At 44.9% G+C, this 53058-nt stretch overlaps 2 protein-coding genes across 5 annotated transcripts; one reads left to right on the top strand and one right to left on the bottom strand.

Moving 5' to 3' along the window:
* Positions 1-1703: 1703 nt before the first annotated feature.
* Copz1 (coat protein complex I subunit zeta 1) lies at positions 1704-26265 on the bottom strand. 2 transcript variants are annotated; one of them, XM_034517063.2, is made up of 9 exons: positions 26185-26265; positions 11655-11723; positions 10006-10087; positions 9328-9419; positions 6753-6808; positions 5126-5203; positions 4919-4970; positions 3739-3777; positions 1704-2896 (listed from the first exon to the last, which is right to left on the bottom strand). In XM_034517063.2, the coding sequence occupies exons 1-9, from the start codon at positions 26200-26202 to the stop codon at positions 2849-2851; spliced, it is 534 nt and encodes a 177-aa protein (XP_034372954.1). In that variant the 5' UTR covers positions 26203-26265; the 3' UTR covers positions 1704-2848. The 2 variants fall into 2 exon arrangements, with proteins under 2 accessions (XP_034372954.1, XP_034372955.1); XM_034517064.2 differs by having other exon boundaries at positions 2840-3125.
* A 14301-nt stretch (positions 26266-40566) lies between these two features.
* Nfe2 (nuclear factor, erythroid 2) lies at positions 40567-52626 on the top strand. Of its 3 annotated transcripts, none has more exons than XM_076912190.1 (3): positions 40567-40589; positions 50120-50289; positions 51479-52626. In XM_076912190.1, exons 1-3 carry the CDS (start codon positions 40568-40570, stop codon positions 52484-52486), a joined length of 1200 nt encoding a protein of 399 aa, XP_076768305.1. In that variant the 5' UTR covers position 40567; the 3' UTR covers positions 52487-52626. The 3 variants fall into 3 exon arrangements, with proteins under 3 accessions (XP_076768305.1, XP_034373069.1, XP_076768306.1); XM_034517178.2 differs by lacking the exon at positions 40567-40589 and adding an exon at positions 45455-45744; XM_076912191.1 differs by lacking the exon at positions 40567-40589 and adding an exon at positions 49422-49949.
* Positions 52627-53058: the final 432 nt, after the last annotated feature.

The raw sequence follows: 53058 nt of genomic DNA, 5'->3' as shown, positions 1-53058 counted from the left end.
CTTTGGTCAGAGAGGGAGCTAGAGCTCACCCAGCAAAGGGTCCTGCAGTTGGAATGGGGCGAGGCTGCCTGGTCTTGGTGGGGAAAGAGGGAGCATGGGCACCAGGCGAGAAACCTGAAGGGGCACTTGAGGAAGAGACTGAAGCAGTAAATCACTCTGTGGGGGGGCTCCCTCTGCCTGAGCTCAGTGGGGTGGGGAAAAAGAGAGACAGTGGGGTAGGGGCAGCATGGGGAATCGCCACATCTGGCAGGCAGGTGTCTGGCACTGTTCAGGCTGTAGTCTCTTTCCCAGCCAAAGGGGAAGAAGGGAGGAGGGCCTCCTAAGAATCCCCAGGGGAAGAGGGAAAGGTTCACAAACAGGAGGGGGAGGCAAACCAGACAGTCCAAGCCGCCACTGCTGTGTCTGTTTTAGTTAGTGCTAAGGATGGGTTTGCAGAGGCCCAAATGAAAGTTGCTCGCCAGAGGACAGGGTAGGCAGGGGCACCAAAACTTCAGTTTTGGTGGGAAACAGAAGGCTGGAGAAACAAGCATAGAGAATTTGGGATTTGAGAATCAAAATAGAAAGAACTACACTCCTGTTGATACATCTGCTCATGAGCCGTCAACTCCGTTCTAATCCTGCTGTCCCAAGCCAAAGGCTATACAGGCCATGAGAAGCAGGTTGGGGGATATAAAGCTGGGCATCAGCCAGCCAAAGATAGAGGGCATCAGAGCTCTTCTCCCACCAGTCCTCCAGCTTCTAGTACAGGGCCCCAAGCAGGAGTGGTCTAGCGTATAGCTTTCTATCTGCTTAGGGAGATCCTGGGCTCAGGTGCTTCACAGCTGCTGTGCCTAAGGTTTCCATAAGAGGAGGACCATTCAAACCACAGGCTTCAGGCTTCGTGCCTGTGTTGCAGAGGTTCTTCCCATTCTGCTTCCTTCCTTCCCCTTTTCTTTGTCAGTCCCGGGTTTGCAGACCCGTGTCAGAATAGTAGAGGTGACTGAGGAGACCCTTCAAATCTCAGGGGAGAGGAGGAGTCCCCGCACTGCCCCCTCCTTAAAATCCTGCAGAGGAAGGGGGAAAGAAAACCAAAGCATTCTCCTGTCGCCGCAGCAACCATAAAACCCCCAGCTAAATCCATCTTGTGAGCTCACCGCCCCATTAAGATGCAGGGCCAGGCTCTGCGCCAGCCCAGCCACATTCATTTGTGCGAATAAAGGTAGAGGAGGGGGAGGGGAGCAGGCTCTGGAGGGATGGGGAAATGGCGAGAAGAGGTTATTTACACCACCGTCCTGACCTTCTGGAGCAGCGCAGGCTCCGATAAATAACCCGCTCAGCGCCGTTTCAGAGGAGTGGGAGGTGCGGGAAGGGAGCAGGGGCTGGAGGAGAGCCTCCACGCAGGTGCGCGTCTCCGGGTTACTAATGGCTGAGGCGGGAGCAGGCAGCTGGCTTTGGGGGTGTGTGGGGGAGAACTCAGTTCCCTGAGTCTCCCACTGAGAAAATACCATCCCCACCCCACCCCTGGCGCCAATTTCCAGGCGAGGGGACTAGAGATGCCAAGGAGGCAAACAGCTCTGTAAATTAGGGGTAGGGGGGACTGCTGGGGAGTCTCTGAGGTAGAAAGGAAGAAATATTATAAGAGGTGGGGCGCGGGTTGGGGGTGGCTGGAGGAACAGGAATGGCTGCCAAAAAAAGGGAGGAACAGAACCATCACACAAAGGCAGTTTGGAAGAGATTCACTTTATTCCTCTGCCACACAGCAGCGTAGAAGGTGGACTTCGCCTGACTCCATTTCTTGCAGAGGCCGCCTCCAGTCTGCCCACTTCGGGCAATACATGGGGCAGAACGCTTGCTCAGAAAAATTTTTTTCTAAGTCATTTTCACAGGGATGTGGGGGTCAAGGGTCAACATTACACCCAAGAACGGGAATCCAAGCCTCAGAGAAAAGGCACTGCACCAGACCCCCACTTCCGGGGAAGACTGATGCAGAGGGGGAAACTCAACAGCAGATTGTAGAACCAAGGCAGAGGAATGTGAGTATGGAGCTGAGGAGAAGCAACACGGCAGGGCCAAAGTCATTAAGGCCCTTTCCTCCCTCAGTTCTGAGCAGAAACTCTTCTAGGGACTAGAGTCGTTTTAGTTCCAAGATCTAGCTTTGCTCCAGGGTGACAGAGGCCACACCAGGCAAAGATCTCACAGGTGATACAGGCAAAGAGGTGTGGTACAGACCTAGAGAGATGTTCTCAGGACCACGTGCAGGTACAGCAGCTTTGAGGCTGAAGGCCAGATCAAGGTAGAGACTGCACTTCATAAGCTCCAAGAATCTTTAAATCACTGTTCCTCTGCAGCTCTGTGCCCTCCCTAAAAGCTGTTCCTATTTCTTCCAAGGCAGAGGCTAGGGCAGCAGGAAGGAGAGAAGCTGAGGCAAAGAATGTTTGGCCTCTGCTACTCCAAACCCACTGGTGCTGAAATTAGGAGTCCTCCTCTGCTGGATATATGGGCTGCTGGGATGAGGGCCCTTAGGGCACAGGGAAGAGAACACTCAGCACATTCTTTCTCTTGCTTTGATGATCTGAAGTACAGCCACAGTAAAGGGCCAAGAAACCAAGGAGAGAATGGGGGTTGGAGTGGGGCTGGGGCTGGGGGTAGACCAGTGTAAGTAGGAAGAGGGTGATCCCCCTGACTCACTCAAATCTGCTGGGGACTTTACTCTCAGGAGAGGGAGGGGTAAGAACCCCAGAAAGTATAGAGACACGAGAATCCATTGCAATTCTCCAAGATGACCCTAAGGACATAAGTTGGGGGAGCTGGATAAGTAGTCACAGCAGATGCAACTTTTGAGGGGCAAAGAACTGGGCTCAGAACACCTTCACCGGAGGAGGGACCATTTGATCTGTTCTTTGGCTGACTGCAGCACCTGCGGAGACAAAGGCAGCACTGAGGGGGGCTTGCAAGCCACAGGGTGTGAGCAGGCCGAGGCTCTCCTTCCCCACACTTGCCTTCCCTCTCCTTAGAAGAACAGGGGATAGAAAATCCCAAGGGTGGAAGAATAGGAGGAAGCTCTCTAAGGCCCTAGAGGATTGTCAGTTTGGGAAATTCCCCCCGAATTCAAATCCACTGGGGGGATGAAGAGAGAAGAGATATACCTGGGAGGAAAGAGAAAAAAGCTGGGGGTTACTGGACACATGTTATAAAGAGGGGATTACACATCCAGATGGTGAGGATTCCTACTGGGCAAAACCGGAACCACTTCCATGTAGGCCTCCAGGTCAAACAGACAATCTATCTGCAGTCAAGGTAAAAGGATGGATCTGCGAAGCCCGCATATTCCAGAATATGCATTTCCAGCTCAGCCCTCATTTGAATAATAAGAGAAAGAAAAGTGTGTGTTCACATGCACACAGACCATCTGCTTAAGGCAAGCCTCTGCTGGGGAATAAATCACTGACTGAGGTATCCGGCAGGGAAGGTCTGAAGGATATAGAGCAAGGCTGACAGTCCTGATCACAATAAAGTGAGACAAAGGGGAGGGGGAACTGTTCATGAGTCCCAGTGCTCTGGGGGGGGGGGGGGACACACCACTGTTCATGAGTCCCAGGGCTGGGGGGGGGGGCACTGTTCATGAGTCCCAGTGCTCTGGGGTAAGAGAGAGCCAAGAAAGCTAACTAAGTGTGAGGTCTCAATTCAGACTTGGCAGGTTGGGGGCTCCTGCTAATTAGTCTCTGTCCATGTGGAGAGGAGGAAGGAAGAAAGTCATACCTGAGACACGGTCTGCTCTGTAAGGGGGACGTCTTCACCCTGTGTACAGAGATAAGCACTTAGACTGGAGCCTGGTAGAGGAAGAAGTGTTCTTCTAAACTGAAGCAAAGCAAATACCCTAAACTTCTCAGTCCCTTCCAAAGACTGAGACACAATTTACTTGGCCAGAGGGACTGTGAACACAAAGGATCATTTTATCCATCCTCCACTTAAAGGCAGGATGACTTCTTAAAAGATTTCATTCCAAGTAATCAGCAGGATATCTGATCCTCACCTCCCTCAACTCTGGGGTGGGGGACCTGATTCCCTAGTCGGAGAAGACCTTCCCTGAATATCAATATGGGGTGGGTGTGTGGAGGGAGCCAGGGGTAGTTAATGGATCCCGCAAGGCCTGCCGGGTAACGACTGCATGTTAATTTGAAGAAATAAACTGCTGCAACAGCAGCCTGAGAAGTGAAAGGGGGAGATGGGGGGGGGGGGGGAGTGTTCTCTCTTGCCACATAGAGACATATGTTAGAGGAGAAGATTAAACTATGCAAATGGAGCCCACGGCAGTTAAGGAAGAAGACTTCCCATTACCAGCACTAGCAGCTTTCACTCTGTGGAGGTCAGAACTGGGACGTTCTGGGAACTGGTAGCATGCCTCTGCTCAAACAGGTCCGCACCATACAATTTACAGGTGGATTCTCTGCACTGTCATCTCCCAGCAGACACAAAGACTCCTACCATTAACTCAGTGACTGCCTTTCTGGTATCACTAACACCAAGGAGGGCTGAGGTGCTGGTAATCAAGTGCATTGTGAGGGTTCTATCAGACTAAGACACTCCTCTGCCTCTGGTGACTGGATCTATCTTCAAAGAGGCAACAAGCCAACCTCAAGTTCCTTTATAGTTTTAGAACCAGGAATATTAAGGTTTCTTTTACTTCTTTGTTCATTCAACATATTAAAGTGCCCATTTTGTGGAAAGACCACATAAAATGCTAGGTGCCACTTTAGAAACATAAACGAGTTCCTCTGCTTCTCTAGGTCACTGAAATGGAGAAGCCAGGAGAATGATATATGCATGTGAAGAGGACAGGAGAAGGTAGGATGTATTCATGAGGTGGACCTTAGACACACCCAAGCAAGCCTGGCTTGGGAGGACCTGTGGAGAGATGGGGATACACATCCCTGCTTACCCTCAAAGCCACCCGGTGCACCACTTGCTGGGGGTCACTCTCTAGGATCACCCTACAAACACAAAGAAGATGGTTGCTTGCTTGGTCCAGTTCCAAGGGACCAGTTTGCTGTGAGGTCAGGATCACTGGCTGGTCAGCCCAGTTGACTTGAAGAGGAACAGCCACTTCCCCTCCCCACTGCAAATCCAGGCAAGGCAGAGAACTCACCCTCCATCGACAATTTCATCCACAGCCAGGAAGAGCCCCTCCATGTTCTCCAGCAAAGCTCGCTTCTCTACGTTTTTTCTGAATCCCCAAAAGAAGAGAAAAATCAGGTTGTGTGTGAAAGGAATCCTGGGATACTATCTGAATAGGGGATCCTAACCCTGACCAATAACTGTCTCTGCTACCCACACCTAGAAGGGAGTGAGGTGAAGAAGAACCTTTTACAAGGTGATCAGAATCTTGACATTCCCAAACAGCTAATTTCTGACTCCTAGGCTACTTATCCAGAGTGCTGCTGCTGGTGAAGGTGCTTGTAAAAAGACACATAAGTTGGGAAAAAAAATTTCATAGCTCACAATCTGGAGTTGGTGATGGTGGAAAGGTGGGAGGAGTGGAATGCAAACTCTCTGCATTCAAGCTCGGACAAAGTTCTAAACTCTCTCTGCCTCTCCCCTCCCCCCAGGTCTGTTCAAGCCCTAAAACAAAGGCCAAGGAGGGGCTTGGAACAGTCAGGGGCTGCATCTACCAGCCACAGATCCGGTGGTTGGTGTATGTGGCCTGTCACATCCGTCAGTATGACTCTTTCTCTAGATTACCCGAAATGAAGTCTATTCATTCACCTGGCTGGGAAATAAATCTTCCCCCTTCCTGAGGAAACCTGAGCCTTTGGCCTGCTGGTTTGTGGGTTGAGAGCACCCGCTGTTCTACTCCAGATGGAATTCTAAAATGTGTTCACTTTTAGGAGCTGCTGTGGCTGAAGTTCAGAGCCTTGAATGATTTCAGAGAAAGCATCTGACATCTTCTCTTGCTTGTGTGCATGGGAACAGGGCTACGGGGAGGTAAAGAGGGCAAAGAGCACAGTGAGCCCATTCTGTGTCCAGAGGGCCAGTAACAGAAAACTGGTAGTGTCTCCTCCATTCCCAAGGTAAGAAGCTTCACCTGGGTCACTTCCCTGTCCTTCCCCTTCTTCAAACCCTGAGGACAAGCCTAGGAAAGCACCTGGGGCTCAGAACACCATCGGAGTTACTGGACATGACAAGAGTAGGTATAGGAATACAGACTAGGTCCACGTCTGTACTCCCAACTACTCTTGAAGCTGAAGCAGGGATTACATGTTCAAGGGTTGCCTGGGTTACAAAGAGAGTCTTAAGACAGCCTGGGCAACTTAGTAAGACCTTGTCTTAAATTAAAAGAAAAAATAAAATGAAAAAGTTTGGGTGAGAAGCTCAGTGGTACCCTTGGTTTCAATCATCAGCCCAGCCAAAGGAAACAGAGAAAAGAATATTTGCCAGGCAGTGGTAGCGCACACCTTTAATCCCAGCACTTGGGAAGCAGAGGCAGGCAGATTTCTGAGTTTGAGTCCAGCCTGGTCTACAGAGTGAGTTCCAGGACAGCCAGGGCTACACAGAGAAACCCTGTCTCGAAAAAACAAAAAACCAAAATCCTCCCTTAGTAAGAGAATGATTCCATGTGAGGACCATTCTCTCCATCTCACCCTCCACCCAGTTATCCCCAAACAGCAAGTCTAATTTCTTACACTGAACCAGTTCCCCAGTGCGGCTCTAATTTCCCACTTTCTCTAAGAAAGAGATACTTCCCTTCCCAATTTAAAATGAGAATGGCTGCTCACCTCAGCATCTGGCTCAGAGAGTCGAAGAGGCAATTCAGAACAGCCATAAGCATCAGCTGTTGAGAAAGGAGAAGGGAGGTTCAAGGCCCTAAAACTGCTACCCCAAAGCAGACCCTCCACTTTACTCCTTAGCAAAAAGCATGAGCTTTCACAAATGGCCAGAGACATAATGTGAAGGGCAAAGACAACAAAAACAACAGCAGAACTCTAGCTTCTCAGAGAAGTTAGCTCTGCTAAGCAATTCCACAAGTGGAGGCTTCTTTAAGGCAGAAACTGAGACAGAACTTTGCTGGTATAGTCCTCTGTAGATGTCTATAGCCTTCTGTGTTGTATTTACTTTTTATTAAAGATTTACTTTTATTACTGTGTGTTTTACATGCCAGCACATGTTGCCAGCACATGTTGCGAGCACAGCAGTCCCCATGGAATCCAGAAGAGGGCACTGGATTTCCCTGGAGCAGGAGTTACAGAGGGTATGAGCTCCCTCCCCAACATGGATGCTAGGAACCAACATAGCCCTGGTTGGTCTTGAACCACCTATGTAACTGAGGTCAATCCCAAATTCTTGATTATCCTGCCTGTACGTCCCAAGTGCTGGGATAATAGGTGTGCACTACCATACCTCTCTGCCTCTATGTCTTTTTAATAATTATTTTATTTAGTGTATATACATGTCTGTCTAAAACTATGCCTGTATACCACATATGTGCAGTACCCAAAGAGGCCAGAAGAAGGCACCAGATTCCCTGGGATTGGAGACAGCTGTGAGACAGCTGTGAGCTCCCATGTGGGTGCTGGGAATCAAACCCAGGTCCTCTGGACGAGCGGCCAATGCTCTTAACAGCTGATCTCTTCAGCCCCTACCCCTATGTCTTTACCAAGCTACCTGATGGATCAGTAAAGAGAGAACTCGTTAACTAATTAAGAGCTGAGATCAGTGGTAGAAAGTCCTTTTTAAAAACAGTACTCAGAGCCAGGTGTGGTCACTCACACTTTTGATCTCAGCATTCAGGAAGCAGAGGCAGTGAATCTCTGTGAGTTCAAGGCCAGCCTGGTCTACAAAGCGAGTTTCTTGACAGCCAATGCTACACAGAGTAACCCTGTCTAGAACAACAAACAAAAAAATAAGGATCATATCCAAGACTTCAAATTTCCTATGGGCACACTTCACTACTAAACTACACATCCAGCCCCAGCTTGGGCTCTTGAGTCAGAACTAGGTTTGAATCTCAGCTTGTTCTACATGTGAAGCCTCAGAGAGTTAGTGAGCTGAATCACACATAGCTACTTTTATAGTTTGAAAAAGCCAAATACAAGTAATTTTATATGGCTCTTTGCGGTTTGGTTTCCTCGTTGGCAAAACAACGACAGTAATGCCTCCAACCCACAGAAATGCTGCCAAGCTTAAACAATGCACTGCACAGAGCACAGGCATAGCAGAAGGGGCTCAGCAGGACCTGGTCTCTCAAAGTCTTAACTGTGATGGAAAATTATCTGGTCGTTATGTACCTGTCTCCTGTCCCAGAAGTGCATACAGAAAGGTTAGGAATATACTCACAGGCCCACCTATACCATGAGACTTCATCAAGTGACCCCTTTATACTGTATGGCTTTACCATGAACTAAAGACACTTACACATGCACATCCTTGATTACACCTTAGAAATCTACCTTTAAAAAACACTGTGGGTCGGGGCTGAAGAGGTGTCTCAGAGGTTAAGAATATTGGCTGCTCATCCGGGGACCTGGGTTCAATTCCCAGCACCCACATAGCAGTTCACAGCCGTCTGTAACTCCTGTTCCTGGAGACTCAATACCTTCACACAAAAACACCAATGCACATAAAATAAAATTTTAAAAAGTTAAAAACAAACAAACAAACAAACAAACAAACAAACCATCATGGGTTAGCAGGGCAGTGGTGGCTCACGCTTTTGATCTAAATACCCAGGAGGCAGAGGCAGGTGGATCCTTGAGAATTCAAGGCCAGCCTGGTCTACAGAGTGAGTTCCAGGACAGCCAGGGCTACATATAGAATCCCTATCTTGAACCCCCACCCTCCACCCACCAAAAAACAAAAACCACCATGGGAACTTGGCATAATTCCTGCAATCTAAGCACTGGATGCTAAGACAGAAAGATTGCATTGAGTTCAAGACCAGTCTGGGCTACACTGTCTCAAAAATAAAACAAAAATAAAAAAACAAAATCTAAAACACCACCTTGTAGGAAAGAATATTAATAACACATAAATGTATATTCTAATTGGAGATGGTGGTTCATGTCTGTAGTTCCAGAACCTGGAAAACAGACATGATCTGAAAACAGCCTGTGTTATACAGTAAGATCCTGCCCCTTATTTAAAAGAAAAAAAAAAGACCTGGGAAACTTCCTTTCTGGACTGATTCTTTAGCTGGGCCATTTCTTCCGTAAGGCTGACAGAGATCTTTGACAGACCTCTTTATGACCTTGCCCGATAGCAGAGGAACGTGGCTCCTCAAAGCTCCAAGCCAGCGGCTGTGTCCCACTGGGCTTTCACAAGTGGCATCAGAGTAGCACACACATCGACTCTCACCTCGTTTTCATAGGAGCTGCCGATCACATAGAAATAGAGATCGATGCTACTTTTATAGACCACTGTCAGCCCTTCCAAAAGGGCGATTTCACCTGGGGGAAGAAAGCAGAAACTGAGTGGTGGGAGAAGAGGCAGCAGAACAGGAGTTCCCAGGAATTCCTGGGGCAGGCTGCATGGGCCAAGGAAAGGCCAACTGTAACTACCTCCAAGCAAAGCTATTTACTGTTTTGAGGGGTAGCAGAAGGGACTTAGAAACTCAGGGGAGTCTCTGTTCTCTACCTCTCCCTCCCCCACTGCACCTACTTCCCTCCCTGTGTATGAGGCAGAATACCAGCCGATCCTTCGGAGGTAAAAATGCAGAGCGGTCACCTTTACAGGCTTCCATTTACCTGGCCTAATGGATGCGGTACAATAAGCAGAGCTGCAGTTAAATTTGTCAAGTGAGGCTCATAAATCCAGGGACTAGACAGGTAGCTAACAGCCAAGCTTCTAGCACGGTATTCCCGTGTGAGGTACACTCACCTCCCCATTACATTTCTGAAGAGTTTATTATATGAGGGGAGGAGGAAAAAAAGAGGAGGCCGAGTCATTTTATCTCCCCCCCCCACCCCCGCAGCCCTGCTGACACCCCCTTCCCGTGGTTCCCCAAAACACAGGGAATGGTGAAGAATGACCTACTATCTGTCCGATGAGTCTTGTTGAAAATGTTCTTCTCAAAGGCCTTTTGCTCCTTGACACTCGGGTAGGTATCGTCATAGTACTAGTGGGAGGGAAAGGAGACGGGGATGGGTCATTATAGCTGTGAGTCCACAATGATTAGTGAGTGTTCTACTCTGGGATCTTGTATGACCCCTCCAAGGTATTCGGTAACAGGAATTCTGAGACAGAGAAGCAAGGACTACAGAGGGAGGGAATGGGGGAGGGAGGGGGTGGGAGAGAGAGAGAGAGAGAGAGAGAGAGAGAGAGAGACAGACAGACAGACAGACAGACAGACATCGCTGCCAAGCCTCAGAACGAGAACCTACATGGCAGAAGAAGAGAACCAACTCCTGTGAATTGTTCTCTGGCTTCCTCTAACAAGTTCACACATATACACCCAGAAAAGAAATAAATTAAAAAACAAAACAAACAAACAAAAAACAGGGAAGGACTGTGCTGTAATCAATCCTACAAGAGCCACTTCAAGGACTCTAAGAGCAGAGATCCACCAGCTCTCTTAAAGACACTTCCACCACATGCTTCCAAGGAGCTCCTCTTGTCAGGGACAGTGTTGGAAAAATAAGGAACACTAGATTGGGGGGGAGGGGGGCTTCCTCAGACTCTCCCTCACTTCAGGAAGACTAGTAGGTTTCTTTTTAGTTTTTCTCCCTACCCCCCCCCCCCAAAGACAGGGTTTCTCTGTGTAGTCCTGGCTGTCCTGGTAATAACTCTGTAGATCTGCCTGCTTCTGCCTCCCTGAGTGCACAAGGGCTACAATTAAAGCTGTGGACACAACTGTCCACTGTGGAAGACCATCTCTTCCACAGCAAGGCAAGTCCATGCCCTGTGCCCTGCACACCTTGGCTTTTTCTGCTGGCTGAGAGAAGCGGGTGGTCGGCACTTTACTGAGCCTGCTCCCAAGCTCTCCCAGCAAAGGGGTGGAGATGCAGGCTGCTAAACCGCCTGCTCTTTAGGGGCTAATCCGTTGCAGTCAGCTGAAGACCTATGACAGGTCTGGCATTTAGTAACTGGATAACTGTTTCCAAAGGTGTCCTGCATAGTTACATCCAATTACAGGGAGGAACAGCTGGTGAATTCTAACTAATCTCCACCTGCTGATTGATTTATGCTCTGCTCACCCAGAATTAATACACCAGGGACAGAAGATATTTCTACAGGAGGGGGAGAACAGAGGAGAGGGGTGTCCTTTCTCCTCTCAATCCACCCAAAGTTAGCAATAGCTCACTGGGGCATGCAGCTTGGTGAGGTCAGAAACTGGAAGACTCCCTGAAAAACTCAGGCCAAGTGACAAGGTAATAGGGTCGGGGCAGAAGGGATAGTTAAAGCAGACATAAACAGAGGCCTCTAGCATTGGGGTAGTGTTTTGCTCTGGAATTAAGGCTCTAAAGCTCTTCCTTGCCCTGATGAGGCTGATCAGAGCAGGCAGAAAACACTCTAAGGAACAGAAGATTGCCAACTTGGATTTACCTGGAGTAGTCACAGGTAAGGTGAAAGAATTCTCAAAATCATCACATTCCAGAAGAATTTGAGTTAGTATGGCCAATCCCAATATTTAAATATCCAATGTTTCTGTCCTGCCCCTAAATTAATATGAAAGCAAATCTCACCTTGGCAAAGAGTCGGTCTCCATCATTGTCCAGAATCAGGATGGCCTTGACAGTGTACAGGGAGGGCTCCTGAAGAAACATGAGCATATCTTTAGTCTGAGAGCATCACTGCTAGCAAGCCTCACACCTTCTTCCCTGGTCCCACTGGGCTGCAAAGGGTCACACAGGGGTTTGTGTGTTCCCTAGTGCAGCATGATTAGGTCTAATACCTCCCCCTGAGAATAAACAAGGCCCAGAGAGACAGTTTCAGGCTCACAGGCCTTTACCATGCTCTTATTTCCAGGTCCTAAGGCTAAGTCATTTTCTAAATCAGCCATTCTCCCTGGCCTCCTGAACACAGGGAGAATGTGACCATGCTAATCAACAGGCACAACTCATTTGAAAGAGGGTTGAATGCCCTTGGAAGTCACTGCAGTCCCAAAGCAGAAGCTTAAAGCAAGCCACTCTAAGCCATCCACACGAAGTGCAGGTTTGTGCCTGCACACACAGGTAAACAGGATCTCTCTCTCTCTCTCTCACATACACACACACACACACACACACACACACACACACACACACACACACACACAGGTTCTGAGACAGACATAGTCCAAAAGCTTACGTATGAAACCCTTCCTTGATATGTATGAACCATTACCACTTAATCTGCTAGGATGAAAATCAATCTGAACCTTAAGTGTAGTAAACAGAAAACTATTTGAGACGTCCAGGGTCTGGGAGGTAGCTAAAATAACAGAAGGGGAGTTTTCTTCCACTACCAAGAATGGAACTTAGGACTCAGTGGCATAGTGCATGTTAGTGTGCAGGGAGCCCTGGGTTTCATCCCTAGTCCCTCCCCCTGTAAAACAGAACAAAACCCCAGAATGACACAGAGTTGCTGATACTGGCTCTCATGAAGCCATCACAGCTTAGCTGTAATGGTCACACTTTAACACCTTTCTTCAATTGCAAACAGATGACTTGGGAAAAGCTATCGAGGTGTTCTCTCCTCTATTCTCACAACTTTCAGAAGGAAAAAGGAAAGTCAGAGGAGTTGGTGTTGGCCACAGAAGGTCTCTGCCACTCACAGTATTTGAGGTCTCACCAAGACTACTTCTCACTATCTCTGGTCCAAGGCAAGACTATCTGCTTTGTTCTCCTGGTCTTACAAAACTCACCCATCTTCAAGAATACATGCTTAACAAAGACATGAAGCAGAACAAAGAATTACTGCAAAGGATCCAGAGACTGCAGCCTGACATAGGTAAAGTGAGGTTCCTGGAGAGGTGGGGCTTCATGCAAAAGAAGCAACTCTAGCTCAAGAGAAGTGAGTATTAACCCAGACTTTTCTTTTCTTAACATCTATCTATCTATCTATCTATCTATCTATCTATCTATCTATCTATCTATCTATCTAGGGTCTCTCCATATGTAGCCCAGCTGGCCTTGAACCCACAAGCCTGCCTCCAAAGCGCCATCACTTTTTTCCCCCAATGTGTATGGGTGTTCTATCTACATGTAAACTTGTGTACCACTTGCATGACTGGTGGATGCCCTTGGAGGCCAGAAAAGGGTGTCAGAATCCCTTGCAGCTGGGATTAAAGATGCCATGTGGGTGCTAGGAATTGAACCTGGGTCTTTTAGAAGAGAAGCCAGTGGATTTTGTTGGTGGTGCTGGGTTGGTTGGTTGGTTGGTTTTCGTTTTGCTTTGTCTTTGAGGCAGGGTCTTACTATGAAGCTCTGGATATCCTGAAATCATTGTGTAGACCAGATTGTCCTTGAACTCACAGAGATCTGCCTGCCTTTTGCTTTGCTACTGCTGGAATTAAAGGTGTATACCACCAGACCCAGCTAAAAACCAGTGTTCTATTTCTCTGTATAGCCATGGCTGTACTCAAACTCTCTATGTAGACCAGGCTGGCCTCAAACTCAGAGATTTGACTGGCTCTGTACCGGAAGTTGTTGTGATTAAAGGTATGTGCCATCACCACTAGGCAGAAACCAGGACTCTCAACTGCTGGCCTATCTCTCCAGCTCTAGTCTTTTGAAAATGGTGTAAGAGCCCAGCAGTTCTGACTCAGCACTTGGAAAGCAGAAGCAGGAAGATCTCTGAGTTCAAGGCAACAAAGCAAGTCCCAGAACAGCCAGAGCTATTTAAAAAAATAAAAAAAAAAAAAATAAATAAATAAATAAAAAGAAAAAAAGAAAAGAAAAGAAGAGAAAAGGAAAGAAAAGAAAAGGACCTAAGAAATGTAAGCTTTGTTTTCCCAACTTACTTTTCTTGAGGCAGGTTATGCTATGTTGTCCCAGTATATAGCCAAGGATAGCCAAGGATAACCTTAAACCTAATCCACCTACTACTTCCTAATCACAGATGTGTGTCTTCATGTCCATCTGACTTGAATTCTTAAGGATGCTAATTTTTGATGAGGTCCTGTCTCAAAAACTCAAAAAGAAACAAACCAAAACATTCACCAATTTTTGTATTTTGTTCATTAATTCATCAAGTACACAGAGCAATGCCTGGCACATTCTTTTTTGTATGTTTTTTTGTTTGTTTTTTGTTTTTTGAGACAGGGTTTCTCTGTGTAGTCCTGGCTGTCCGGGAACTCACTCTGTAGACCAGGCTGCCCTTGAACTCAGAAATTCACCTGCCTCTACCTCCCAAGTGCTGGGATTAGAGGCGTGCACCACCACTGCCCTGCGCCTGGCACATTCTTAACTCTTAATATTTGTTCAAAACTGAGAATAAAGTTTAAAAGGAAATCTCTTGGCATGATGATACATTATAACTGGATTTTGCATCTAAGTGGATTTTGTAGTGAGATTGTTTTGGGACGGTATTATTGCCAACCCACCCTCTCCTCTGACACACTGAGAACTGCCCACCCTAGCCACACTGCTCTTTGGAATAAAGGACAAGAGTGTTTCCTCTGCAGCTGGAGAACTGTGCTGTCTGGCAGAACTGTCTTCTCAAGTGTAGTCTAAAAGCCACAAACAGAAGTAGTTCTTCTAACTCTAGCTCCATACAGAAAGATCATCCCACAGAGCAGGCTCTGTTCTACAGCCACTTGGCTGTTCAAGTACCAAAATGGAGCCCTCAATGGGAATGAATTTCCTTAATGGACAAAAAGTCCTAATAGAAGGAAATGGTTGTGCCCCTCCATCCACACTCACAGCAACCACACAGGGCTAGCCGCCCACAAGTTGAAACTGGACCTTAATCTGGCACTGGTGACTGTTCTTGCAGCCAGAGTCTGGCATTCCTGGAAGGAATGGGAGCACACACCCCCAACTCCACAGAAGCCAAAATCCCTAATGGCCACCTGCCAAGTGGGAGAGCCAATGCTCTTGTGGTCAGCACTGTCTAAGCACCTACACAGCCATGTTAACAACCTGAGAAACAGCCCAGGGTTCTGCTCCTGGCTCTTTTCACTGGCTGCCTAGAAGATAGGATCAAAGAAACCTTAAAACAGAAACACTGAGTCTTCCTGGGTAAGACTAAAGAGAGGTTAAGGGAGAAAGGAGAGAGACCAGACCAGCTTTCAGGCACTAAAGTTCTGGAAGAAGGAAGGAAGGAAGGAAGGAAGGAAGGAAGGAAGGAAGGAAGGAAGGAAGGAAAGAGTCTGACCATTTCAAACTTGCAAAGGAAGACCCACAACAAGGAAAGCTGGGGTATTCAGCAGGAAATGGAATGCCATGTGAAGGCATCACCATGGTGCAGTAGACCCAGCTCTCCTCACTTCTGTTGTAGCTGGGCCCACTCCACCCTAGGCCTTTATCTCTTAGGAGTGGGGAAGCCTGAGGGCTCCCTTCATGTCATAAAACCAGCCAGTTTAAAGGCTCCATTACTAATAATGTAATTTCTAAGTTTTACAAAGGGCATGTTTGTAAATAACTCCCAGGTACTAAGAAATAAACTTCCTGGACAATGAACTAGGTTTTGACCTGTAATGCAGTAAATACTGACTCTTTTTTTTTTTTTTTTTTTTTTTTTGGTTTTTTCGAGACAGGGTTTCTCTGTGTAGCCTTGGCTGTCCTGGAACTCACTTGGTAGACCAGGCTGGCCTCGAACTCAGAAATCTGCCTTCCTCTGCCTCCCAAGTGCTGGGATTAAAGGCGTGCGCCACTACTGCCTGACAACGTAAATACTGACTCTTGAAAAAGACCGTACAATCTTAGGATCATATTCAAAGGATTGAAAAGATCTATTCTTCCCTCTCACTCCCCCAATGGGCAGCTGCTAGAAAGCTTTCGAGACAAAGTTCTGTGATGCACTGACTTTCAGAGCCACAGCCTGAGTGTATAACAGAACTTCACCTCAAATGCTAAGAGCCTGTAAATGATGGATAGGCAGACTGGCTTGTAGAAGGAGGAGTGGCAGGGATAGATTTTCATGTCTGTTTTTATTATCAAGAAAACTAGAAAGCTGTCCTCAGGACAGCTGAAATGTCATTCAACAACCACCTAGGCTGCTTCAACTAACTCTCTGATCTCAATCAGAGTCTCTGGAAACCTGGTGGGAACATCAAATCTGGAGCCCCAAGGCCTATACTGGGAAGGAAAAATAGTTCTTCTCAGTGCTGCCCTCTGTGGGGCTCCTGCTCGACACACAGCTTTCTCAGCAAACAGTGCCAGAAAGGCAGTGGTTTGGGGCCTAAGCTATTTAGGCAGAGTGCTCACCTAAGGTGTAAGACCTTGTGTTTAATCCACACACAAAACAACACAAAACCCCACCAAAATCTATTTGTATGTATTTTGTATTTTAAATAAAACTAATAGAAACCGGTTTATAAAAGAAAACATGAAAAGCTAACAGCAGTGGTACATGATTGTAACCCTAGATGCAGAAGGATCAGAAGTTCAAGGTCATCCTCAGTAACTTGTCAAATTCTAGGACAAACTGGGACAAATGACCTTGTCTCAAAACAAGTACAAACAAAACTAAAGAATTAAGTCCAATGGCTTAATTAATATATATATGGGATAGTAAGGAAATACTTGGGTAATATCATTATATGAGACCAAAAAGCTTGGAGAAACAGTATGTAGAGCAAGAGACAGGATATTTTAGAACTATGAGTAACTATCTGATTCACTTAGGCCTAAGAGATAGCTAACTCAGAGGTTAAGAGCATTTGCTGTTCTTGCAGAGGACTCAGGTTCAGATCCCAGCTCCCAGTTCCAGGGGGTTCTGATACCCTCTTCTGGCCTTTGAAGGTACTGCATGCACATGGTGCCCATATATGCATAAAGACAAAACACTTGTACGTATAAAATAAAACAGAACTAAAAACAAAACAAATACATGCATTCATGCATGTATGCATGTATACATACATACATACAAAAAAATCTTGCTGAGATTCCTGGAAAGTTCCATATTCCCTACTTTCAAAGATATTCTTGGGGCCATAGTAAAAGGGCTAAGCTTAGCAATAGATCCACCAACTGAAAATTATAACAAGGTAAGTCTCCTTTCAATTCTACTTATAAAGCAAAACCTAGAGAGTTAGAACTAAGAGAGTCCTTCATAGTACACACACCTGTAACCCTAGCACTTAGAAGACTGAGCAGGATCAGGAGTTAAGAAGCCAATCTGGATACACAAGTGAGCTCCAGGCCAGCCTAGGATAGAGTGGGACCTTGTCTCAAAAGCAAAACAAAATCAGAAGGAGAAATTCCTAGACACCACTCCCAGCACCACATGGCTATGCAGGTATTCTGTTACCTAACCCCGAATTAACTTTTTTTTTTTTAATTAAAAGCTGTGCTGGGATTGAGAGCTCTAATTTACTACAGAGACTTCAGATGAAAAGAAAATTTAGGTAAGTTTTAACAAGGACAACATTTAGATTTGGGAGACATAGATCAGGGGCTTCAGTGGTGGAGTCTGGGCTCAGATTATGCTTTAGCATGCACTGTGCCACATTTCCCCAGCACCAAAAACAAAATAAACAAACACACACACACACACCCCAAAAAAAAAAAAAAAAGACAAAAAACAAAACATGGGTCCTGAAGAAACCTAGCTTATCTCATATATGAGATAAAATTTTGGTTATAAAGAGGACACTGACTGAACACATAGTCAGGAGGTATTGATGGCAGAAAGACACATTTAGAAAGAATCTTCTTAGTAACTGAGACTATAGGTCAGTTATAGTATTTCCCTAGCATGGATGAAGCCCCTGTAATCCTAAGTATTACATAAAACCAGACATAGCATCACATCCTGCATCCTGTAATCCTACCACTCAAGAGGTAGAGGTGTAAAGACCCAAAGTTCAAGATCAGCAGCTACAAAAGTTCACAAGCCTCTGTCTCAAAACAAACAAACAAGCAAACACCTGAAACGATATATCAGTTGGTGAAAGCACTTGTGCATTTAATCACAAGCACTGTCAATCCCAGAACTGGGGAGGCAGAGGCAGGTGGATCTCTGGATTCAAGGCCAGCCTGGTCTACAGAGCAAGTTCTAGGACAGCCAGGGCTACACAGAGAAACCTTGTCTCAAAACAATAACAACAAAATGCAAAACGAATGAACAAACAAAAACCAACTAGGTGGCTGGCTGCTGGGGAAAAATGGCACCCAAGGTTAGTCTCCACCCTCCAGTTTTGTGTGTGTGTGTGTGTGTGTGTGTGTGTGTGTGTGTGTGTCTGTCTGTCTGTCTGTTGGAGAAGCTGGTGTCTCTGAATTCTGGGTAAGCTATTAACTCAAGTTTTTCCCTCCCTTTCTCTGATACTCAGCTTCCTCATAGGAGAAGTGAAAGGCTGGACCTAGATCAGCTAGGGTTGGCGCCTTTTTAAAAAAATTCTAGCAAACCCTTATGATAAGCTGATAAAATATCTTAACTTTGTTCCCAGCAAACAAACAAACACACATCATACAGTTATGAGACTGAACTAGGTTTAAAATCCAATCCTCTGAAGATAAGATTATGTGAAGAGCCTGGGTTGGTGGCCCACATCTTTAGTCCCAACACTTGGGAGGCAGGGGCAGACTGATCTCTGCCAGTCTGAGGACACCAGTCTACATAATGAGATCCAGGTCAGCCACAGCTACATAGTGAGACCCTGTTCAAAAAAGCCAAACATTCTTTTGAATGTGAAGAGGAAAAATTGAGGAAATGAATGACTTTCTGCCTTCAGCCAGTTAACAACTGCAAGGATCTCATACAGCCAGCAGGGGGAGTAAGGGTCAGCACCATACCCAGCCAGATTTAGTGACCAAATTGCACGAGTTAACCAAGCCTTAAGCTCTTAGCCAATGCAGAGGTCCAAGTCTTTGCTCTTCTTCCTTTCCTTGCTTTCTTTTTTTAAAAATATTACTTATTTTATGTATATGAGTACACATATATATAATTTCAGACACACCAGAGGAGGGCATCAGATCGCATTACATATGGCTGTGAGCCACCATGTGGATGCTGGGAATTGAGGACCTCTGGAAGAGCAGTCAGTGCTCTTAACCACTGAGCCATTTCTCTAGCCCCTTTCTTTCCTTTCTTAATTGTATTTTTTTTTTTAATTGTAAAACAGATTTATTTTGCATGTATGAGTTAGAGAAGGCTGTGATAGGCTGTGGGTGCTGGGAACCAAACCTGGGTTCTCTGTAAAAGCAACAAATGCTTTTATGTGCTGAGTCATCTCTCCAAGCCCCCAGGTAATTTTCTTCCTTTCTTTCTTCCTTCCTTCTCTTTCATCATCTTATTCTCCACCCACCCCACCCCCAACCCCACGGATTTCTCTGTGTAGCTTTGGCCTTCCTGGAACTCACTCTGTAGAACAGGCTGGCCTAGAACTCAGAGATCCACCTGCCTCTGCCTCCCAAGTGCTGGGATTAAAGGCCTGCACTACTATAGCCCAGCTCCCCAAGTATTTTCTGAAAACTCAGGACACCTAGCTGCTGAAGAACTCCCCCACCCCAGGGTTCACACAATTCCTAATTCTTCAGCCATTACCAATGAAAAACAAGGATTCACATCAATGACGTGGTGATGCTGAACAGAAATCAGATGCATTCTCCAACCATGCCTGAGGGCTACATCAGAATACCCTGCAACCTAAATTGAGTACTTCAGAAGCCCACACTTAAATATTATTCAGCAAAGGGAAAAAAATCTAAAGGGACTAGAGACATCTTTTATTCTTTTACTTTCCAGTGCTATTATTATATAACATCCCCACCCTAGCGTATTTTGAGACAGGGTCTCAGTATATAGCCCAAACAAGCCTAGAATTTGCAATCCTCCAGCTAAGCCTCCCCAGTACTAGAATGGGTCTGTGCCCATGCCTGACTAGACATCTAAATTTAAAACACCTTAAAGTCTTAATTTCTTTCTTTCTTTCTTTTTTTTTTTTTTAAAGACTTATTGTGTATGAAATGTTCTGCCTGCACAGCCAGAAGAGGGCTCCAGATATCATTATGAGCCACAATATGTTGCTGGGAATTGAACTCAGGACCTCTGGAAGAACAGCCAGTGCTCTTAACCACTGAGCCATCTCTCCAGCAAGTCTTAATTTCTTAATGTGAATTTCTTTTCACATTTTTTTCAAGGCAGGATTTTACTACAATTTTCAGCCTGGCCTCAAACTTTTTTTTTTTTTTTCCCGAGACAGGGTTTCTCTGTGTAGCCCTGGCTGTCCTGGAACTCACTCTGTAGACCAGGCTGGCCTTGAACTCAGAAATCCGCCTGTCTCAGCTTCCCAAGTGCTGGGAGTTACAGACATCCACCATCAGCTTAGATCTACTTATGGGTTCATCCTTGGCCCTAGATTATATTATGATCAATCCTGCTGCCCTCTGCTCCAGACAAAAGGATCTAAAGACAAAGTGATCATTCTCTGTGTTCTTCAGTTTAACTACACAGAGAAGACAGAAGCCGGGTTTGGTGGCACATACCTGTCTTCAATTCCTGCACAGGAAAGTGAGATGAGGATCATAGATTCAGGCTAGCCTGATAGATTAAGGCTAGCCTGGACTACATAATTAACCCTCCAACACACACACAGAACAAAGCTAAGGATAATTGGTTGACAGAGCCCTGGACTACATAATTAACCCTCCAACACACACACAGAAAAAAGCTAAGGATAATTGGTTGACAGAGCAATCTGGAACAAATGGAGTTATGTACACTGATTGTAAAGGGGAAAAAAAGCCAGTAAGAGACAGACTTTCTTTTCTTTGATTTTTTTTTTTTTTTTTTTTTTTTTGAGGGGGAGGTCCTCAGGTTGTCCAGACTGGCTTCAAGTTGCCATGTAGCTGAGGATGACCTTGAATTTCTGATATTCCTGATTCTATCTACTGAGTACTGACTACCACACCCAATTTATGGGATGGCAGGCACACACTCTTCCAATTGAGCTACATCCTCAGCATCAAGATGAACTTTCATCTGTAGCACATGAATTAAGTTACACAAAAGGATTTCCTGAAGACACAAAGGTGACAGAGGCTAGGCAATGTAAGGACAGAAGAACAAAGTCTGCTGTGAGAGAACCACTCTGCCCAACACCAAAAGAAGGAAATCTGGAGGGCCTCTGACAACACTGGCGTCTCACTGTTCATCAGCTGTATCCCTTCATTATTCCAGCATAAATGGCTGCACCGGCCCTGGTGATGCCTGTTCCATCTTTACTGTCCCTTCCAGCTCCTCTCTCTAATTTTTCTGTCAACACCCTGAAAATACCAGCCACGCCATGCCAATGGAAGAACACAGCAATGGAAGAACAGCAGCAAGAACACAGATGAGAAAGAGGCCAGCCTGCCTTGAGGCTCCCTCACATAGGTGGGCAACTGCACTCCCAATCTGCCTCCCTGGGAGGACCTGGCTTCTCTGGGGTCTGGTTTTCTTTATGTAGAGGCCTCCCCCTCCCTTTCAGACCATGTGATGGCTCCCCTAGACCTTTGATGTAATTTATGCCTTGCCAGGGACCAACCCTTTCCCACCACTGTGAAAGAGAGAAAAAAAATATATAAATAAATACGTCGGAAATCTATAACGAGGTCTTCTTAGAGGGCAAGACATGGGGAGAGTTAGAAGCAACGTCAATTACTCTTTTGGGGTTTTAGTTCAAGCCAAGGTCTGCTTCCAGCAATCAACCATTAAAACAAGCCGGCCAGAGTAACAGCACAGTTTATTCTGATCATTTAATTTGAAGTGTCAATAAATTAAACTTCAATCAATTAAACTAGGTGTGCAATAACCCAGATGGACACCCCGACACCAACATAATCACAATAAAAATTTTTATGGCTGCCAGGGACCTCACCGGGGGTAGTGCTGGCACAGATCAAGCCCTGGCTGAGAAATATATCTCCTTAGTGCAGGAATGAGGAGATTGCTTCTCCTAACGAAATGGAGGGGCCAAGCACCAGCAAGGACGCAGCTGGGAGAGGGGCACAGGGGACTGCCAGGGACGAGATGGGAGTGCTTTGGGGGCTTAATGTAATTGATACCTTTGCCCAAAGCAGGGGGAGGGGGCACTCAGGCCAAGTACCTCTACTGTCAGTGCCAAAGGAATTTAACAAAAACCCCATTAAGATGATTCAGGAGGCAAAGGCCACTGAAACAATGTCAACCTCTGAGTCACCAATGTGTCCTGCAGTTTCCTTCTCTAGATACATATACATCCTAGTGCACTTTAGATGGTCTGGTACTTGAATGAGATGTGGAAATCAGGATTTTGTCAGTTTTAGGATACAATGGTTTTTGTTGGTTTTTTTTTGTTGTTGTTGTTGTTGTTTTTCGAGACAGGGTTTCTCTGTATAGCCCGGGCTGTCCTGGAACTCACTCTGTAGACCACGCTGGCCTCGAACTCAGAAATCCGCCTGCCTCTGCCTCCCAAGTGCTGGGATTAAAGGCGTGCGCCACCACTGCCCGGCTAGGATGAAATGTTAAGGGGAGACAACGGATGGAACTGAGGTCTAATCTGTAAAACACTGGAAACGCACTCAGAAATTAAAACCTGGAAATAGAGAGAAAAAAACATATCTCTGTACAAAGTTTTTAAGCATCTGAACTGCTACAGTAATTCAGCTTTGGGGGTTGGGGGGAGTAAAGGCTGAAGGAAGTTATTAAGATTCCAAATTATAAATGGAGAATGGCAACTGCAGATTTCTCTCCACTAACAACTAAGAACAGGAGAGCTGGCAAAAAGGGCAGCAGAGGGGCTGAGGCCAGAGACAGGCTGGGAACTGAGAGACAAAGGACTGGAAGATTTGGTAAATCCAATTATGAGCTAAGGCTACACTGCTTTTTTCAATATTTATCTTATGACTATTTTGCCTGCATGTGTGTGCATCATATGCTTGCCTGAGGCCTAAGGTCAGAAGATGGTATTCAATCCCCTGAAACTAGTGCTGCAGATGCACCATATATTCAAGGCCAGATTTGGCTACATGAGACCCTGTTCTCAAAAATAGTATTAACAGGCTAGGTGTGGTACATGCCTTTAATCCCAGGACTTGTGAGGCAGAAACAGGAAGGTGTCTGTGAGTTGGAGGACAACCTAGTCTGCATAGTGAGTTCCAGGACAGCTAGGACTATGTAAAGAGATCCAGTCTCAAAAGATAAATAAATGTGGTGGTAGTGGTGGTGATCATGATGATGTAGGTGGGCACAAAAACAAACACCTTTAATTCTAGTGCTCAGGAGCCAGAGGAGAATCTGTGTAAGTTTAAACCAGCCTGGTCTACACAGCAAGATCCAAGCCAGGCAGGACTACATAATAAGACCCAGTCTCAAAAAATAAATAAATAAATAAAATAAAATAAAAAATCATTTAAATTGGAAAGAACACAGAAGGAAAAAAAGACACTAATTTAATCTTCAAGAACTCTAAAAATCAGCACAAAGACTAATACCTGTAGTTTTGATTATTTGTTTATTTATTTATTGAGACAGGGTCTCTCTACATAGCTTAAACTGTTTGGTTATTTATTTATTTACTTATTTATTGAGACAGGGTCTCTCTACATAGCTTTGACTGTCTAGGAACCCACTAAGTAGACCAGGCTGGCTTCAAACTCTCAGACCTTCCTGTGCCTACCAAGTACTGAGATTAAAGGCAGGAGTCATAATCCATAGCTTTCTGTAGGTATTTTATCATCAACAAAAACTTTATACAACCCACGGCTAAAAGGAAAATTCTGCAAACTGAAGAGGTAAGAACCTACAGAAACTTCAGAAACCTGGCGAGGCTGGGAGATGATAGATTCAGACCTAGCCCAGGCTACATAATGAGGCAAGCCTAGCCCAAGCTACATAATGAGGCTGTCTAAAAAAAAAAAAAAAAAAAAAAAAAAAAAAAAAAAGTTCTGAGAGAACAAGTAAACTAAAATAGGCATTTTGGCACCACCCTTCCTTACAGTCATTTTCTATAGCTCTGCTTCCCTAAACCCAATACATAAGGTGCTAGTGACAAAGGCTCAGTATAGTTTCAGAAGTAAAGGTAAGGGGTATTCAGGTAAGCTAGCCAGGGTCTGTTACTACTTGCAGCCAGTTAGTTCAGCTGCAAGGGAAGAATGAGGAGGAAGCAGACTGACACAGATTACACGGTGCAAGAAGAGAAAGAAAGGGAGAGAAAATGGCACAGAGAGATTGCCCCATACAACTCCAGCTCTCCCAGTGCTAGGGGCCCAATATAAGGCCTTTTAAAACCAGCTAGACCATGTGTTCTTAGTGCTGCACTATACCCAGCCCAACAGAACCAATGGTAAAGGAGCCACTCAAGCCTTACCTTCCTCACTCGTTAAGCTAGTTCAACTAAATTATATTAATTTTGGTTTTATGAGGTCTTACTTTGTAACCCAGGCTGGCCTCAAACAAGTAGCAATAATGGCCTCAGCCTTAGTGCTGGAGTTACAGGTGTGAGCCACCACACCTGATTAAAAAGCTAAAAACATCAAAGGAAACCAATTTCACAGACTCTATCCACGTCTGTCACAAGATTTTAAAAAACTCATTGACTGGTGCAGTAAATACCTGAACTACTCAAGACATTAAATATTTTTGCTTCAACTTGTCCAGCTCATATGATGAGAATAAATTCTCTTTGACATTTGAAAGGTTAGTAAGGAGGCTTGGACAGATAGGTCAGTGGTTACAGTGCTTGTCATACAAATAAGAAAACCAAAGTTCAAATTCCCACATAAATGCCAGGTGAGTATGGAGGTCTGCCCTGGCTACATGGCAAAGTGGATTCCAGTCAGACCTATAGGAAACTCTCAGTCAAAAAACTAAAACAAGTTGGTGTGGTGGTACATGCCTCTAGTCTCAGCACGTGGGAGGTAGAGGCAGGTGGATCTAATGAGTAGCCAGGGCACCAGGGAAGGGAAAGGAGGGAGAGAAGCAAAGAGGGGCCTCTGTCTCAAAAAACTGTTTTTCCTTTAAAAAGAAAGAAGACAAAACGTGTTCCTTCTTTTACTGACAAGAGTTTGACATAAACACGAGGAATATAAAGGAAAACAGGAGCCAAGGAAACAATCCTGGAATCCAACTCAAGGAAAGAAGAATCCACTAACACACAGAAACAGGTAGAAGGACTCATAGGTCTCTCTGCAAACGGCCAGCCGGTGCCTGGAAAGAAACGCTCTGGTTCTGTTCTAAAGGGTCAGTGTTTTATTTGAACAAGCAGGACGGATCAAGGGACAAGAGCTAATGGACTTCTACTTCTACTTCTTTTTTTTTTTTTTTTTTTTTTTTGGTTTTTCGAGACAGGGTTTCTCTGTGTAGTCCTGGCTGTCCTGGAACTCACTCTGTAGACCAGGTTGGCCTCGAACTCAGAAATCCGCCTTCCTCTGCCTCCCAAGTACTGGGATTAGAGGCGTGCGCCAGCACTGCCCGGCGCTAATGCACTTCTATAATCACCACAATTCTCATGTAATCCAACAACGGATCCTACAGTATGAGTTCCTACAGTCTGAAGGAGGAGGGAATAGGAGAGCGGAATACGGAGTCAGAAAAAAATATTCCAAACTCTATACTATCTCTACCAAGTATTCCTGAACCAGGATGGAATGCTGCCTCTCAATCGAGACAGAATTACATACTAAGGATTAACAGGAAAACGAAAACAAGTTTTGTGAAGGAACAGGACATGGAATTGCCAATAGATTCTGACGACCACCTGGAGGATCTGGGGCTGGCAAAACAGCTCTATTCTGCCATTGCAACTAGGGGGCGGGTGGAGGGAGCGACTATGGAGATTTGGGGAAACTCAAGTAGTTGTGATCCACAACGCTAACCATCAGGGAGAGTGTAAAAGACCCACCCCCACCCCATCCAGTGCACTCAGAATTCTCCTAAGGACCACACATGTTCTCTTCAACTTTGCCACCGACTCTTGCCCTCTTCCCGACAAGGCTTCCTACTCTAAACAGCGGCTCTGGCTCCCATGTAGGCCACACTTGCATTGCTCAGACAGCGGGAGCTTCGGCCCCCGAAGCCTGCCCGAAACCCTCCCGGCCACAGCTCACGAACCCCACCTCCCGGAGCCCCAGAACACAACGGCGGAGCCACCGGCCCTCCAGCTCCTACCAAAATCAGCGCCTCCATCTTGCCCGCAGCTGCTGCCGACGTGGAGTCGCACAAGCGACGTCGCTGCTGATTGGCCCTGAGTCTTCACTAGGTCCCGCCTCCAAGAAGCAACATTGGGTGAAGATACGCCAGCCTTCGCATCTTGACCAGTTAGCATAGTCACTCACTTCACGAAAGCCAACTGTCCAGCCAGAAGAAGCGGGTGTTTGATTGTCAGACGGCATTTTCAATGAAAAGCCAAAACCTCAGCACTGAAGGGGCGGGAGGATCATTGAGGGCCGTGCTGTTTCCATGGGGAACGGAGGAAGCGATTGTTACTTTGCTATTGGTAGGAGGAAGCCACGTGATTCCGTCAGCCTCTAATTCGCACTCGCTGTAGGGGGTGCTATGTGTCTCTAACCCTTAGCATTAACCTTGCTGAGAATCCCTGCCCGAATCCAGATTCCCAACGCCACCATTAGGTACTGCGGGATATCCACTGTTGTAGTGTCCTTGGGTCATTTCAACAACCTCAGCAAGTTCACCAAGTTAGCTATAGGCAGCCAGACGTTAACTACACACACAAACCAAGGTCTCGAGAAGTATATCCCAGGATGTGCACGTGTCACATGCACACATACCCAATAAATATTTTAAATGTAATTTACTTTTCTAAAAAAAATTCTGGGGACTGGAGCAATGGCTCAGTAGTTAAGAACTCATCCTCTTCTTATGGAAGACTTGAGTTCAGTTCCCAGTTCCCACATCCGGTTGCTCAGCTCCAGGAAATGGGCCTTCCACTTTCAGTCTGGGAGTTGAGTGCAAGAGACCTGCACTTTGATGGACAACGTTTTCCCGCCTTTGGCTCAACATGAAATAGGATATTAGCCGGGCAGTGGTGGCGCACGCCTTTAATCCCAGCACTTGAGAGGCAGAGGCAGGCGGATTTCTGAGTTCGAGGCCAGCCTGGTCTGCTGAGTGAGTTCCAGGACAGCCAAGGCTATACAGAGAAACCCTGTCTCAAAAAAAAAAAAAAAAGAAAGAAAGAAAGAAAGAAAGAAAGAAAGAAAGAAAGAGAGAGAAAGAGAGAGAGAGAATGAAAGAAGGAAAGAAAGGAAGGAAGAAAGGAAGGAAGGAAGGAAGGAAGGAAGGAAGGATATTAAGGCATTGGAGACTAGAGAGAATGAAAAGAATACGGATCAAGACAGAAAGGTGTCAGAATGGTACGTTCTGGGTGAATAAAGGAGGTTTGTAGCTGGGCACGGTGATGCCACCTTTAATCCCAGGACTAGGAAGACAGAGACAGACAGATCTTTATGAGTTTGAAGCCAGCCTGGTCTACATAAAAAGTTCCAGGCCAAACAGGACTACACAATGAGACAGAGGATGAAGAGCATCCTCTTCCAAAGGTCCTGAATTCAATTCCCAGCAACCACATGGTGGCTGGTAACCATCTATAATGAGATCTGGTGTCCTCCTCTGGTGTGCAGGCATACGTGCAGGCAGAACACTGTATACATAATAAATAAATCTCTCTTTTTTTAATGGAAAAATATCCATTATCACTATCTTTTGAAATATTCCTCTAGAAGCTTTCTAAAAGGGCATTCAAACTTAACAGAGTTTTTCTTATAATTTCAGAAAAAAGCTGAGAAAATTTTTTTCAATATAAAATGAATTACATAGTTAATATATGCTAGGAAAGGAAGTAATGATTTTTTTTTTTTTTGCAAAGTTCCACTTTATGAGGCTCAAATCTAGACAAGATAAAATTTTGGCTGTTTTTTGTTTTGTTTGTTTTTGTTTGTTTGTTTTGGGATGGTTTTGCTATGTAACCCTAAGTGACAGACATTCACCTGCCTTTAATCCAAGTATTGGGATTAAAGGTGTGTGCCATCATCACACCTTCACACCCAGTCGGCTTTGGCCTTTTCCACTGATGGACAGAAATCTAAACACTATTCTAGTATCACTCAGTGGAGTGGCTCTATTATTATTATTATTATTATTATTATTATTATTATTATTATTATAGTGTTTTGCCTGAATGAATGTGTCTTTTGTCAACTTGACACAAACTAGAGTTATGTGAAAGGAGGGAACTTCAGTTGAGAGAATGATGGTTTGGGAATCCTGACTGAACGAAGATCAGAATTGTCAGGAAATAGGGGACCCGCTATGGTGCTTCCTTCCAGAAAATGGTGAAGAAAAATGAAATCAGGCAGTGTGCCAGGTACATTTGATCCTTCTATGACAAGACCAAGATGAAGAGATGAGCCATTAGCATCCGACACTGTTGTTCGGTTGCTGCATAAAAACAGTGGTTGGTCAGGCTTGCACCTACAACACTGCTTCTGCTACCACTCTCAAGTCTGCCATCCAAAGACTGAAGGAACTAAAGAAGGACTAGTAGACGCACTGCCATGTGAGACTTTTCTAGCCTGCAATTCAATGAGTTAGTTTAAATGGTTTAATTTATGGAATGAAGGGGGGGTGGTCCATAAGATTCAATTGTAAGATATTTTCTTAATTAGTGATTCATGGGAAAGGGGTCAATTCATTATGGATGGTGCCATTCCCTGGGCTAGTAGTCCTGTGTTCTATAAGAAATCATAGAGAGCCAGCCAGTAGTCAGCACCCCTCTGACAGAAGCCATCTAGAAAGCCTATGGCGAGTGAATTTCCTGGAGATGGCCCGCCATTTTGCATGGCTGCAATGGGTGCACTCTGGAGAAGCACAGCCCAGAGACTTCATCCCAGGATTGCTTCTTTCTGCTGATATACCTTTCCTGCCACTATTACATCACCTAAGGATTCTTGGTCATCAGCTCACCCTATTGAGCAAATTTCCTGCAGATCAACATGAAGATGAACTTTCATGAATTAATGCTGTTTACATGAATTAATTACATATAGTGTTTCTGATTTGTTTCAAATAATTTTAAGAAGAAAGTTTAAGGGGATGGTTTTAGTTGTTTTGCGAGGAAGATGTAATAGGGTTGGAATCAAGAATAGACTGTGCCCCCTTCTCATAGTACAGTAGGTAAGGGCTGCATAATAAGGAACACAATGAGCTTTCATAAATTACACTAAGAAGAGAAAAAGGACTTGGGACAAATTTGTGATGAAGAAAAATTTTCATTCTATGTCAGGTCCAAGGATGAAGCCACAGGTGTGCATTATGATAAAGCAAGGCCATTTGAAACTGTTGTTTAGAGCTTATAATGAGCTTATAGGATGAAACACTGCTTTGAACTTACCATCAACATCCTTCTGTAACTCCCCTTTTATGTAATATTTCATCTATGGAGTAACTTTGTAAGGAACTTTGTCTAAGAAGGTATAAGAAAGCCAGAGAGAAGAAATAAAGTGTGGCCTTTGGGGCTCACCCTCACCCACCAAATGTATATATCTGTCTCCCTACATGTGTATGTATGTAAGTATGTGTATGTATGTAAGTATGTGTATGTATGTAAGTATTCATGAACACTTGTTGAATTGTTGAGACAGGTGGTTGGGCCCAGCCAAAATATATGTGTGTGTGTGTGTGTGTGTGTGTGTGTGTGTGTGTATGTATGTGTGTCTATATGTGTACTAGCATTCTCCCTTTTTTCCTCTTCTTTTCTCTCTGGCTCACTAAGAGCTAACAAACTTCAAACTTCTCCTCTGGCCAGAAAGGGCCCCTTAAGCCAAACAGAAACTAAGCCTTTTTTTCTTAATTCCTTTTTTTTTTTTTTTGTTTGTTTTTTTTTTTTGTTTTTCGAGACAGGGTTTCTCTGTGTAGCCCTGGCTGTCCTAGAACTCACTCTGTAGACCAGGCTGGCCTCGAACTCAGAAATCCGCCTGTCTCTGCCTCCCAAGTGCTGGGATTAAAGGCCTACCACCGCCCGGCCTTTTTCTTAATTCATTGATGCTAACAGCAGGAGTTAATTTAGCCAAGGAATAGAAAAAAAGTTAAATTGCCAGAAGCCATCAGCTTCCGGCCCCCAGAATAGTAAGAGAGAGTCACAAGGCCAGAGATCATCAGTCTTTGGCCTTCATCTAATGTTGAGTACCTGATCCTGCCAGGTACCTCAGTTCCTGATCCCACCAGGGCTGGCCCCCCTGCACCAATCCATGGTCTCTGCATCAGTTCCTGCCTCCAGGTTCCTGCCCTGCTTGAGCTCCTGTCCTGACTTCCTTCAATGATCAATAGCCATATAGAAGTGTAAGCCAAATAAACCTTTTATTCCCCAACTTGCTTTTTGGCCATAGTGCTTCATGACAGCAATGGAAACCCTAAGTCAGTATGTCTGTGCACCACATGCATGCCTGGTTCCTGTGAAGGCCAAAAAATTATATCAGATCCCCTTGAACTGGAGTTGCAATGGAATTATAAGCTGCTATTTGGGTTCTGGGAATCAAACCTGGGTACTCTGGAAGAACAGCCAGAGTTGTTAAAGAATGAACCATCTCTCCTATCCCAGTGGTGTTGTTCTTGCTTTGCCAGATTAATGGCAATACTAGCACTTTTCTGCCCATTTATTATGTGCCGAGCATAATGCTTAGCCATTCAATTATTTATTCTTTAATATATCTGGTGGGGTTGTTTGATATAGTTGGGGGGGGGTTGTTTTAAATATTTTTATTATTTCGGAGAATTTTGATCACTTTCAAAACCTCCAACTCCTCTCCTTAATTCCTCCTAGATCTACATTTGTACACCCCAACTTCATGTCTTTTTTTTTTTTTTTTCTAAGATAGGGTCTCATTTTGTAACTCTGACTAGAACTTGAACTCACTAAGATTTTCCTGCCTCTAACTCTAGGTTGCAGAGATTAAAGGTGTGTGCGGCACCATGTCAAGTTCTTTTGTTGTGGTTTTGGTTTGGACTTTTTGAGACAGGATCTCTTTCTAACTCTAGCTGTCTTGGAACACACTCTGTAAACCAGGCTGTCCTTGAACTCACAGAGATCTATCTGCCTTTGCCTCCCCAGTGCTGGGATTAACCTACCATCCTTTGTTTTCGTTTCTTAATAAACCATTAACTTCAGTTCATGCTGTTCATATATTTCTGGATATGGAGTCCTCTATTGGAGCATAGTGTTGCTTTTTGAGACAAAGTTTCATTCTAGTCCAGACTGGCTTAAACTCCCCACAATCCTCCTACCTCAGCTTCCTGGGTTACAGGTGTGAGCCAACAAGCCTGATTTGTTGATACATTTTTCTAAGAATCTCATAGGGTTTGCTATTGGGGGGGAGGTGCAGGCTGTTCTGCACCTCTTCTAATCCTATTTCAAAGGCTAAAACAGGAGGGTCGCTTGAATCCAGGAGTTTAAGAGTAGTCTGGACAATAGAGTAGAACCCTGCCTCTTGAGAAAAAGAGAGGAGGGTAGTGTGGGCTATAGTTTAACTTGGTAATATGCATGCCCACCGTGCACAAAGCCCTGCGTTCCAGCCTCATGGAAGCACACACCTCTAATCTTATCACACTGGAGGTGGATGCAAGAGGATCAGAAGTTTCAGTTACTCCTTGGGTACATGTTGAATTTGAGGCCAGCCTGAGGCACATGAGACCTTGTCTCAAAGAGAAAAAAAAAAAAAAACAAGGCTGGGCATGGTGCCCATATCTGTAATCTCAGCACTTGGGAGGCAGAGGCAGAAAGATCAGGTGCTGAAGGCCAGCTTTAGCTACTGACCTATGTAACAAGTTTCATGCCAGTCTGGGCGAGTTGAAACCCTTTAGAGCAGTGGTCCTCAGCCTTCCTAATGCTTGCTGGGATTAAAGATATGTGCCACCAGGCAAGGGAATTTTTCTTTTGAATGCTAAAAAATTATTCTCAAAGTTAAAAAAGAAAAAAAAAACCAACAACAACAACAACAAAAGGAAAGCACATTAAAAAAAAAAAAGTTTGAAGTAGATAGTCATTATATCCGTTTTTCAGATGAGAAATAGAGTCCAGAGAAGCTGTCAGTTGGCAGTATACATTTGAGGTCTGAAAAACTTGTCCTAAAAACAATGTTCTTGACCAGACCACAGCCTTCTAATCCCTGCTGTCTGAGAAGCTGAGGAAGGATGGTAAAGAGTAAGACTGTCTGAGCAACTTTGTGAGCACTCTACTACCCCAACATTTATTTATTTATTTATTTATTTATTTATTTGTTTACTCATATCTCTCTCTCTCTCTCTCTCTCTCTCTCTCTCTCTGTGTGTGTGTGTGTGTGTGTGTGTGTGTGTGTGTGTGTACATTTCTCAGGGAAGAATGCCATCAATTTATCTTTCTTGTTTGCTTCTTTGTTTGAGACACAGAGTCTCTAGCAGCATAGGATGACCTTGACTTTGCTGTATGATGCAGACTGCATTTGAACTTCTGATCCTCCCGCCTGAGCTTCCGGAGTGAGGGGATGATAGCCATCTGCCACCACACACCACAGCACACTTCCCTCATTTTTTTTTTAAATTACTGTCTGCCGATGCATGCCTTTAAATCTAGCACTTAGGAGGTGGAGTCAGGTGGATTTCTGTGAGTTGGAGACCAGCCTGATCTACATAGTAAGTTCCCAGACAGCCGGAGCCAATAAATGGGATCTTGGAAAGAAAGAAAGAAAGAAAGAAAGAAAGAAAGAAGAAACAAAGAAGAAAAAAAGAGAGGGCACAGCGAAGTGGCTCAATGAGTAAAGGTACTTATGACGCAAGCTTTGTTTTTTTTTTTTTTTTTCGGTATTTATTTAAATTTCAGATGTTATTCCCTTTCCCTATTCCCCCCCCCATTAACCCCCTATTCCATCCCTCCTCCTCCTTTTTTGCTTTTATACCGTTTAAATTACATGCAAGTATTAAAGTCAATTCTAGGTTGAGGAAGTAGCAATACAGTAGATACAAATAGTCAAGGAACAAGCAAAACAATAAACCCAGATAGTCTAAGAAAACACGCAGGACAATAAACAGACTCCTGTGATCACTATTTCTAAGGGCTTATCAGGATGACCAAAATATCTGAGCCTACTTCCCTGTCCTAGCCCAAAGTCATTTTCATGCCTGAAGCCTACTTCTTTGTTCTAGCTTAAGATTTAGATACCTGCCTGTAATTACTTCTTTGTTCTAGCCTAAAGTCAGATTCCTGCCTGCAGTCCATTTCCTTGTCCTTGGCCTATGTCAGATTCCTACCAGGCAGCCCCAAAAGCTCTCCACATCTCCTTCCCCCCTTTTATTGCATAAACCAGATTGAGTCTATTTTAGGTTGTTCTGACAAGAATGCCTGTTGTGGAATATGCATTATCAAAAGCAATGCACTTCTGTCTTAGGTTGGTAAGGCTCTGTGCAGAATCTTACCCGTTTTGGGCTTGCCAGCCTGTTAAATTAATAGCTCTGTCTGGGGGTCCATTTTCAGTTTCAAGTCATGTACTTTGGCTGCCAACCTGTGGATGTAGTTAGAGACAACCTTTAACACAATGGGCAGGAGTAAAATATTCCCAGGACAAAAGGGGCTAGCCTGGTCAAGCTATATATGCCATTCTTGAGGTTTGACCAAAATGGAAATACTGAACTTAAGTCATGGATAATTTTATTAGCGTTATCTGCAGCATCAAAGCTCAACAGAGCAGCATTCTTTAAATTCATAATCTCATTATGCAAAGTTAAAACATCCAGAGAGGTGTTAGAATTATGCCACATACCCTGCAAGTGTCTTTTTTTGTTTTTTCTAAATTGGATATTTTATTTATTTATTTAGCATCTTTTTATTAATTGCTATTACATGCATATATGTTACTAAATATAGTCTGCATTCTATATAATGCTACATGTATGAATGTCTTCAGGGCTGACCATTTGGTATTAGATAACTAGGTAGTGTGCTCTTTCATGGGGAAGACTATTTTTCCTGATTCCATCATTTCTTAGTTGCTGTAGTTCTTTGTGTAGGAACACAAAAGTTTTTAAAATATATTTGTATAGGACTGGAGAGATGGCTCAGCAATTAAGAGCATTCACTGACTGTACAGAGGACCTGGGTTCACTTTCTAGCACCTACATACTACATACATACACAAGCATGTAAAATAAAACAATTTTTTTAAAATAGTTTTGGATTCAGGAGAGCTGGTCCAACAGTTAAGGATACTTGTCCTTTCAGAGAATCTGGGTTCGATTCCCAGATGGTTCACAAGTGCATGAAACTACAGTTCTAGGATACACATGACACCTAGACATACATGGGAGCAAAACAATCACACACATATAATAAATAAATAAGCAAATCTAATATAAATATTTAGTAATCATTTTAAAGTGTTCAGTTCAGTAGTTGTTGATATTTGTGTTGTTGTGCAACCATTACTATCTATTTCCAAAATGCTTTCATCATTCCCAAAGAAAGTCAGTTGTTCCCTGAGTCCCTCTCCAATAAGCACCCCTAGCCACCAAATGCTTCCTCTATGAATTTAAAGGAAAATAAACAAAACTTCTTTTACACTTATTTAGTGTGTGTGTGTGATTATACACGTGACAGAGCAAGTGTATGGTAAGAGTCCATTCTCTTCATCATATGGGCCCCAGAATTAAAATTTGTTATCAAACTTGGTGACAAGCACTTTTAACCCATTGAGCCATCTCATTAATCTGGTCTTCCCACCCCATCCTCCGGTTTCTAGAGAGAGTATTTAGCCCAGGCTGACCTTGAACTATGTACTAGTTTGCTTTCCATTGCTGTGATAAAACATCTATCAAATGTAACTTGGGGAGGAAAGGGTTTATTTGGTTTACATATTTGAGTTCACAGTCCATTGAGAGATACTAAGACAAAAATTTAAGGGAGAAATCTGGAGGCAAGAACTGAAGCAGAGACCATGAAGGACTGTTGTTTACTGGTTTGCTCAGCCTGGTCCTTATACAACTCAGAACCACTTGCCCTACGGTGATATCCATAATGGGTTGGGTCCTCCCACACCAATTTTTAAGTAAGAAAATGTCCTATAGGGACTGGAAAGATGGCTCATTGATTAAGAGTACTCACTATGATGTTGTTGTTGTGTTGTTTTTTAGAGACAGGGTTCTCTGTGTAGCTGTTCTGGAACTCACTTTGTAGATCAGGCTGGCTTGGAACTCAGAGATCACCTGCCTCTGCCTCATGAGTGCTGGGACTAAAGACTATATGCCACCACACCCCACTGAGCACTCACTACTCTTGCAAAGGACCCAGTTTCAGTTCTTTTTATCCATTCATCAATCGATAGACATGTGTGTTATTACACTTTTAATGGTTGTGAATAGTACTACTATGAACATTCATGTTACAAATATTTGCTTGTGCTCAAGGGGAAATAGTGGTAGAGTGTTTACCTGTAATGTGTAGGTTCCTGGACAGAACTTTAAGAAAAAAGTTTGTTTAAGAACATGATTTTAGCCGGGCAGTGGTGGTGCATGCCTTTAATCCCAGCACTTGGGAGGCAGAGGCAGGCAGATTTCTGAGTTCGAGGCCAGCCTGGTCTACAGAGTGAGTTCCAGGACAGCCAAGGCTACACAGAGAAACCCTGTCTCGAAAAACAAAAACAAACAAATAAACAAACAAAAAACCCAAAACAAAAAACAAACAAACAAAAAACCCCATGATTTTAATAAATTTGAATATATACTTAAGGATAGTGATTCTGTGTTCACCTTTGAGGATCTGTCAAACTATTTGCTTATTGCCTATACTGTTTATTTATTTAGTTTTTGAAATACTCATTTAGGGCTGGAGAGATGGCTCAGTGGTTAAGAGCACTGACTGCTCTTCCAGAGGTCCTGAGTTCAGTTCCCAGCAACCACATGGTGGCTCACAACCATCAATACAATGCCTTCTTCTGGTGTGTCTGAAGACAGCTACAGTGTATACATATACAGAAAACAAATAAATAATTAAAAAAAAAAGAAATACTCATTTATGTGTATGTGTGTGTGCCTTGGTGTATGTCTATGCACTATGTGCCTTCAGGAGCCTACAGAGGTCATTGGATCCTTTGAAATGGAATTACCAACAGTTGTGAGCAGCTATGTGGGTGCTAGAAATTAATTCAGATCCTCTCTGCAAGAGGTATAAGCGCTCTAAACCACTAAGCTGTCTCTCCAGCTCTAGTATGTATGTATGTATGTATGTATGTATGTATGTATGTATGTTTTTATAGAGTACACTGGGCTGACCTAGAACTGACTCTATAACTCAGTTTGACTTTGGAATTTGAGATCTTTGTAGCTGGGAGGGCTTAAAAGAAGTTATGAGAGGTCTCCTGATTTCTCTACATCTTCACACACACTTAATCACTGAGGTCTTTGTTGTTTGTTTTTGTATTTTGCACAATTCTCATCAGGATAAAGTGGTGTTTCATTGTGGTTTGATTTGCATTTCCCACATGACTAATGCTTTAGCATCTTGTCTGTATTGTTGTCCGCTTTCATATCTTCCAGAAGAATAGTGTATCCAAGTCCTTAGCTCATTTTTAGGTCAAGTTGTCTTTTTCTTGTTGAGTTATAAGAATTGGAGTGAGCTGAGTTGTCACCCTCAATTGGGGGTGGAGGAGAAACTGGAAGGACAATTAAGAGCACATAATACTCTTGAAGAGGAATCTAGTGAGTTCGATTCCTATATTCCCAGCACCTATATTCGTGGCTTACAACTGCCTCAAACTCAACTATAGCTTCAGGGGATGCAACACTTCTGGCCTCTGCAGACATTTGCACTCACCTGCATAGACATACACACCACATATATATGTAAACATACGTGCATGCATACACATGCACAAAGACACACACAGACATACACCACATATGTGCATAAACACACAAACCAAACATACACACACATACACACATACAGACATAAACACACACGCGCGTGCGTGCACGCACAGACACACACAAATACACACATACAAATGCACACACACACACACACAAATACACACACACCTTTTTCAAAGTTTGTTTTGAAACAGCATCTCACTTTGTAGTTCTGGCTGACCTACATTTGCTATACATCAGACTGGCCTTGAACTCACAGAGGTCTACCTTTCTGTCTCTCAAGTGCTGCTTGCACCACGAAACCCAGCAAGTTTTAGGAGATATTTATGTATTTCTGGATGGTAAACCCTTACTTGGTAAATCAAATATATCTTCTACTTTACAGAGGCTATTATTATTATTATTATTATTATTATTATTATTATTATTTTGGTATGGGGTCTTGCTATATTGCCCAGACAAATTTCTAATTTTCAGTTTTCCTGTCTGTCAGCCTCCCAACTAGCTGTAATTGCATGACTTCAGGGTTTTTTTGGGAGGTGGGGGTGGGGGAGTGTTTTTGTTTGGTTTTTCAAGACAGAGTTTCTTTGTGTAGCTTTGACTGTCCTGGAACTCACTCTACAGATCAGGCTGGCCTTGAACTCATGGAGACTCATCTGCCTCCACCTCCCAAGTGCTGGGATTAAAGGTGTGCACCACCACAGCCTGGGTCACGGCAGCAGTTTTTAAAGTGGTGAATATGACATTCATATGCAGAAAGAATTGCAAGAGATGTGGGATACAGAGGCCATAGTTCTTCCGTTTACAGTCAGAAAACATACAATAAAAACAATATAGTCAGAAAATGCCCCCAGAGAACAGTGCACTGTGATGAAACTGGGAAAGCAAATGGTGCTAGATTAGGTCAGCTGTTAGTGGAAATGGCAAGTGATCTAATGTAGTTCCAGGAAAGCATAATTCTGTCAATGTATCTGTAGCTCTAGCAACCTAATCACTTAAAGCGAAATAGCTACAGCCTAAATGCAACCAAGCTCTAACACAGTCAATTACAGTAACATGGCCAAAGGGGATATAAACAGAAGCAATTACATTAACTTGGCTAGAGCTGAAACCCAATCAACTGAATTGTACCTTGTCTTCACAGAAAGGGGAGTCACTGTCTTCAAAGAATCCACCCCACCACGATCTATTTTTCCAGTGATGTTTTGAGAGAAAAGTTCTCTGCTTAGCCAACATGAATATCTTTACTAACAGATGCAGGTTTATTACTCATGAAAATTACAGCCAGTTCTTCTTGTGACCTTTCTTTTTTTTTCTTTTTTTTTTTCTTTTTTTTGGTTTTTCGAGGCAGGGTTTCTCTGTATAGCCCTGGCTGTCCTGGAACTCACTCTGTAGACCAGGCTGGCCTCGAACTCAGAAATCTGCCTGCCTCTGCCTCCCAAGTGCTGGGATTAAAGGTGTGCGCCACCACTGCCCAGTTCTTTTTTTTTTTTTTTTTTAAAGATTTTATTTATTTATTTTATATATATGAGTACACTGTAGCTGTCTTATGACACACCAGAAGAGGGCATCAGATCCCATTACAGATGGTTGTGAGTCACCATGTGGTTGCTGGGAATTGAACTCAGGACCTCTGGAAGAGTAGTCAGTGCTCTTAACCACTGAGGTATCTTTCCAGCCCCCTAAATAATCTTTCTAATTATCATATTTGCCTACTGAAATAGCCAACTATTAGAATTAGACAATAGAATTGTCCAAGATACTATGAGTTTTATGTAGAAACATGTAAATCAACCATATAGCTTATATGTCATGTTCTTTTAAGTTAGGTCAGCATAAGTGAATTCTTTCAAGGTGAATTAATTGACCAAAATTGGACTAAAACTGAATTTCTAAGCATTCAAGCCAAGCTTAGTTTTTAGTAGAGAAAAACAAATCAGTCATGTCTCTATCCAACCTGTGGGTGGTAGAGGTTTATTTCTTGTGCTTCCAGAGAAAGTGAGAATTTTTTTCCTGGTTTTGAACTAAAGACTCAGAAAAATAATTCACAATGCCTAGGCTATACAGATCACCTGGATTGGGCTCTGCATACTCAAACTCCACCTGGTGGCTTGCTCTGCCTCCATCAGGGGTTGATCCCAGGCAGCCATGGCAGAACAAGAAACAGCACCATGGTCATTAATGCCAATGGAATGAACTCTAGCTCTAGCTACATATCTGGTGATATGGGCACACACCTTCTAGAACTGGTGAAGACACCTGAAACTTGGGTTCTAGAAAAGCATTGCTTGTGAGGACATTGGCTTTGAGAAGGTTGTACAGTTATCATCTTCCTTCCTTTCTTCTAAAAAAAAAAAATTACTTACTGGCAGTAAAAAATTACTTTCAGAACAGACTGAGCCATCTTATTAGCCCCAAGGTAGCATCTTTCTGAACTAATGACTTCTTACATTTCCTCTGAGGTAGAGTTGTCTCTTTAACACAGAGCCATAATAAAACTCAAGATCACAAAACAGAAAGATTTCTCAGGTGCCTTAACCTAGTGAGCCATCTTAGTGGTTTCCCAACCTCTTTTTAAAGGCAAGTTTACAGGGGCTAAAGAGATCACTCAGCAGTTAACTGTGCAGACTGCTCTTGTAAAAGACCCTCGTTTGAAAGTTGGACATGGTGGTACACACCTTTAATCCCGGCCTTCGGGAGGCAGAGGCAGAGGCAGGGAGATCTCTGAGTTAAGGCCAGCCAGGACTACAGAGCAAGTTTCAGGACAGTTAGGGCTACACAGAAAAACTGTCTCAAAACAGAAAAACAAAACAAACCAAACAAAACCCTAAAACCCCTAATTGGATTCCCAGAATTGTCAGGTTGCTCAGAAACTATCTGTAACTCCAACTCCAGGATATTTGACATTTCTGGTATCTATGGGCACTATCACACACCTGAGCATACCCACACAGAGGCTCACACACACACACACACACACACACACACACACACCACTATATTAAATTCAGTGATTTGATATGTAAGGTTTTTTAAAAATTATTTTTAGGTGTGTGTGTGTGTGTGTGCATGAGAGAGAGAGAGAGAAAGAGAGAGAGAGAGAGAGAAAGAGAGAGAGAGAGAGAGAGAGAGAGAGAGAGAGAGAGAGAGAGAGAACTAAAGATTGAACCTAGGGCCTCAAGCATGATAGGCAAGTAAGTACACTGCCAATGAGTTACTCCCAAGTCCTCAGTTTACTTTTTATTTTGAGACAGGGTCTGCCCAAGCTAGGCTTGTACCCATTCTATAGTCAAAAAGACAAATGAATATATATGCTCAAGCTGAAAGAGCCAGAAAATATGTTATGGAATTATAGCTTTACTTGACGTAGGCCTTGGAGAGATCAGAGGACCAGCATTACTCGACTTTCAGTAATAAGCACTGTATATTGCCTCATCTGATCCCACACATCCTGTGACAGAAGATTAGTACTCCGTTTACCAAGAAGAAACTGAAACTCAGGGAAGTTAAATAATTTGTCCAGGTTCACACTGCTGGGAGTGAAGCTGAGGCTCAAAGCCAGATTTTTCGTCTGTTCAGACTGGTAGAAAAGCCAAGGAGGGGATTCTGGTGAGATAAGCAGCAGGAGCAATGATAGGAGGCTGGGATGCAGGATGCTTCTGAAAGGAGTAAGTAAATAGCTTGGCACCCGCCCTTCCAATCTGAGGGTGGGATGTCCTAGGCAGTTCTACCTCTTGCAGAGGATTACAACAGTGCAGTAGGGTACGAATTCTGGGGTTCCTAGAAGGTGATTGAAGCCCATAAGACTGGCACTGTGCCCACTCTGTGGCTAGCATGAACTCCTCCCAACTGTGTTGGTATGGGAGAGCCATGGCCTGAGGCTAGTTCCTGGAAGTCTAGCTGTCAAGACTGCATCTGGATTCCTTGCAGAATCAGGCTGCCTCCTGGCTTCAGCTGTCTCAAATATTTCTTTACCAGTGTGCCCTCCAGACAGGGATTCCTGATGCCCCAAAAGGTTATGAGGGCCTCCTGATACCTAAGAATTCATTTCCTAATATATAGTAATAAAACATTTTGTTTACTTTTATTAATTAGCTTAATTAATTTAAGGAAGAAAGACAGCAAAGGCATGAGGCCATTAGACACATTGCATCTGTGGTCAGGAAGCAGAGATGGATAGTTTATTTTATTAATCTTATTTTATTTGCAGTACTGTGGATCAAACCTAAGACTTTGTACATGCTAGGCAAGAGCTCTGCTACTGAGCCACACATTTAGCCCATACACTCATTTAATACTCACCTACTAAACAATATTTTAATAACGATATCTCCATTTTTTTCAAATAAGGAAGTAAAGCTCAGAAAGGTTATGTTACCGGGGGCCACACAGCTAATAATACCTTCCAATAATAAATGCCAGAGCTGAAACACAAGTAATAAGATTCAATATCTAAGAGAAAAGCAAAAGTGGGGGTGAGGGAAGGAATCAAGATTTAGTCCTCAGCTGGGTGTGGTAACTGAAGCCATCAATCCGAGCACTGAAGAAGCTAAGGCACGAAAAGTTCAAGAGTTCAAGGCCAGCCTGGGCTACATAGTGAGTTCCAGGTCAAGGCTACAAAGTAAGACAATGTGGTTTTTGTTGTTGTGGTTGTTGTTTTTTTTCGGGTTTTTTGTTTGTTTGTTTGTTTGTTTTAAAGGAAGAGGGAGAAAGGAAGGAAAAAGAAAGAAAAAAGAAAAGGTAAGAAAAGAAAGGAGCAGGAAGGAGAAGAAAAGCTAATCCTTGTATTAGGTGCTAGGACGCCTATTTCTCCTAGGTCTAGCTGAAGTTAAGCTCTAAAGGGTTTTGTTTTGTTTCTGGGACTTTCTAACTCTGCTAGCACGGCTCTACTCTTAGATGCCAGAGTCCAGGGAAACTGACACCCACTCACTCACTGGAGCCTCCCGCTGTTTTAGCTTTAGCTTGTAGCATCCCTTAACCTTCAGAGTATGAAGAGAACTCTTATTTGAGGAAAGGGACCTCCTCTCGAAATTGGGAAAAATCCTATCCTCACTCAAAATGGAGCACAAGGAAAATAACCCATGACTCTGGAGACCTGGCTCCACTATCTAGTATCAGTTTATACTTTATACTACCCCCACTCCTGACTTCCTGGGGGGGGGGGTTGGGGGGAACGTGAGTATTCCTGGGTCCCAGGCGTCCTTCACCACCTCCCCCATCTAGGGCAACCGCCCTGCTCTGCTGCTTAGGATAACACCCAGCCCTCCCTCTATCCCCGCTGTGGCTGCCTCCCCCTTCCGTCTGTTGAGAGAGGAAGCCAGGGGGTGGCGGGTGCAATGCTGCGGGGCACTGATAAAAGGCCAGTACTATCCCCGCCCTCTGGGGCCACTGCGGTCACACCAGTAGGCAATCCAGCAAGGCAGCCAGTTCCCTGTGGGACCCATGGCCCTCCCCTGGTTCCACCTCTACCCACCCCGCCCTGCTCACCCTTCTCGGGAAGCTGGTTGCATAACCCAGTGGGGTGTTTGGCAACATTGCTTGTGGCTTGACCTGATGCTGCTGGTGGTGTGCACATACGTAGTGGGGGTGGGTTGGACTGGGTGACAGATTAACTATTTAGGGGTTGGGTGATAAGCAAAAGTAGAAAATGCTAATATAATAAAGCTATGTGGCTGCTGTTCTATCTGTATTCTGTCTCTGCTACCTTCGTTGAAGTGGAAGAATTTTGGAGACAGAGAAATCTTAGTCATTGTCACTTGGCCAAGTCTGTGCAATCCACTCAGGTGGCACTCCCCTAACACCCTAAATCAGCCAAAGAGGCATTGTTGCAGGGCGTTGACTGTGGACACAGGGTTCTGGCAGAAGGGGGCTAAAGGGAATCAATCCCCTTCTCCCTAGGGTGACTTGGAGGCAGAACACAGCCCAGAAACCACAGGACAGAGCTCTGCCTTGGGAGGGGGTGAGGTGACGTGGGCTGTAGTGCCTCAGGTGGGCAACTTAGCTCATTATACCTGGCCACATCCCAACAAACAAGGAATAAAGGACTTCAAATACTTCTAAGAGTGTCTGCAGGAGAGACTACATCGGCCCTCCTTTGATTCTCAGAATGCCTTGCTCTCCAGCCCCTGTTAAAGTGCACAGGCCTCCTTACCCCAGATCCCAGTACCTAGAAAAATGTGTGCCAGTAGGTGACATCCTCAGCCCCTGAGGTCTTTAGGCTTATCACCTACTAGTCACCTCAAGCCCTCTGTAGAAACATCTGTATTTTATGCTTCAGTGTACCCACATCTTTGCCAGAATTCTCTTCTTTTTCCCCCTACAGCCCAGATCCACTGGAAAGCCTTGCTTGACTTTCACCAAGTAGGATTAATTTCTTTCATAGTGTAGTGCTTTGCATAGACTTTTTTGTTCTGTTTTGTTTTTGAGACAGGGTCTTCCTATGTATCCCTGGCTGACATAAAACTTACTGTATAGGTCAGGCAGGACTGATGTAGTGATTTTTTTTTCTTTTTAAAACAGTGTTTCATTACATATCACATGCTGTCCTGGAATTTACTATGTAGCCCAGCTTGGCCTTAAAAAAATCTTTGACTTCCTGTCTTAGTCTTCCAAGTACTGGGCTTTTAGGCATGTGTCATCATGTACACTGGCTATAGAACTGTCTGTGTGTGGAAATATGGACTGTCTTAGTCATATTTGTGTTTCTGGAGTAGAAAATATTTTTATTTATTATTTATTTATTTAGTTTTTGGTTTTTTGAGACAGGGTTTCTCTGTGTAGCCCTGGCTGTCCTGGAACTCACTCTGTAGACCAGGCTGGCCTCGAACTCAGAAATCCACCTGCCTCTGCCTCCCAAGTGCTGGGATTAAAGGTGTGCGCCACCACTGCCCAGCAGAAAATATTTTTAAATGAATGAAGGCTAAGGTGTATGTTATCTATAGATGTATATGAAATGCCATACACTCTGTTTACAGATTATCTGTAACCTGATATTATACAATTAACTGCATGTGTGACTGTTACTATCTCTTATCCCCTATGAGGACCCAAATAAGTATGCAAAGACATGTTATGTGACCTGGATTCAGTCCCACACTAGGCCCAGAGTCCACATCCAGCATCCAGTAAAGTCACTGGATTGCCTCCTGTCCCACATAAACCATAAAGGTGTGTGTGATCAGGTTGGAATGGGAGGTAATCAGCCTTGAGTCTGGCCGAGTGTGAGAAATCTCAGCGATGTTAGCTTGATGGGAGGTTCCTTGTGGACTGACACACTTAGTCATTACTTGCTTGACTGTGTTGCCAGGTTGTGGAGGATAGTGGGGAGAACTAGAGTGGTCAAAGAAGATGCTTTTGTGATGGAACAGTTGGAGGGTTCCCAGCTTCCCAGTTCATGCTTCAGAACAGAATACTCCCACTATTCTAACAGCAAAGATAATCCTATCCAAAGGGCTGGCAGAATGACACCTCTACCTTGGGATAGGATTTATCTATTTCCTGCCTATCTTGTTATTTTGTTTTTCAGAGACAGGGGCCCATGCACCTCAGACTGGGCGAAACTTACTATGTAGCCATTGTTGACCTTGAACTGATCTTTCTTCCACCTCCTGAGTACAGGGGTTCTAGGTCTTTTGCCAAATACCCAGCTCGCTTCTGGTCTGAAAATGTTTCCAAATTAACTTGAATATCAGTGAGAAAAACAATAGAGAAAAAGTGTAAGGCTGTACCAATCAGAACCAAAGTTAGATAGACCAAAAAGACATGTTCCTTTGATCTGAAAGTTACTGAAGCGGACACAGTGAATGGTGTCCTATAACTCCAGCACAGGGAAAGCAGAAGGATGAGAGACTTCTGGAAGAACACAGCAACTTGATACAGAGCTGTTGTGTACCTGGAGATGAATCTGATGTACATATGTATCCTGGCCTGCAAGAAAGAAAGATTCCTTTTTGGGAGACTAATTATTAACCAACAGGACAGCCTCTCACCTAAGGACCCTCACACCCCATACACATTGGCAATAAATAAATAAATAAATAAATAAATAAATAAATGTCCAAAAAAAATTTCTTTGTCCTATAGTGTCCTATAGCATCTGAGGCTAGGATTGGAGGGGGGGGCGGGGGGGGAAGGTGCAGATACACGTTAAAGGATACCTCTAAACAGCTAGCAGCCTCTCATCCCCAAAATAGCTCCCTTAGAGCCTAGGCTTTCTAAAAGTGAAGGCTGTTGCCCTAAGTAAATTGGACTCAAGATACCTGGTCCTTACTGCCTGCTGCCTTTTGCCTTGCTATGACTCAGTTTCCCTGTCCTTAAGAGACACCGCCTGAGAGAAGACTGCTGGCGATGTTTAAGCTTAGGAGTCACTTGTGTGTGGATCATAGGCTGCGAAGTCAGCCGGAACAGGGAATGCACTGTCCTGGACCAGCTGGTGAGGGTCGGGAGCCTGTGAGCCCCCGGTGCCCCAGCCGCAGAGAGGCGGGGGCGGGGTGCAGGCAGAAACCACACCGGGCTCAAGTTTCCTCTCTTGGCCAGAAGGGGCAGGAGGAGAGGAGGGCCACGGGGAAAGGGAAGGGTTGGAGGAAGCACTACTAACTCCGACCCAGGGCTTCGGAGAGATCGCTGGTGCTCTCGCTTCTACCGGGGCCGACCGGTGCTCCGCACCCAGCCATGGCCCGGGGGCGGGGCTCGGCCCTCAGTAGTGCTCAGAGACACCGCTCAGCGCCCAGGAGGTGTCAGCTCTGACCCAACCTCTCAGGGACACTACTCGCAGCCTCATCTCTCTCCTCGCCGGGCTTGGAATCCGCCACAGGTGCCAGAAAGGCGAGTCTGGAGGGAGACCTCAGTGGGCTCTGGGGAGGTCAGGCTGGGCAGGTGGAGGAGGAACCGGGAGGAATACCTAACTTTCTGTCTGGATGTTTCTAAAACATCTTCCCAAGTCCCTGGTGTAGGAAACTGATACGTTTGGAGTAATACTACTTGGAGATACTTTGGAGATACTTTTAGATGACTTCCCAGCTGTTCTAGAATCCTTTGGGTGGGAGGTTGTAGATGGGGAACCACACAGTGCTTTACTAAAAAGCACTCTGGGGGAGCAGGGGAATGATCAGGAGGAACCCTTCAACTGGCCTACTGACTGGGGGAGCTAATAGGTTCCAGTAATATGGTACTCCCCTGTACCCTGCATTCTATAGCCCCAACCATCTGAGATATGAGGGAAGCAAAGGGATCGTAGATATTGGCTATCTGAACTTCTGAAAAGCCTTGTTATAGCAAGGTGTACGGTCAACTGACTGAGTTCTCCCGGGATGCCTCTCTTCCTCCACAGTCCTAAGCTGGACCTGCAAAGTGGAGGGCATTCAATCTCGGTGTAGATACTTCTATGGAAATTCTTGGCTGCTGGTAGCAGGAGGTTGAGATGCTGTGGGGGAGAAAGAGAGCCACCAGATATGCAGACTGCAGCCTCTACTTATTGTTTCCTATGAGCCAGGGTTCTAGGGAGAAAGTCACAGGAGAGCAGAAATGTGTTCCCTTTTCCTTGTCCCCAAGCATCATGTTGAGTCACATATGCTCCTAGGGAACTAAGCCTTCGTGCTCAAATCTTCCCTCTTCGTTCTATATTGGCTTCTCTATTTCGCCTCTGTGTGCCTCTCCCTTTTGAGAAATTCTCCCTAATCTCTGTAACGAGTTTGCTTACTTGCTAATTTACACACCAAGTTTTACTCATATCTCCCCAATCCTTCTTTTGTCTGTGTTGACACCAAGAAAGGTGGAATGGCCTAATAAGCCTCAAAGAGGCAAGCTCCCTGTCGAATAAGTTAAACATCTTGGGCTAGCAGTAGGAGCTAGAATGTCTTCTTCTCCTACCTCTCCAAATGATCCTGTATCCCTAGAAAGTTTCATAATCTGTGAAGTCTTAGGGATCATGAGATCTTTGGAAGATTCTAAGGACGTAGCTTGGTGGTAGAGTGTTGGCATGACATATTCAAGGGTCTGGGTTGGTCCAGAAGGAGGGAAGGAGGAGGAGAGGGAGGTAGAGAGGGGAGAGCGGTAGGACCACCAGGGTGAAAAGGAAGAATGGAAGTTTCTGCAGTTGGCTCAAGTTCTGCCAGATCTTCACAGTGTGGAGGACTAAAGAGCCCAGTAGATTCAGTGTATGACCCGAGAGGAAGGCTAATGTGTAAAGCAGGGGCAGCTTTTGCTAAAGAGCCCCTGGAAATCTAGCTCACATTCCCTGTCTCTTTTCACTACTCTCTCTGGTATTCTATCTGTCTGGTTTCCAGTCTGTTCTAATGGCTGCAAACTCGTTGGTCAGTTGTTTCTGAAAGGTGGACTCCCAAGACCCAGAGGGCCTGTGCCTGGTGCAAGCCAATGGTCTGGTGGTTTCCTTTATGAACCTCTGCCCAGCCTCCAGCCTCTTCCTGCCCCTTCTAAGCTCTCTCTCTCTCTCTCTCTCTCTCTCTCTCTCTCTCTCTCTCTCTCTCTCTCTCTCTCTCTTAATCCCAGGGAGAAGGAGACTCACCATCCAGTCTTCATAGGAAAGGGCTGATGGCTAGGTACCACCTGGAGTCTAGCTTTACCTGGGTTCCCAACTAGATAAAGAGTATAGACAGAACATTTGCTATTCCCCTTCCTGACTTCGTGTTCTTTCCTGAAATTTCATCCAGATGTGTGTGTGTGTTTCTTGAGGCAAGACTGGCCTTGCTTCTATGTCTAGGGCATTGTTGTTCTTAGGTACCTGCACATGAATTCAGTTCAGTAGGTCCAAGGCCTTCAGGAATGTTTTCTATACAGCCTAGGTGAATGTGGCTCTCTGACTAGATGCAGTTTGTTCCCTCTCATGGCAGTGAGGTTCTCTAGTCCTGTCTGCATTTAGCTGGAAACTGTGATGCAATTTGTTCAAGGTCACGCATCTTGAAGGCTAGAGAACCTTGCCTTCTAGGGCAAGATCTTTGTATAGTACCTCAGATTCAGACCCAGGAAGACAGGTGAGACAAAGAGAGGTCGAGGGGGTGAAGAATTTTGAGGCAACAGTATAGTCTTTGCCTACCCCCAAACTCCTTCTTCATTCACTATGCTTTTGGGCAATTTCCGCCAGAACCTGGGTGGGGAGGGTGGAGTTCCGGTGTTGAAATGGCATCCTGGACAGACATAAACACCCCACCCATTCTAACCATTGGTCAAATGCCTGTGCCTATATCAGCTCCCATTTCTGGGGATGACATTATAGCAAGAGGGTGGAGGCAGGGCCTCAGGTGGATCAGTTGTTAAAAGTACACTTGCTCATGGCTATACATTTTGTGGTAGGTCCAAGAGGAGAGACTCTATAATTAATAGCAGCAGGGGCTATGCTTTTTTTTTTTTTTTGGTTTTTCGAGACAGGGTTTCTCTGTGTAGCCCTGGCTGTCCTGGCACTCACTCTGTAGACCAGGCTGGCCTCGAACTCAGAAATCTGCCTGCCTCTGCCTCCCAAGTGCTGGGATTAAAGGCGTGCGCCACCACTGCCCGGCTTGGGGCTATCCTTTTGATGGGTAATATATAAAGTCATACAATTTGAGGTCATCTAGCTTCATCCTCTGGTCTTCTGTAAGATGTTCCCTTTATTTATATGATGTGTAGTGTGAATGTGAATGTCCATGCTGTGCCATATTTGGCCCTGTGAGATCAGGAGACCCTTGCCAAGTCTACTTGGAATCTATTTGGACACAAAGAAAACAAATTCAGATAGAGATGGGTATCAGGGAATATGGATGCAGGATGAAGAGAGAGATGGACCAAGATGCAGGATGAAGAGAGAGATGGACCAAGAGGAGATGATGAAAAACCAGTTTAAGAGTTTGCAATTTCCAAAGCAGTAAGGGATTCCCCCAGTTCAGGTTGGGTTGTCTAACCCCATGGCTTTACTATTGAGATAACTAACTAGGAGCAGTGAGGTATCTTACCCAATACCTCACTGCTACTTTGCAGCAGAGCCAAAAGCTAGAACCCAGATTTAAAGGAGAGACAGAAGGATTGGCAACACTTGAGAGCCCAAAGAGATATTGCCCAGAAGAGAAAAGGGCCTGAGACGCTATGGGAACTTGCTGAAGTAGATTGCCTATAGTGGTGTGGACAGCACCTTGGGAACGAAAGGAGCCTAGAAAGCAGGTAGGAATGTGATCAGGTTCCAACCTGCCATCTATCAACTTGGGCTTCAGTGTCTGCCTCCTACCCGCTTACAGGATCTTTGTGAAGCCCAGTCTGATAAGCTACCCTTTCAAATGCCAGTACAATTCTTGACAAGTGCTTGCTAAATCTTTGTTGTGTGTTGACCTTGGAAGAGAAAGGAGCCACGGTTATGAGGGGTGGGACATGACCGCCCATCATTGTTGGGATAAAGGGTAGAGGTGGTCCAGTGTCTCCTGGAGCCCATTCCTCCTCTGCCTCTGCTGCCTGCAGCTGATAAACCCCTTATCTGGCCCAGGCAGGGGAGCCTAAAGTAAGGATGGGAGGAGAGGGAAGGGCTGCTATCACCAGCAAGCTTGGGCCCTATCTCAGAGAAGGGGAGGGGCTGTCTGCCTAACACTTCCCACAACATACTCCTTCAGGATTCCCAAGCACTCACATCTTGGGAAGAAAGGGCTGAAATATTAGGTGTGGTAGTGGCACATGCCTTTAATTCCAGCACTTGGGAGGCAGAAGCGGGCAGATCCCTGTAAGCTAGAAGCCAGCCTGGTCTATATCAAAAGTTCCAGGACAGCCAGGGATACATAGAGAGACCTTGTTTCAAAAACAACAACAACAACAACAACAACAACAACAACAACAAAAAGGCTTAGGCCCTAAACTGAGGACCCAAGAAGAAGGAAAGGGTGACTCCAGATGTTTTTTCCTAGAATGGAAAATGAAACTTCAATCTCCAAACCCCAGAAGGCTGGATTTTGTCTCTGGACAGGAATGTTATTTTTAGGGAGTAAGAGAAGGCATCTTGCTGAGAAAAAGTAAAGATGTCTACTCTGTGCCCAGAGGACTGACTATGGCCAGAGCAGGTGAGGTAGAGAGTACTCCACTGAAGAAAAGAACATTACAGTTCATAGGGTGGTTGATGGCACCAGCAAGCCACTGACAATGCTCCTTTCTTCTGGGAATTCTACACAGGGACAGGACAAACCTCTGACCTAGTAGGAGCAACTCTAATATCTTTCTTTCTTCAACACAGGTTGTGGGAACCCTTTGTGCTTGGGGCGACCTGGGGCCATCAGCTGGCACAGTAGGATGCCCCCGTGTCCTCCTCAGCAGAACAGGAACAGGTTATCACAGCTGCCTATTGGGGAGCTTGGAGAGATGGAACTGACTTGGCAAGAGATCATGTCCATTACTGAGCTGCAGGTGAGTATGGGGTGGGCTCTTGCCTAGCTAGAAGCAGAGAGTAGGAACCCTGGGGGAAGGGAAGACACTGGCTGGGGTTATGGGCTCCTGTCCAGCTGCTCTGCTTACATCTCTCTCTACCACCCTTTGCTCTACTCCTCTCTTTTATCTTCTTCTCATCTGATCCGATTTCCTTCCAGCTCTGCCCATCTTCCTTCATTACCACCCCTCACCCTTAGCAACAAACTTCTTTCCTTCAGGTAGCAGAGCCTTAGTTAAAGGGCCTCAGAAAGGGGAGATAGACTGTGCTGGGGTCCTCTCTTCCTGAATGTTGGACAAAGGGGTGTCTGTTGGTCTAACAATGGTGCCTTTGTCCTCAACTAGGCTTGAGCAGGATAGCTCTACTACGTAAGTTGGGGGCCTTGTTTGTAATATGTGTTCCCCTCCTCACTGCACCTGTGCCTGGACAGAGGGTTAACCCCCAGCCTGGGCTCTGTGCCTGCCTCCACCTCAGGCCTGCTGTCCTCAGGATCTGCCCTTAGACCCTCCTCCCACACGCTGGCTCCCTCTACTGGGCACCCAAGGAATGGCAAAGCCCTGAACTTGACCCTTTGACCTTAGATAACCACAGCAGAAAAGGGTTCTGAGGGTCTATCTTGGATAATAATGACATTGTTCTCCTGAAGAAAATAAAGGAACAGGAGCCATTTTGCCCAGTAAGAGCTTCTCCTGATAAAGAGACTCTATAACCAGTTCAATGTTCTGTTGTCTTCTCTGAGGTCTCAACATAGTGACTTTTATTCCTGCTTAAACATCCTTTTCTTCTTCATTACCCCTTTTCTCCTCTTCCTCCTTCTTTCTCTCTCCTTCCCTCCTCCTCCCTCCCTTCCTTTTGATTCAGGATTTCTTTGAGTAGTCCTGGTTGTCCAGGAACTCACTCTATAGGCCAGGGTGGCTTTGAACTCAGAGATCTGGCTGCCTCTGCATCCAGAGTGCTGAGACTAAAGCTGTGTGCTACCATGCCCAGCTTCTTTATTTTTCCCCAGATAGAGCTTCTCTATGTAGTCTTGGAATTTACTTTATAGTGCAGGCTAGCCTAGAACTAACTCAGAGATTGACTTTGCCTCTTGAATGCTGGGATTAAAGATGTTTACCACAACTGCCCAGCATAGTCTATTTTCTAAACCTCATTTTTGGTCTTTCTTTGCAGGGTCTAAATGTTCCAAGTGAGCCATCTTTTGAGCCCCAAGCACCCACCCCATACCCTGGGCCACTGCCACCTCCAACATACTGCCCCTGTTCAATTCATCCAGATGCAGGCTTCTCCCTTCCCCCACCATCTTATGAGCTCCCAGCATCCACTCCCCATGTCCCTGACCTCCCATACTCCTATGGCAACATAGCTATACCAGTGTCAAAGCCACTTACCCTTTCAGGCCTGCTCAACGAGCCCCTCCCAGACCCCTTAGCTCTCCTGGACATTGGGCTGCCAGTGGGGCAACCCAAGCCCCAAGAAGATCCAGAATCTGACTCCGGATTATCCCTCAACTACAGTGATGCAGAATCTCTTGAGCTAGAGGGTGCAGAGGCTGGCAGGAGGAGGAGCGAGTATGTGGACATGTACCCAGTGGAGTACCCTTATTCACTCATGCCCAACTCTTTGGCCCACCCCAACTATACTCTTCCACCCACTGAGACACCTTTGGCCTTAGAGTCATCCTCCGGTCCAGTGCGGGCTAAGCCTGCTGTCCGTGGGGAGGCAGGGAGTCGGGACGAGCGGCGGGCCCTGGCCATGAAGATTCCTTTCCCTACGGACAAGATAGTTAACTTGCCGGTAGATGACTTTAATGAGTTGTTGGCACAGTATCCGCTAACAGAGAGCCAGCTGGCTCTAGTTCGGGACATCCGTCGGCGGGGCAAGAACAAGGTGGCAGCCCAGAACTGTCGTAAGAGAAAACTGGAAACCATTGTGCAGTTGGAGCGGGAGTTGGAGCGGCTGGGCAGCGAAAGGGAACGGCTTCTCAGAGCCCGAGGGGAGGCCGATCGCACCCTTGAGGTCATGCGCCAACAGCTGGCAGAGCTGTACCATGATATTTTCCAGCATCTTCGGGATGAATCTGGCAACAGTTATTCACCAGAAGAATATGTACTGCAACAGGCTGCTGATGGGGCCATCTTTCTGGTACCCCGTGGGATCAAAATGGAGGCCACAGATTAAGCTGGCCTAAAAGGGGTGGACTCTGGTGCTAGGGACTCCCCTCATTCCCTTCTGATAAAGGATGGTGAGTGTTGGCTTCTCAGGTCCCCACCTCCACCTCTTGTCCAAGCTTTGGTCCATAAAGAGCTGTGTGGAAATAACTTTACAACTTTCCATTGTGTCTTCTTTGAGGGTCATGAAACCAAATTGTCTCAGAAATCAGTTTATTAAAGGGAAGGAAATCCTAAGCTCATTTAAAGCACACAGTCAGGAGCTGGGTTGCTCTTAAGAACTCCTGTCCTTGGTGGCCCCCAATTCATAAATGCCAAGAGCTGCCAAAGTTGATTGTATCCTCTAAGGTCTCTGGGAGCATACGCGTGTTAGTTTTCTCCTGTTTGCTTCTTACTCTGGGTCAGAGATACGAGGGACTGTTGGTTGGAATGAGTTTGAACAGGTACTAATTTTGAAATCATCTCACATCCACGCCTTAGCAGTGCTCCATACTTAGCTATGCATTGCACCTAGGGAAAGCTAAGAAACTGAAGAGGCTACAAACCTGCCCTTCCTGGACAATAGCTATCTAATCCAATCTT

The sequence above is a fragment of the Arvicanthis niloticus genome, chromosome 13 (assembly GCF_011762505.2).
Source record: "Arvicanthis niloticus isolate mArvNil1 chromosome 13, mArvNil1.pat.X, whole genome shotgun sequence".
NCBI lineage: Eukaryota > Metazoa > Chordata > Mammalia > Rodentia > Muridae > Arvicanthis > Arvicanthis niloticus.
The sequence above is the reverse complement of the archived record's forward strand: the minus strand, read 5'-3'. Positions and strand labels throughout refer to the sequence as shown.

Coding starts and splice junctions, on each gene's coding strand:
- Copz1 (XM_034517064.2), bottom strand. Junction 5,204..6,752: donor TCTCTGAGCCAGATGCTGAG/GTGAGCAGCCAT, acceptor TTGGGGATTCAG/AAAAAACGTAGAGAAGCGAG. Junction 3,778..4,918: donor TGCACCGGGTGGCTTTGAGG/GTAAGCAGGGAT, acceptor CTCTGTACACAG/GGTGAAGACGTCCCCCTTAC.
- Nfe2 (XM_076912190.1), top strand. CDS start 40,568: ATGCAGGATGCTTCTGAAAGGA. Junction 40,590..50,119: donor GCAGGATGCTTCTGAAAGGA/GTAAGTAAATAG, acceptor TCTTCAACACAG/GTTGTGGGAACCCTTTGTGC. Junction 50,290..51,478: donor TGTCCATTACTGAGCTGCAG/GTGAGTATGGGG, acceptor CTTTCTTTGCAG/GGTCTAAATGTTCCAAGTGA.